Source organism: Eretmochelys imbricata, chromosome 13 (assembly GCF_965152235.1).
Source record: "Eretmochelys imbricata isolate rEreImb1 chromosome 13, rEreImb1.hap1, whole genome shotgun sequence".
NCBI classification, from domain to species: domain Eukaryota; kingdom Metazoa; phylum Chordata; order Testudines; family Cheloniidae; genus Eretmochelys; species Eretmochelys imbricata.
Genome location: NC_135584.1, coordinates 34,995,139 through 35,065,974, shown reverse-complemented (window position 1 = coordinate 35,065,974; position 70,836 = coordinate 34,995,139). Strand labels below are relative to the sequence as shown.

Here is a 70,836-nt window from a genome sequence, read left to right as displayed (position 1 = left end):
GAAAACCTCCTAAGCTGGTAAAAGTAAGCTTAGGAGGTTTTCATGCAGGTCCCCACATTTGTACCCTAGAGTTCAAAGTGGAACCTTGACATGGTGGCAGAATGGTGGGATTAACCTGAAATCATTTTGAGATCAATTTGAGATTTTTTGAACCAGAAGCACAGATTTTTAAAAGGGAATTTTTTTTTCCTTTTGGGCTGCTGGAAAGCAGGTCCAACTGAAAGCAGCTAGTTTTTTCTTTGCTTTGGGGCCAGAGCAGAGACAAAAGGGAATTATCTTTTGTGAATTGCAGGTTTTCTTTGACTGGAGACAGAGTAGTTAACCTCCTGCAGGGAAATTCACCAGTCCTCACAGACCTGAAAGTTTTGTTTTGTTTTGTTTTTTTAACCTAAGAGTAACTTGAGGGGATTTCTGCCAATTTGCCTGGAGACAAAAGGTGTTAGGTTTTGTGGTTTTTTTGGATTTTTCTGTAGGCTGACAATCACTATCGGAGAATATAGGTATCCTATTCAGCACAGCAAAATTTTACAAGCCAAGTCTTTTTTGTTTTGGTGTTTGGTTTTCTGTCTAACTCTCAGGTGTAAAGTTAGTTAAAAACAGAGAGGTTAGGATGACCAGGTTCTGAGAAGGCCTCAGCACAATGGGGCTGGGAGAATGGCAGGGGCTCTGGGCAGAGTGGGGCCGGCAGGGATATCAGGGGTGGTGGGATTGAGCCCAGGAGGTGCCATGGAGGAGGCAGATCCCCACTCTCCACTGTCTCCATCCATTCCCCGCTCTCCCCACTGCAGGTTGATCTAGTGACAGACACGGCCATGGCCCGAAGTGGACCCTGCCCGGCGCTCTTGCTGCCCCTCGTCCAGCTGACAGTCTGCCTGGCTTTGGCCAGTGGGCAGTCATGTTACGATAGGAACTACATATTCAGGAGACACCATGTGGACTTTCGACGGCTCTCATACAACAGACACAATAGCTACTGCAACATGAGGATGAAGAAAATGACTATATAAGGGAAACCCGTCAACACCTTCGTCCATGCACCCTCTGAACATCTCAACCACATCTGCATGGGGAACGGGATACCTGTCCCTCCTAACTTATTGAGGAGCACCCTTTTCTACTTAGCCACCACCTGCAAATAACAAGTCTCTCTCATACACTGGAAGATTATTTCATGAGCAAATTATCGTTGGCTGCTGCTTGCAAGGGACACTGCTTCTTCCTCTAACCCCCGCTCTTTCCCTCCCACACCAGCCACGGCACCTGGTGCCTCAGCCACCTCCAGAAACTGGTCACATGGTTTAGGTGTTTCCACCCTTTACCCTAGTCTGTGTTAGGGGGCTTATTCCTTCACCCACTTACTTCCCTGGTCCTTCTCGCATGAACAGAGAGCAACAATACCCGAAGTCCAAAGGTGCAAACAATTCAATGTTTATTGGGGTGAACTTCCAGCAAGCATGATTCCAGTTTCCTTCCTTAGTATCCTCCTTCCCAGCTCTGACACCACAGAGCCTTACACCTGTGTCCCTGTTCCCATTTCCCCCTTTAGCAAAACATGATTCCAATTTTCTTACCCCCATTCCCTGTTCCCATCTCACACACCCCCATGCCCATGCTCACGCCCACCCCCACCCACTCACTTCCTCATTGACTACAGATTATATAGTAAAACTTGAGTTCTGCTTAGCTATACCTTAACCAATCATTTTCCTGAAATTTAACTAACCAATCCTAACATATTGTAACATGATTATGTAACCAATTATATCCCACCACCTTAATTAGTTTACACCCAGCAAAATTAATTATACAGCAGACAGGAACAATCACAGAACCAGACAGAGATTATACAGACAAACAATAGCAAAGTGGGAACTATAATGACAAGACAATACAGAAGTGAGGATTTCACATCCCAGCTATTGATAAGTGAGTTCTTGCCAGACAGGATGCTGTCAAACTAAGTTTCCTTGTACATTTTCTAGGCACTTCCCTTTCTCTGGAGGTGATAGGAATACAATTGTGTCCTGATAGTGCCTAACAGACCAATAGCACCTTATTTCAATGTGACTAGATTGGAATGTGAGGATGTGACTGTTCGCTTCCAAGCTTATGGCTGCCTCTGCTGCTTAGCCAAAGACCTTAGCCTAAGAACAGGGCCTCAGACTGTCACAGTAAGAGAAGGCCCTTACACCAGCAGACAGTGATTTTGATTCTTTCTTTTATACCTCTATAATTAGCCAAGTGATAAGAATACACCTAAATTCTTAGAGTATAGGCCTTTACAGACAGACCTGAATATCTATATCCTAACAGCCTGTACAGTATAACCACCCATTACCCACCCTCACCCTCTACTGTCCCTAGTGCCCATCCTCTACTGCCCTGTGTCCATCCCCCACCCTCTTCTGCCCCTAGTGCCCATTATACAATATTACTGCTACATACTTATCTTGTACTCCCTGCTGCAATATAGTGGCCATCTAAAAAAAAAACAGTCGTATAATTAAGAAATATCCATCAATTTCACTCTTCTGGTATTGTGCATTCAATCTAATAATGAGGAATCCTGATATTCATCATGGTCAAGTGTTACTGGATGTTGTTCTCTTCATTTTTCAATATTTTGCCCCATCTGCAATTCCCTGTGCTCCCTAAACTCCATGAAGCCTGATACCTGCAAAGCGATCACTGCCTGGTTGTGTTACATTGGGGAGAGCAAGAACAGAAGCCACAGAACAGTTAAGGAGTGTGCTGGAATTTTTTTCTGGTGTTCAGAGACTCCTGGAACTGGATGGGCACAAATATAAGTAGACAGAGAGAGATGGATGTGGGCTGATAGATGGATGGAGAGAGAGAGAAATGAGTGTATATGAGGATGGATGGAGAGAGAGAGAGAGAGCAGTTTTTATACCAATTTCCAGTGCAATCCCTAGTCTGGATTCAGCTGTACCAGTAGAACCACAATTCACACCAGTGTGGGTTAATCCTCACTATTGTTGGCAACTAGCCCTAGTCGTATCAACACCTTTTCCATGGTGGTCATTGCCAAAAATGGAAAAATACAAACTCTTGTTTTTGTCGGTCGCATCCGTACCAACCTCATGTTTGGTTTCTGTGTGGGTCTGGGTTGTGGGTGTTTGAATCCCTTGCTTAAGTCAATCTTGTGTGTATCATATTATGTTTCTTGTGTATATGTTTCTGTTTTGTGCATGTGAGCCTCTTGCATGTCTCCTAGGACCTAGGGGTGACAGTGGACGAGAAGCTGGATATGAGTCAGCAGTGTGCCCTTGTTGCCAAGAAGGCCAATGGCATTTTGGGATGTATAAGTAGGGGCATTGCCAGCAGATCAAGGGACGTGATCGTTCCCCTCTATTCGACATTGGTGAGGCCTCATCTGGGGTACTGTGTCCAGTTTTGGGCCCCACACTACAAGAAGGATGTGGATAAATTGGAGAGAGTCCAGCGAAGGGCAACAAAAATGATTAGGGGTCTGGAACACATGACTTATGAGGAGAGGCTGAGGGAACTGGGATTGTTTAGTCTGCAGAAGAGAAGAATGAGTGGGGATTTGATAGCTGCTTTCAACTACCTGAGAGGTGGTTCCAAAGAGGATGGTTCTAGACTATTCTCAGTGGTAGAAGAGGACAGGACAAGGAGTAATGGTCTCAAGTTGCAGTGGGGGAGGTTTAGGTTGGATATTAGGAAAAACTTTTTCAGGAGGAGGGTGGTGAAACACTGGAATGTGTTACCTAGGGAGGTGGTCGAATCTCCTTCCTTAGAAGTTTTTAAGGTCAGATTTGACAAGGCCCTGGCTGGGATGATTTAGTTGGGGATTGGTCCTGCTTTGAGCAGGGGGTTGGACTAGATGACCTCCTGAGGTCCCTTCCAACCCTGATATTCTATGATTCTATGATTCCTTTTCCTCCTCATGGGTGTTTGTATCATTTGTTGAGAAAATTTGTCTTTTGTGTGGTTGTGCCTTTTGCTTTCATCAGTCAGAGCCTTGTCTTTCTCCAGGGTTGTTTCTTGTGTGTGTTTGTGTCCTGTGAATACCTTGGTACATTCCTCTGACTGTCTCTTTCCACATACTGCCTTCCTTCCCTTGCCTAGAGCCAATGGGAGAGGAAGCCAAATTGCAACCCACTGCAATCTGTTCCCTCCAAAACTCCAGGCCCTTATTAGGTGCTAAGAGAAAAGAAAATAATGTACATCACTCATTTATCAATCTCTTTCTCCCTGTTTGTCCTTCCCCATCTCTCTTTCCTTCTTTCATTGCTGAAATTCCAAGAACACATTTCTTCTCCTCAGAGATATGGCAGTGTCATAAGCATACAGCTAAGTGTAGCATAAAATCCCTCCTTTACCTGTAAGGGGTTAAGAAGCTCAAATAACCTGGTTGGTATCTGCATAAAAGACTAATAAGGAAAGAAGATACTTTCAGATCTGGGGTGGGGTTGTTTGGGCTCTCTTTGTTTGTTCCCTCTGGATAGAGAGAGACCAAGCAGGTAACCCAGTTCCTACTGAAATGATACATTTCAGATTACAGAAATTGTATTCAAATGTATTAGAATTAGAAGGAAATGTATTAGATTATCTTTTGTTTTAGCCTGTGAATTTTCTCTGTGCTAAGAGGGAGGTTTATTCCTGTTTTTGTAACTTTGAAGTTGAGTCTAGAAGGGAATCCTCTGTGTTTTAAATCTTTTTATTACCCTGTAAAATTACCTTCCATCCTGATTTTTAGAGAGGTGCTTCTTTTACTTTTTTATATTAAAGTTCTTCTTTTAAGAACCTGATTGATTTTACTGTCCTAAACATAAAGGGTCTGGTCTGTACTTTTATTAAAGGCAATTGGTTGGTATATTATTCTCAAGCCTCCCCAGGAAAGGGGGTGAAGGGGTTTGGGGGAATATTTTGGGGAAATAGGGACTCCAAGTAGTCTTTCCTGAATCTTTGTCTAAATGACTTGGTGGTGGCAGCAATACCGTCCAAGGATAAGGAAAGGATTTGTGCCTTGGAGAAGTTTTTAACCTAAGCTGGTAGAAATAAGCCTAGGGGGTCTTTCATGCAGGTCCCCACATCTGTACCCCATCGTTCACAGTGGGGAGGGAACCCTGACAGGTAGACACCCAACGGCATCCAGTGGGAGGTCGTCTTCCTTCAGAGAATCACTCTTATCCTGCCGGGAAAGAGTAATGTAGCAGCTAGTTGCCACAATGTGCAATGTTATCACACATCACCCCTTGTCCTGCTGTTCCGCTGACCACTGCAGTTCTGCTGCTCGGGGATCAGAGCACTAATTGCCACAATCTGGAGTGGTGAGTGAAAGTCAGGTTGCGGCCATTTTAAATTTGTCCTCGGAGTGTTTGATCTACCTCAAGCTGGCTACTATTCTCTCTTCCTGTACTGACGGCACTGCAGCCCAACAGGTGCATGTGCTCGGACTGCCACTTTCAAATCACCCAAGCCATTAGGACGCCCAGGTCCTCAGTAATTTTCATGACCTTCAGATGCCTTACATTTGGCTGCAGGTTGACGGGGCACTGGCAGAGCTGTGGGATGTGGGGGAGCTGTTGTAATAACTGGGCCTACAAGTTTACCTGAATTTTAAGATCAACTGGAAAGTATAAAAGTTGATGAAATCTCCAGTCACACATAGCAATAAATGTTGATAAGGAAAGATACAAAAGTGAGACAGAGACTGAATTACTCCAAACAGTCAGACCCCCTGATTGTACTTAAAACCTGTGTAAAAATCTTCCCTGGTAAACAAGAGAAGCATGGAACCAGAAATCAATTTATCAAAAATCATGTGTGGGAAATTAGGCCTAACTGGTGACTTCTATAATGAAGGGAGGGGTATTCCAGCCATCACTTCCTTTGGGGGTCTCAAAAAAGGACGGGGAGCATGGGAGAAAAATTTATAGAGGAAAGGAAGCAAACACAAAATTTTCTGACTAAACTCAGGGGAAGGAGCGATCATTATCATCATGGCTACACCCTGGGAACACAGTATACAGCATGCCACCCCTAGGCCTCCTTCATCCTAATCCCAAGAGACAGGGCGACCCAAATGACATGGCCACTTCCACCAGCTATGGCTAAATTGCAGCTACCCCCAGGGATGGGAGAGTTTGTCTCCCCACCCCATCATGTGCCTTTTTCCTTCCCAACTTATTTTTTGCCTTTCCTGTCCTTCTCCTTTTTCCTTCTGTCTAACAAAAGTCTGTTCTAACCAGCTAAAACTGGATATTTCACAACACGGCTGTGGCCCTATGATCAAAGAGGCAGCTAAAAGCAATGCCCTGAACACCCCCAGGCTAGTACAAGTTGCTGAGTCTCAGAACAGCTAGTAATATTGTGTTCCGTGTCTGTGTTTCTCCAGCTGTGAGAATGCAAGGGAGAGTCACACCAGAGACAGAAGCTGCGTTTTCTCTCTTTGTCATTCTTCTCTTTCCCCTCTCGTGTGTGTGTCTGTTGTGTTTTGTCTTCTAGGAGACAGGATGGAACTGTAACAATGACAGCTCCAGCCCATCACAACTAACTTCTTCCCTTTTTCTCCAAAGGACAGTTATTACCATCTTTAATACCATTTATGAGACTGTCACACAGGGAGGGCGTCCTTCTAAAAACTCTCTCAACTAACCAGAAAGAAAACAAGGGATGCCATTAAAATAAAAGCCTTTATACTTTACATTTCCAATGTTTGAGGTGTTTTTCCTTCTTTTCTGTCTTTAATAAGAGGTGGAAAATATTGTTAACGGTGTGTTTGCCATGGGACTGAGCAGACCGAGGGCTCTGGATACCAAACCCTGAACCTTGTTTAACACGGTTGAATCTTGGACAGTGACAGGGCCAGGTTAACACCATTGATTCTTTGACTCTATATATTCCACCTAATGTACTGCAACACAGCCCAGGGCTGGGATAGCAGGGGCTGTGGGTCAGGACCAGCAGAGCTGTGAGTTTCTAGGCTAGTACTGGATTGGGAAGGTGTCAGGGGGTCAGGACTCAGAGTGTGTCTACACAGCAAACGAAGGTGGGATTGCAGCATGGGTGCGCGATCCTGTGGTAGTGTTAATCTAGCTAGCATGTGAAACAACAGCAGTGAGGACATGCTGGCCTGGACTTCAGCACAGGCTGGCAAGAAGAATAGGTACCCAGGGTCCCTGGTGGGCTGGCACAGGGGCAGCTTCGCTGGGGTGAAGTCTATGTTACCTGGTATTATTGCCCCTACTAGCTAGGTTAAATCACCCCGGCTACATCTACCAACACTACAATCACACTCTAGATGTTTCTGTGGAGCTCAGGTCTCTGCCAGGACATCTGCTGCTTGTTCACCACCAACGCCCTGCCTGCTGGGCCACTGCTTTTAAATGCCAGATACAGGGAAATCGTGCTTACACGATGGCTTCCTGGATTTCCCTTCCCAATCCTTCACCTCCATACCTGGCTGGGCTTTATATAAACCATGCCAAGAAGGGCAGGAGGATCAGGGTGAGGTTCAGCTCCACAGAGGCCAGGATCTATCGCTGTGACGACAGCGAAAGAACAAGGGCTTGCGTAATTTGCGGGAGATTCCACCAGCTGGGAGAGAGGAGAGAACAGTGTCACATGGGGCTGCAACTGCAGGCTCAATTGCAACTGAGGCAGCGTGCGCTAGTGGCCAATGGGCAGCCATGTGCCATGCAGAACAGAATATTCAATAAGAGCCAGGTGGACTATCCACGGACCGCAGCCCAAAACCCCAGAACCTATGGCAACACAATGATGAAGAAACAAGGAATTTATGGGAAGATTCTCACCCCCTTCATCCACGCGCCCATCCCAATTGTCAACAACGTCTGCTTTGGTGGAGGGATACCCAACACGGGTGGGTTGCACAGGAGCAAAGCTGTCTTCCCCACCACCCAATGCCGATACAACCCACCGATCCATGCTTACACAGGGACACCGATGTCCCAGAAAATTGTCATTCGCTGCTGTAAAGGGCTCCCTGTGCTCCTTGTGGGATAGATGTAGGGCCCAGCTTGGACAGGCAGGGGACCCTGATGCTTCCTCTAACCATGCTCTGTCCCTCCCACACGAGCAATGGCATCCGACTCCTCACCCACCTCTGAACTCTGGTCAGATTGTCTGGGTGCTTGCACCCCCCACCCTCTGCTGCACCCTAGTGCCCATTATACAGTATAGCCTCCCCTTCCCCACCCCAGCCCTCTGCTGCCCCTACTGCCCCTTATACAGTATAGCCGCCCCTTCCCCACCCCCAACCTCTGCTGCCCCTAGTGCCCATGATACAGTATAGCTGCCCCTTCACCACCCCCGCCCTCTGCTGCCCCTACTGCCCCTTATACAGTATAGCCGCCCCTTCCCCGCCCCCACCCTCTGCTGCCCCCTAGTGCCCATTATACAGTACAGCCGCCCCTCCCCACCCCCACCCTCTGCTGCCCCCTAGTGCCCATGATACAGTATAGCCGCCCCTTCCCACCCCCACCCTCTGCTACACCCTAGTGCCCATTATACAGTATAGCCGCCCCTTCACCACCCCCGCCCTCTGCTGCCCCTACTGCCCCTTATACAGTATAGCCACCCCTTCCCTGCCCCCACCCTCTGCTGCCCCCTAGTGCCCATGATACAGGATAGCTGCCCCTTCCCCACCCCCATCCTCTGCTGCCCCTAGTGCCCATTATACAGTATAGCTGCCCCTTTCCCACCCCTCACTTTACTATCTTGTCCTACTTGCTGCCACATAGTTGACATCTAAAACGAATCCTTTTAGAAATATCATTCAGTTTCACAGTTTTGGTATTTTCTTGTTAGTCTCATAATGGAGAATCCTCATATTCATTATTATTAAGTGTTATTGGTCATTATTTTCTTTTAAAATATTTCCCGCTGTCTGCATAGCAATCCCTGGCTTGTTGTGTCACAACTAGGGAGAAGAACATAAGCCTTTGAACACTTAAGGACTGTGCTGGAAATGTGTTGTGTTTTTCAGTGAGGCTGTCTTGTGATTTCAAGGCCACTAACAACCTTTTCCCTAGTTTTGGAAATAGAATCTTGGAGTCCTGACTGCTACTGCTGGCCCTGCTCTAACCACTAAACCCCTTTCCCCTCCAAAAGCAGGAGGAAAAAACCAGGAGACCTGAGTTTTCATCTGCCCTGTTCTAATCCAATGGACCCCACTCCTTTGCCAGGTTAGGGATAGAAACCAAGAGTCCTTATTCCCATCTTCCTTGAGCTAAACCACTAGGCCCCACTCCGTTCCCAAAATTGATACTGACACAACAGTTATAAATCTTCATGCTTCAGGGCCTAAGCCATTCACTAACTGAGGAAGGTCAGGAAAAACTTTCTCTCTGAGCAAGTTTGTTTTTATAATTCTTTTGCAACATTGCTTCCTCTGAAGCAACTGGGACAGGCTAGTGTCAGAAACTGAGCTGGAGGGACCCTGGCCTGTGGCATCCCAAAAATCATTGCTGAAGGCCAGATCAGTCCAGGTGCCACCCCCGATCTCTGCACAAGAGGAACAGAATGAAACGGAGTCATTGTCAAAGTGTGGCTCTTGTGGGCTTTGAACCAATAATTGCATACGTACTAGGTGAGAAACCCATCCTTTGACCAACAAAGAAAGTAGCAGTGCTGGGTGGTGCAATGTCATCACGTGTCACCCCTTTCATGCTGGTCCACTGGCCACTGCAGTTCTGCTGCGGAGGGGTCAGAGCACTAATCTTCACCATCAAGCATTGCGAGTTGAAGTCTGGTTGGGGCCATTAATAATTTTTGCTGGCAGAATTTGATCCAGGTGAAGCTGGCTACTATCCTCTCTTCCTGTCCTGACAGCAATGCAGCCCGAGGGGTTCGTGTGCTCTGACTCCCCCTTTCAAGTCATTCAAGTGATTAGGACACCCAGTTTCTCAATAATTTTCATGGCATCCAGGTCCTAAAGGTACCTTACATTTGGCTGGGGTCTGAGGCTCACCGGCAGAACTGTGGAGGTTTGGGAGCTGTTGTAATAACTAGGCCTACAAATTTACCTGAAATTTAAGGTCAACCGGAAAGAGTAAAATTTGACAAAATCTCCAATTACAAATAGCAAGAAATGTGGATGGGGAAAGGTGCACAAGTGAGAGTGAGACTGAATTAGTCCAAACAGACAGGCCCCATGATATCACTCAAGGCCTGTAGTAAGATCCTGCCTGGTAAACAAAAAAAATGTGGGACCGGAAATCAACAGACCAAAATTGGTGTGTGGGAAATTAGGCCTCACTGGAAATTAGGTCTAACTCCTCCTTTTCTGAGGACTTCCTAAACTTTTGTGCTCTCAAAAAGGGGGGTGAAAAACTGACAGAGGAGCGGAAGTGAACGCAACATGACTGAACGAAGGGGAAAGAGTGAGCATTATCAACATGGCTGCCACCCTGGCCACCTCCTGGGAGCACAGGATCCAGCACGACACCCCTGGGCCACCTTCATCTTAATCCCAAGAGACGTCCTGACCAGAGTGGGCCAGAGAGAGACCCAGGTGACATGGCCCCCTCCACTGGTTCCAGCTAAATTCTGGGGTGGGGAGTTTGCCTCCCCACTGCTCCGTGTGTCCTTTTTCCTTCCCAACATATTTTTACTCTTATCGACCTTTTTCTTTCCATCTAATAAGTATTTGGTTTAGCCTGCCAAGACTGAATATTTCACAGCACAGCTGTAAGGCTGTGATCAAAGAGGCCCTTAAAAGCAGTGCCCTGAACACCTCAGAGCGGTTGGTAAGATCGTAAACCAGGCCTGGATTTTTCCAGCAGAGGCTGCAAGGGAGAGTCACACCGGAGACAGGTACTGCATTTTCTCTCTTTGCCATTCTTCTCTTTCCCTTTTGTGTGTGTGTCTGTCGTGTTTTGTCTTCTGGGAAACAGGACTGCACTGTAAATACAACAGCAACAACAGCTCCAGCCCATCTCAGATAAAAGCTTCTCTTTGTCCGCTGGGACAGTTATTACCATCTTTAATACTATTTATGGGACTGTCACACAGAATGGTTTCCTTCAGAAACCTCTCCCAACCACAGGGAAAGGGAACAAGGGAAGCAGTTAAAATAAAAGCCTTAACACTTGACAGTTCAAATGCTTGATCTGCTTTTCCTGCTTTTCAGTATCTTTAATGAAAAGTGGAAAGGATTGTTAACAGTGTGTTTGCCATGGGACTGAGCAGGCCAAGGGCTCTGGATACCAAACCCCGAACCTTGTTTAACACTGTTTAATCTTGGACAGTGACAGGGTCACAGTCACACCATTAACTCTCTGGGTCTATATATTCCAACTAAATTACTGCCACAGAGCCCACGGCTGAGACAGCAGAGGCTGCAGCTCAGGACTGTGGGACACCGGCAGAGCTAGGAGTTTCCAGGCTAGAACTGGATTAGGAAGGGGTCCGGACTCAAGGTCCATCTGCACAGCAAATGAAGGTGTGATTATAGCACAGGTGGGCGTTCCTACCCTGGCTTTAATCTAGCTAGCCTGGGAAACAACAGCGGAGGGGACATGGTGGCCAGGACAGCAGCACAGGCTGGTGACCAGAATTTGTAACAGAGTCCCTGGAGGGCTGGTACTGGGGCAGCTACCCCACGGAAAAGTCTGTACCACCTGCCACACTCACCCAACCTACAACCGCATCTGTGCTTGCTGGGTAGACACACCCTTAGATGTCTTTGTGGAGTCCAGGTCTCTAGCAGGACATGTACTGTTTGTTCCTCACCCACGCCCTACCTGCTGGGCCACTGATTTTAATGGACAGATATCAGAAAATTGTCCTTACCCAATAGCTTACTGGATTTGCCCTCCCACTCCTCCTGCTTCATGTCCGGCTGGGCTCTATATTAAGTGCTCCAAGACAGGATGGAGGATATGGGTGAGTTTCAACTCAGCAGAGGCTGGGATCCATCATTCTGACAACAGCAAAGGAACAAGGACTTGGGTAAGTTGCAGGAGATTCCACCAGCTGGGAGAGAGCAGAGAACAGTGTCACATGGGGCTGCAACTGCAGGGTTTACTTCTGGGAGGCAGCATGAGCTAGTTCAACGATACTCAGACTGCAGGTCGCGAGCCACAAGTGGCTCTTTAATGTGTCTCCTGCAGCTCTTTGTAGCACATGATATTAAAACACAGTGTGATTTAACTGACATCTGGTGGTGAGGTGTGGCAAGTTGTGGAAAAGAACTTCAGGGGCCTGTCTCATTTGCATAGGCACACCCACCCTGCCTAGAATGAGAGCATAGCTGCCCAAATGGTCACTTTGGCTGCTGTGGGATCCCCAGTGTCTCTGTTATTGGGGCAGGAAGAATAAATTGTTATTACCCTGACTATGGGAATCAAGGACAGTGGAACTGTACTTGGCCTTTTGTTATGATGGAAGTCATGGGGCAGCTGGCAGAGCGGAGTTGCATGGAGAGGTGAGGCCATCAGCTTTGGACCACATAAGGTGCCCCTTAACCCCCTCCCCCCAATCTCCACCCAGGTTGGGAGGTAAAACTCTGCAGATGAACTTTCGAACTCTGGGGCTGCCCTGACCAGGGACAGAGACTTTTGGGGATCCCACAGCAGTCAAAGTGACCATTTGGGCAGCTATGCCCTCATTCTAGGCGGGGTGGGTGTGCCTATACAAATGAGATCGGCCCCTGAAGTTCTTTTCCACAACTTGCCACACCTCACCACCAGATGTCAGGGTGGAGCTTGTCCTGACTCTGCTTACATAATTATTAACCCGTCTCAGTTAATAACCAGTCAGGAGGCTTTTACTGTGTTATTAACCAATTAAATTATCAACTTGCACTAAGTTATTATTATTAACTTATTTGCTGTGAGAATTTTATATATATAAGTATATATATATATAAATATATATATAAAAATATATATATATTTTATATATATAAGTATATATATATAACAGTATAACAGGCAGTATTTAATCTATCTATCTCTCTATCTAAACTAAATATTTGCCTGTCACTTTGTTTAAATATGACTAGTACTATAGTAAATGAAACAATGAATTCACACTGTGTCTCATTTGGGTAATGTTGATCACTAATCTGGCTCCTCAGCTACTGAGGTCTGAGTATCACTGTTCTAGTGGTTACAGCAGGGGAGCTGGGAGTCGGACTCTTGGGTTCACTCTCCACCTCTGGGTGGAGAACAGAGGGTTAGAGGAGGCGGGAGATGATTTCAGTTGGAATCTTTGCAGCACCTGGCACAAGGGGCGGGGGGCGGGGGTCCCCCCGGTCACAGTCTGAGACACCAAACACCTGGGTTCTATCCCTGGCTCTGGGAGGGGAATGGGGAACAGTGGGTTAGAGGAGCAGGCCCCGATCTCGGTGGAGGTCAGGGCAGCACCTGGCACAATGGAGCCCCCGATGAGCCAGGTTCTGAGAAGGCCTCAGCACAATGGGGCTGGGAGAATGGGAGGGGCTCTGAGCAGAGTGGGATTGGTAGGGATATCAGGAGGGGTGGGGTGGGGCGAGGTTGAGCCCAGGAGATGCTATGGAGGAGGCAGATCCCCACTCCACACTGTCTCCATCCATCCCTCCTCTCCCTACTGCAGGTTGATCTAGTGACAGACACAGCCCTGGTTCTGAGGGGACCCCGCCCCATGCTCCTGCTGCCCCTTGTCTTGCTGGTGGCCTGCCTGGCTCTGGCTGGTGAGCAGCCATGTGTCACGCAGAACAGACTGTTCATTAGGCACCATGTGAACAATCCACGGACCCCAGCCCCCAATCCCAGAGCCTACTGCAGCATGATGATGAGGAGACGGAGAATCTATGGGAAGCTGATCAACACCTTCATCCACGCGCCCATCCGGCCCATCAACAATGTCTGCTTTGGGGGTGGGACACCCTTCCCAAGTGGCCTGTTCTGGAGCAAAGTTTCCTTCACCATCACTGTCTGCATATACAACTTGTCGACCTGCTCCTATACTGGGACATACCTTTCCTCGAGAATTCTCATCAGTTGCTGCCAGGGGCACCCTGTGTACTATGAGGAGCGGATGTTGCTTCCACTCAGGGTATAGAGGGCAGCCACAGGACCCTGCTGTTTCCCCTAAGCCCACTCTGTCACTAACACACCAGTCATGGCACCCGGCTCCTCACCAGCCTCTGAACACTGGTTAGATTGTTTAGGTGTTTCCATCCCTACGCCTAGTCTATACAATATAACCTCACCATCGATCCTCTACTGCTCCTAGTGCCCATCCCCTCTCTCTGCTTCCCCTAGTGCCCATTAAACAGTGTAGCCACCTCTTCCCCCCCCCCCGCTGCCCCCTAGGGCCCATTATACAGTATAGGTGCCCCTTCCCCGGCCCCATCCTCTGCCGCCCCTAGTCCCCATTACACAATATCACCACCCCTTACTTATTTTGTACTTCCTGCTGCCACATAGTGGCCATCTAAAAAACAGTTGTTTAAATAAGAAATATCCATCAATTTCACACTTCTGGTGTTGTGCATTGAGTCTAACAATGAGGAATCCTCATACTCATCATGGTTAAGTGTTACTGGACACTGCAATATTTTGCTCCTTTCTGGAGTTCCCTGTGCTCCTTAAAATCCATAAAGCCTGATACCTGCAAAGTGATCACTATCTGGTTGTGTTACATTGGTGACAGCACAAACATACGCCTCTGAACACTTAAGGAGTGTGCTGGAAATGGCTTGTCATATTCAAAGATTCCTGGAACAGGATGGGCACAAATATAAGTAGACAGAGAGAGATGGGTGTGTGGGGATAGATGGATGGAGAGAGAGAAATGAATGTGTCTGAGGATGGATGGAGAGAGAGAAAGCAGTTTTTGTGCTGATTGCCAGTGCAAGCCCTAGCCTGGATTCAGCTGTACCAGTAGAACCACAGTTCACACCAGTGTGTTTTAATCCTCACTATTGACAACTACTAGCCATTGTAGTATTAGCACCTTTCAAGTGGTATTCATTGCCAAAAACGGGAAAAGCCAAATTCTTGCTTTTGTGAATCACATCTTTCCTTACCTCATGTTTGGATTTCTGCAAGGCTATGGGTTGTGGGTGTTTGAATCCCTTGGTTTAATGAATCTTGTGTGTATGTCTCTGTTTTGTGGGTGTGAGACTCTTGCATGTATCCTCTTCCTCCTCATGTGTTTGTATCTTTTGTTGGGAGCATTTGTCGTTTGTGTGGTTGCGCTGTTAGCTTTTGTCAGTCAGAGCCTTGTCTGTCTCCGGGGTTGTTCTTGTGTGCGTTTGTGTGTCCTGTGAATACATCGGTACACTGCTCCAAGTGTCTCTTTCCACATACCGCCTTCCTTCCCTTGCCTAGAGCCAATGGGGGAGGAAGCCAAATCTCCAACCCAAGGCAACCTGTTCCCTCCAAAACTCCAGATCCATCTTTGGTCCCAAGAGAAAATAATTCTCTCTCTCTCTCTCCCTCTCTCTCTCAATTTGTCCTTCCCCATCTCCCTCCCCTTCTTTCATTATTAAAATTCCAAAAGCACATTTCTGCCCCTCAGAAATAGAGCAGACACCCAATGGAATCCATGGGAGTTTTTCTTCCTTCAGAGAATTGCTCTGAGCCTGCAAGGAAAAAATAACATACTGCTTAGATGTTACAATGTGCAATGTCACCCCTTGTTCCACTGACAACTGCAGTTCTGTTGCTTTGTTGTCTGAGCACTAATTGTCACACTCTGGTGCTGTGAGTGAAAGTCAGGTTGGGGCCATTTTTAATTTGTCCTGAGAGAGTTTGATCTACCAGAACCTGCCAAATCTCCTCTCTTCCTGTACTGACAGCACTGCAGCCCAAGGGGTTTGTGTGCGCAGACTGCCAACTTCAAATCACCCAACAGATTAGGATGCCCAGTTCCTCACTCATTTTCATGAGGTCCAGGTCCTTCAGGTAATTCACTGGGGACTGCAGGGCTGAGGGGCACCAGCAGAGTTATAGGGTGTGGGGGAGCTGTTTCAATAATTGGATCTACAAGTTTACCTGAATGTTAAGGTCAGCTGGAAAGAGTAAAAGTTGATGACATCTCTAGTCACATATAAATATAAATGTTGATTGGGAATGATGCAAAAGAGAGAAAGAGACCGAGATTGAATTTGTCCAAACAAACAGGCCTCCAGATATCACTCAAGCTCTGTATTAAGATCATGCCTGGTAAACAATAGATATGTGGGACCAGAAACCAGTGGATCAAAAGTACACTGGATACCAAACCCCAAAATCTTCTTTAACACTGTTGAACCTTGGACTGTGACAGGGTCACATTAATACTATTAGATGCATAAAAGTGGAAAATGCAGTGAGGATGTTTTTATACACACAGACCATGAAAAAATGGGTGTTTATCACTTCAAAAGGTTTTCTTCGCCCACCCCACTCTCCTCCTGGTAATAGCTTATCTAAAGTGATCACTCTCCTTACAATGCGTATGATAATCAAGGTGGACCATTTCCAGCACAAGTCCAGGGTTTAACAAGAACGTCTGAGGAATGGGGGGGAGGGGGGTTGGGGGGCGAAGGGGGTAGGAAAAAACAAGGGGAAATAGGTTACCTTGCATAATGACTCCCAGTCTCTATTCAAGCCTAAGTTAATTGTATCCAATTTGCAAATGAATTCCAATTCAGCAGTCTCTCGCTGGACTCTGACTGCTGAATTGGAATTCATTTGCAAATAAGGATTCTTTAAAATACAGCCAGCTCTCCTGGACTCCTTTCCCCCCTCATATTATTCTCCCAGGGGATCCTGGGCATCAGTTCCCTCAGGGAGTCAAAGTCTGCTTTTCTGAAGTCCAGGGTCCATATTCTGCTGCTCTCCTTTCTTCCCTGTGTCAGGATCCTGAACTTGACCATCTCATGGTCACTGCCTCCCAGGTTCCCATCCACTTTTGCTTCCCCTACTAATTCTTCCCGGTTTGTGAGCAGCAGGTCAAGAAGAGCTCCCCCCTAGTTGGTTCCTCCAGCACTTGCACCAGGAAATTGTCCCCTACCCTTTCCAAAAACTTCCTGGATTGTCTGTGCACCACTGTATTGCTCTCCCAGCAGATATCAGGGTGATTGAAGTCTCCCATGAGAACCAGGGCCTGAGATCTTGTAACTTCTGTTAGTTACCAGAAGAAAGCCTCGTCCACCTCATCCCCCTGGTCTGGTGGTCTATAGCAGACTCACACCACGACATCACCCTTGTTGCTCACACTTCTAAACTTAATCCAGAGACACTCAGGTTTTTCTGCAGTTTCATACTTGAGCTCTGAGCCATCATACTGCTCCCTTACATACAGTGCAACTCCCCCACCTTTTCTGCTCTGCCTGTCCTTCCTGAACAGTTTATATCCATCCATGACGGTACTCCAGTCATGAGAGTTATCCCACCAAGTCTCTGTTATTCCAATCACATCATAATTCCTTGACTGTGCCAGGACTTCCAGTTCTCCCTGCTTGTTTCCCAGGCTTCTTGCATTTGTGTACAGAAACTTGAGATAACTTGCTGTTTGTCCTGCTTTCTTAGTATGAGGCAGGAGCCCTCCCCTTTCGCGTTCTCCTGCTCGTGCTTCCTCCCGGTATCCCACGTCCCCACTTACCTCAGGGCTTTGGTCTCCTTCCCCCAGTAAACCTAGTTTAAAGCCCTCCTCACTAGGTTAGCGAGCCTGCTTGCGAAGATGCTCTTCCCTCTCTTTGTTAGGTGGAGCCCGTCTCTGCCTAGCACTCCTCCTTGGAACACCATCCCATGGTCAAAGAATCCAAAGCCTTCTCTCCGACACCACCTGCGTAGCCATTCGTTGACTTCCACGATTCGACAGTCTCTACCCAGGCCTTTTACTTCCATGGGCAGGATGGACGAGAAGACCACTTGCGCCTCAAACTCCTTTATCCTTCTTCCCTGGTCCGCAGTGATCCGCTCAAGGTCATTCTTGGCAGTATCATTGGTGCCCACGTGCAGATGCAGGAAGGGGTAGCGATCCGAGGGCTTGATGGGTCTCGGCAGTCTCTCCGTCACATCGTGAATCCTAGCTCCTGGCAAGCAGCAGACTTCTCGGTTTTCCCAGTCGGGCTGGCCGATAGATGAATCAGTCCCCCTGAGGAGAGAGTCCCCGACCATCACCACCCGCCTCCTTCTCTTGGGAGCCGTGGTCGTGGAACCCCTAACCCTAGGACAGTGCATCTCATGCCTTCCAATCGGCGGAGTCTCCTTCTGTTCCCTTCCCTCAGATGTATCATCTAATCTACTCTCCGCATTAGTACCTGTGGAGAGAACATGAAAACGGTTGCTTACCTGTATCTGCGTTACTGGTACATGGACGCTCCCCTTTCTTCTTCTGGAGGTCACATGCTGCCAAATTTCTTCACCATTATCCTCTCCCCACTGCGCAGCCTGCTCTGAATCTTCAGAACATTGTGCCCGTAGAAGCATATCCTGACAGAACCAAGTATTAGATAGGAGTAAGACAAGCTGAAATGGAAGACCTGTAGCCTGAAGCCTGCAAGACTCTAGCTTAGCTCTTTTAGGCCTTGGAGACAAGAAATGATGGCGCAAGACAATGACTGAGAAATAACCCAAGATGATGGGAAAGAGGCACTAATCGGTAAGGTTGCGAAAGAACAGCTGGAAAGATTAAAATTAAATCAGAAAATGCTGTAACAACAAATATGGTCTCTAACACCTGCCCTAACCGCAGACAAAGGTGGTCCATCAGTGTTGACAGGAACCTACCCAGCCTATAGAATTTGGCGTCCCTTGTGTTTCCAGGGGACACAAACCAATAAGAAAGAGAAGGTCTTTCATGTACATGCGCAGAGTGTAGGTATAGACAGGCTCACAGTATAAAAAGGGGTGCCCAGAGCAGGGAAACTGGGCTTCCTATGGGACACTCCAGCAGGAACCACTCTCGTATTGATGGTCAATCCATGAGAGGGCCAACAGACTCTAACACCATCTGGGAGGATGTGAGTACGCCTGTAGGTATAACTAGTTCATGATACGTATCTGTAGGAATTGTATATGCTGTGACATTTATAGCTTTGTTGGTAACTTTAATAAAATTACTGAAAGACCGATGCTCTTGTATTTGTCTGTGTTGTTTGCCTATGGTTTCATGTGTTCCTGTGAACTCTAAATCTAGAACAAACAGAAGTGACTCTGTTGAACTTGACTGTAGCTGCCAGAGCCGAACTCACTGAGATATGATTAACATTAAATAGAATAAAAGACTACAGAGCTGCTTTGAAAGGGAGGTGCTATACACTCCAAGTCTGAGGGAAAACTGCCCCCCCACCTCTGCCGCGGTAGGACGTCACCAGGAAGCAGCGCCAGAGTGGAGGGACGACATCCTCTTCTGATGGAGGGTCTGTGCAGTTTGACCCAGCGGGAGAGACCCTTTCCCTGCTGGGCATCAGAGGCCCTGACTTCAGAAGAGGATTCTGGGCCATGGGGGGCTGGCCAGTAACGGACCTAGACGTAAGTGAGGTTAATGGACTAAGATGAACTCAGCTCCCTCGCCCTCTGGGTAGAGATGCTGGGGCAAAGGCCTGTTTGTATAACACCTTTGGGTTAAATAAATTAGGTGCTGCTCAAAATACATAACAAAAGCCCACTGGAGTGGGGTTCATTCTGTGGCGTGGGCTCAGGCCGTGTCTCCGCTCTCCACGCTGGGGGTGCGAGTCCCTGCTCGTGTGCACAGACTGGGCGAGTTCTCAGCGTGCCAGAGCCGTGTAAATAGCACTGTAGCTGCAGACGCAGGGGGAGCATCCGCGGAGGCCTGGCTGAGCTGTGGCAAGTAGAAACCTGGCACCGACACAGAGACCGCATGGACCAGAGCATGACAAACCGCTGCTATAGAGAGACGGACGGAGCTAGGATCTGGTTCTCCACGCTCGCCTGGTACTGAGAATCTGCAATAACTTGGCTGCTGGCACGAGGGAGAAGGAGATAAAGCTGCTAATGTTCAGGGCGGTTTTGGAACAGGTCCCCAGCTGGTATGAATTGGCACCGCTCCAAGGCCGGATGCTAGGCCGGGTGGATAAATCACTGGCTGGCCGGTACGTATGGGGTCAGAGGGACACAGATGAATAGACACTGTTTGAATAGTGAGGCCGCCCGGGGCTGGACACGTGGCCCAGTGTGTTCAGCGCTGCAAACACAGAACAAAACGACACCAGCTGGTGTGTGTCTGTCCTCAGAGCTGGGCGCTATTTCCTCATCGGCCACCAGGTTTGAGCTTTTTGCTGTTCTCGTTCACCGAGGGTGGGACAGGAGCATCCTGCTCTGAGCTCCTCTGGGCTAGGAAAGACGAGACTAGCTTAGTTTTCCCGGGGTAGTGTCTTGTGCTGTGAGAGTCCGGACTCCTGGGTTCAATTCCTGACTCTGCACATGGGGCAAGACACTTCCCTTCTCTGTGCCTCAGTTTCACCTTCTGCACAATGGGGTTGCAGGAACATTCCCTTTTCCAGCGCAGGGCCGGAACCGCAGTCAGGGAAAGACTCCAGTTGGTTGCAGTGGGTCTGGGGTAAGGTCCATAATTTGCAAAGCCAGGAATTGTAGGCTAGAGGAGGGGAAATGGAGCTGGGACACAGGACATGTGGGTTCTGTTCCCTGTTGTGTGACCTTGGCCCTGATGCTTTGCTGCCTGTGCCTCAGTTTCCCCTCCCAACCTTTCTCTCTATGTGCACTGGAAGCTCTGCTGGGCAGGGGTTGTTTCTTCCTCTGTGACTGTGCAGTGCCCTGTACAATGGCAGCCCCTAGGGGTTCCCAAAATCCCCCTTAACCAATTCGTAGGAGATTAACAGGGTATGGCAGGTGGCTCCCTGTCCAAGGGGGGAGAGATTTCATTGCCTTGCTGTATCCCAGCGTCCCCCATCATGACTGGGTCCCATGTGCTCGGTGCTGGACAAACCCAGTGCCAGGGACAATCCTGGCAGCAGAGACCCTATAGTATAAAAGCCACCTGCAGAGAAAGGGGTGGGGATGGGGACAGAACACAGCGACCAGAGACCATGGTGATGGGTGTCACAGGTGTGTTAGAGATGGGCATTGTGGCTGCTGGGTTGAATGGGGGGTAGAGGGAGGGTGTGGAGGAATGGGAGGGGGTGTGGTTCAGGACTGAGGGGTGCTGCTAAAGCTGTTTTGGGGGTAGGGCTGGGATAGCAGGGAGCTGTGAGTTGGGATTGAGGGGCATGGGCATATCTTCGACACTTGACAGCAAATATTTACCAACCCGGTGCCTACTTTTATGGCCATTGATTGGGAGTCTCTGCTCCCCAGCTGTGTTTGCTGAGTTGCTCATTGTGTGTCTCCCGCCCTTGGGCTCCATATAAGGGCCCCAGAGTGGGAGGAGGCTCAGACACTTTCCAGATCCAGCTTCCAGACGAGCCCCAGGACAGGGTGAGTTGGCAACCCAGCTGGGGTCAGGTTCTGAGGTGTCTTCCTAGCTCTGGGGGCTCATTGGGGCTGATGGGTCACAGTAGGTGGAGGCCGTGAGCCAGAACTCCTGGGCAGAGCTGGCCAAGAACCTTTCAGCCGATAGTCATTTGTTCTCCAAACAAACGCCCTTTCAGTCGACCCAAAATGAGCTGCAAATTCCTGAGTCGGCTGAACCTGAGTGATCAAAATGTGGCAGAAATGGCCATGCAAGAAGCTCTGAGTCAAGTGGGAATTTTTCATTTTGAGGCTGGGTATTCTGACAAAAGCAGAGGAAGATGAGAGGTACAGGATGGCTGAGGAGAAAATACCGGCCCTTTATCCCCAAGGTTTGGTCACTTATCGGGGATGTGGGAGTCTCTGCCTGATGAACAGAAAGGATTTGAACTTGGATCTCTCTCTGGGTCTCTCCTCTTGCATTTGTTCTACTTGGACTCAGTAATTAGCCATTGGAGCAGGGACTTGACCTTTACTCTGATAAACGGCACAGCGTCGAGTGTAGGGTGCTTGGCGGTGGGTCATCCCCTGGCAGAACTCTGAGCTGAGCAAAACTCAAAGGTCTGGAAAGTGGGAAACGCACAGGTAAGGCTGCCCATGTAACCTTAACTAGGGCCGCTTTCAGTGCTGCCCAGCTATGCCCTGTTAACACGTGTGTGGCTGAACTTGCCTGTTGTAAATTCATTGTGCAGAAGGCCAGGTCTGCCCCAGACCCTGATTCACATAGGGGATAGAGTGGCGCTTGGAGAACCCCAGAAAGACAAGCCCCCTCCAGATTCTGGCTCACATGAAGGGGGCAGAGATGAGGGGTCAGATGCCCATAAATGTGCACTTCCCTCCCCGCCCCCAGATCCTGGGTCACATACAGAGGACAGGGAATGGAGACAGGCCTCAAACACCTCTGGGGGCCAGGGACCACCAGATCCTAGCTCACACAGTGGGGTAGAGAAAAGGCTCAGATGCTCTGAGATAAGCAAGCCCCCCAGAATCTGGTTCACATGAGGGGGCAGGGAAGGGGGAGGTCACACCCCAGTGGGAGGGGCTGGGGGCCCCACTGGTAGTGGCACATATACAGGAGGGTAATGTGTGGCTGACAGGATCTCCTTCTCCAATGCTCCCCCAGTCTCCCTATCACTCCCACGCCAAACGTTCCCCTTTTCTGTGTCCCAACCCTCCTCTTCCCTTAACCCCCATGAGCCCCTATTCAACTCCTCCTCCTCGGCAGGCAGAGGGGGGACTTGAACCCGGGTCCCACATACCCGCTAGCTCCCCAGCCCGCTGGGTGACAGGTTAAAGGGAGGCCTGACTCCAGCCCTTCAGGAAATTTTGTCCTCCTCTACTTTAATCCAAGTGCCGACATGGAAGGCAAACCTGTCCCCTTGGGGTGCAGTGGCAGGTTTGGTTTCCACCTGACATGACTTGTTTTCACCTTGTCAGCTGGTTGAAAGTTTTAACATATTTTGTTCTCCTGCTGCCCCAAACCAAAGACACATATTGAGTTGTGTGTGATGGCCCCAACACCCATTATTCATCAAGTTCTGCCTCTGGGCTCTAGCCCGGCTCTTGGAGGGAAGTGCGGTCTAGTGGTTAGAGAAGTGGGGGACTTTGGGGGTGGGGTGGGTGAGGCAAGGCTCTGGGGGGCGTAAGTTTGGAGGCAGAGTGGAGAGATAAGGAGAGGAGGCAGATTGGGAGGATAATGTGAGGGGCAAAGTTTGGGGGCAGAGTGGGGGGTATAATGGGAGAGGGAAGACTGGGAGGACTATAGGCGGGGGTGGAGCTTTGGGGGCGGAGGGGCATTTGGTGCCAGGATGCTCCACACTAGAAGCAGCTCCCCATGGTGTCTCCGTCCTGCAGGCCCTGTTCTCCCTGCTACAGACAAACCCAGGGCCGGCCCTGCCATGGCCCCAAAGTCACCCCGCCCAGCTCTCCTGCCCCTGCTCTGCCTGGCAGCTGCCTGCCTGGCACTCTCGACAGCTGACGCCCAGTATGATAAATTCCTGAAGAGACATCTCGACTTCCCCAAGTCATGGGCTGAGAACGACCAGCTGTACTGCACCACCATGATGGGGAAGCGTAGCATCCGCTGCCAGGGCAAGAACACCTTCGTCCACGCCAGCGAGGCCCAGCTGAGAGCCGTCTGCAGCTCGGGGTTGAGCCACGGGCAAGATGCCCACGACAGCCTGGGCACCTTCCGGCTGACCTTCTGCACCCGCCTACCCAAGGGTCCGTGCCTCTACCGGGGCAGCTCCACCATAGCCCGTATCCGCCTGGTCTGCCACAACGGGTCACCCGTCCAGTACGTGAGGCATATCTAGTGCCACCCTGCCCAGGCACTGTACTGTTTTAAGTGTGGATTTCCCAAAAATATTATAAAAATAATCCGCACTCCAGTGACTTACTGATTAGAAAACAGGCCATGATAGCCATGATATCAGAAGCTTTGCTCTTAGGTAAACTATTTGCAAACATGCATCTCCAAAGGAGCTAAAGCCGTCTTCAACCATATAAGTAGTAATCAAAGCTTGCACCACTGGGTGGAAACAGGAGTTAGAGAGGTCACCCATATCCTCTTGAAAACATTTTCCTAGCAGTATGTCCTTCTTTAAATTGCAGGGATACAGCCTTATACAATCGACTGAATAAAATTGCCTTTTACAGCCTTATACAATCGACTGTATAAAATCACTTCCTAAAAATCGACTTCTATAAATTCAACCTAATTTTGTAGTGTAGACATACCCTAATTAGAGCAGTTTTACTTTCAGTCAGGAATTGGTAAGGGTTTAAATGGAGGGTTATTGCTAGAAAGAGAGAAGGGAGAAAGTCCCACTTTTACAGTTTCATTTTATGGCTTCTCATTAGGATCCTTTTTGATCCCGAATACAGAGCATTTAGACATTCCTTTCAAGTCAGGACTCTCCTTAAACCGCATCCTCCTTCCTTTGTTCTCCAGATAATCTTATCCCTCTACCAGACTGCTGTCCTGGTCATTGATAAGGTCCAAGTGGTTTGTTGTCTTTTCACCCACGCGGGTTGAACACCTGCCATTCGCAGTGTATTTACAACTTGCCACTATTAATTATTGCACACGACAAACAATGCTTATCGGCCTTCGCAAAACATAGCAGAAAAGAAGAGAGTCTATACAGATAAAGCCAGACAGAAGTTATATAAGTTATGTTTTAGCATCTGTGTAAACACACTTGAGTGTCATAAAGGTGGTTTTCCAGCCAACGAGGTGCTGTCTTCCTCCCAAGTGGCTTACCCTTGGGTGGCTGCGTGGCGTGGAAGAAAGCTATCACTTCAAGTGCAATGAGCCAAACTCCTTGTCAGCACTGAGCTCTAGGGGCCTTTAGGTGCCTAAGCCCCTTTGTGAATCTAGCTCCCGGAGATGGTCCATGGGAGTTGGGCACCTCATTCCCTTAGGTCTCTTGGAATAGCTCAGCCCCTCTGAATAGCAAAAGAAGACGTAGTTATTCCTCTCTCCTGACCAGGGACGTTGCATTGATGGCACAAGTTGGGAGACTCCCCCTTGGTTCTGTCTAAGGCACGTGGCTGACTTGTGCTAAACCCGTTTTGACGAGGAGAGCTCCCCGCACTATGGGCCTGAATGAACAGACAGCAGTAGTGTCTGTTCCAAGGTCTGTTTGTTTCACAATTGACGTTGCCTGTTAGGATATAGATATTCAGGCCTGTCTGTAAAGGCCTATTACTTTAAGAATTTAGGTATATGTTTAACATTTAGCTAGTTATAAAAGTATAAAAAAAGAATGACAATCACTGTCTGCCTGTGTAAGGGCCTTCTCTCACAGTGACAGTCTGAGGCCCTGTTCTTGAGGCCTTTGGCTAAGCAGCAGAGGCAGCCATGAGCTGGGAAGCGACCGGTCACCTTCTCACATTCCAAACTAGTCACAATGAAATCAGGTGCTATTGGGCTGTAAGGAATACAATCCTGTCCTGATAATGCCTATCACCTCCAGAGAAAGATGGTTAAAGAAAACTTAGTTTGACAGCATCCTGTCTGACAAGAAATCACTTCTCAATAGTTGTGGTTGTGAAACCCTCATTTCTGTATGTTTTATCTTTATGGCCCCCACTTTTCTATTGTAAATCTGTCTGGTTCTCTAATTGTTTCTGTCTGCTGTATAATTAATTTTGCTAGGTGTAAGTTAATTTGGGTAGTGGGATATAATTGGTTAGAGAATTATGTTACAATATGTTAGGATTGGTTAGGTACATTTCAGTAAAATGATTGGTTAAGGTATAGCTGAGAATATTACTATATAAATTAGGGGCAAACAGGAAGTAAGTTGAGATTTGAAAATAAGGGAAAAAGAACTTGGATTTAAGCTTGCTGGAAGTTCACCCCAATAAACATTGAATTGTTTGCACCTTCGGACTTCAGGTGTTGTTGCTCTCTGTTCATGCGAGAAGGACCAGGGACGTGAGAGGGTGAAGGACGAAGCCCTCTAACATTACCGGCACTGGTTGCACAGCGCTGCCCGTTCCGCAGTGTTAGCTGAGCCCGGGAGTCCCTCCCACCACCCCGGGCTGTATATAACCGGTAGCTACGGGAGGACGGCGTCAGCGACGCTCTGCAGACAGCTCATCTATTATCCAAGGGGACAGGAGCTGAGGAAGCAGGACTTTGGCCAGGAGGAGACCACACCACAGTTAGTTCCTGAGAGGCTCTGAATCTTCATGCTGGAAAGCCCACAGGTGTAGACATGGCTCAGTTAATTGGCTGCTGGAGGGCAGGACTTCAGGTGGTGAGGGCAGGTGCAATTGGGTGTCAGAGCACTTGGGTCCTATTCCCAGCTGTGGGAGGAGGTGGGGGTCTAGCGGTTGGAATGGGGGGGCTGGAAGTCCAGCTCCCTGGGTTCTATCAGGGATGAGAAGGGAGTCCTGGGAATTAGAGCAGTGGGGCTGGGAATCAGGGTTCCTGGATTCTAACCCCAGCTCTGGGAGGAGAAGACAATAAAGTAATTGGAAAAGCAGGGGTCTGGGAGCAGAGATCATAGAATATAAGGGTTGGAAGGGACCCCAGAAGGTCATCTAGTCCAACCCCCTGCTCGAAGCAGGACCAAATCCCAGTTAAATCATCCCAGCCAGGGCTTTGTCAAGCCTGACCTTAAAAACCTCTAAGGAAGGAGATTCTACCACCTCCCTAGGTAACGCATTCCAGTGTTTCACCACCCTCCTAGTGAAAAAGTTTTTCCTAATATCCAATCTAAACCTCCCCCACTGCAACTTGAGATCATTACTCCTCGTTCTGTCATCTGCTACCATTGAGAACAGTCTAGAGCCATCCTCTTTGGAACCCCCTTTCAGGTAGTTGAAAGCAGCTATCAAATCCCCCCTCATTCTTCTCTTCTGCAGACTAAACAATCCCAGCTCCCTCAGCCTCTCCTCATAACTCATGTGTTCCAGACCCCTAATCATTTTTGTTGCCCTTCGCTGGACTCTCTCCAATTTATCCACATCCTTCTTGTAGTGTGGGGCCCAAAACTGGACACAGTACTCCAGATGAGGCCTCACCAATGTCAAATAGAGGGGAACGATCACGTCCCTCGATCTGCTCGCTATGCCCCTACTTATACATCCCAAAATGCCATTGGCCTTCTTGGCAACAAGGGCACACTGCTGACTCATATCCAGCTTCTCATCCACTGTCACCCCTAGGTCCTTTTCCGCAGAACTGCTGCCTAGCCATTCGGTCCCTAGTCTGTAGCTGTGCATTGGGTTCTTCCGTCCTAAGTGCAGGACCCTGCACTTATCCTTATTGAACCTCATCAGATTTCTTTTGGCCCAATCCTCCAATTTGTCTAGGTCCTTCTGTATCCTATCCCTCCCCTCCAGCGTATCTACCACTCCTCCCAGTTTAGTATCATCCGCAAATTTGCTGAGAGTGCAATCCACACCATCCTCCAGATCATTTATGAAGATATTGAACAAAACCGGCCCCAGGACCGACCCTTGGGGCACTCCACTTGATACCGGCTGCCAACTAGACATGGAACCATTGATAACTACCCGTTGAGCCCGACAATCTAGCCAGCTTTCTACCCACCTTATAGTGCATTCTTCCAGCCCATACTTCCTTAACTTGCTGACAAGAATATTGTGGGAGACCGTGTCAAAAGCTTTGCTGAAGTCAAGAAACAATACATCCACTGCTTTCCCTTCATCCACAGAACCAGTAATCTCATCATAAAAGGCGATTAGATTAGTCAGGCATGACCTTCCCTTGGTGAATCCATGCTGGCTGTTCCTGATCACTTTCCTCTCATGCAAGTGCTTCAGGATTGATTCTTTGAGGACCTGCTCCATGATTTTTCCAGGGACTGAGGTGAGGCTGACTGGCCTGTAGTTCCCAGGATCCTCCTTCTTCCCTTTTTTAAAGATTGGCACTACATTAGCCTTTTTCCAGTCATCCGGGACTTCCCCCGTTTGCCACGAGTTTTCAAAGATAATGGCCAATGGCTCTGCAATCACAGCCGCCAATTCCTTCAGCACTCTCGGATGCAACTCGTCCGGCCCCATGGACTTGTGCACGTCCAGCTTTTCTAAATAGTCCCTAACCACCTCTATCTCCACAGAGGGCTGGCCATCTCTTCCCCATTTTGCGATGCCCAGTGCAGCAGTCTGGGAGCTGACCTTGTTAGTGAAAACAGAGGCAAAAAAAGCATTGAGTACATTAGCTTTTTCCACATCCTCTGTCACTAGGTTGCCTCCCTCATTCAGTAAGGGGCCCACGCTTTCCTTGGCTTTCTTCTTGTTGCCAACATACCTGAAGAAACCCTTCTTGTTACTCTTGACATCTCTGGCTAGCTGCAGCTCCAGGTGCGATTTGGCCCTCCTGATATCATTCCTACATGCCCGAGCAATATTTTTATACTCTTCCCTGGTCATATGTCCAATCTTCCACTTCTTGTAAGCCTCTTTTTTATGTTTAAGATCCGCTAGGATTTCACCATTAAGCCAAGCTGGTCACCTGCCATATTTACTATTCTTTCGACTCATCGGGATGGTTTGTCCCTGTAACCTCAACAGGGATTCCTTGAAATACAGCCAGCTCTCCTGGACTCCTTTCCCCTTCAAGTTAGTCCCCCAGGGGATCCTGGCCATCCGTTCCCTGAGGGAGTCGAAGTCTGCTTTCCTGAAGTCCAGGGTTCGTATCCTGCTGCTTACCTTTCTTCCCTGCGTCAGGATCCTGAACTCAACCAACTCATGGTCACTGCCTCCCAGATTCCCATCCACTTTTGCTTCCCCCACTAATTCTACCCGGTTTGTGAGCAGCAGGTCAAGAAAAGCGCCCCCCCTAGTTGGCTCCTCTAGCACTTGCGCCAGGAAATTGTCCCCTACGCTTTCCAAAAACTTCCTGGATTGTCTATGCACCGCTGTATTGCTCTCCCAGCTTCTTGGGTTCTATCCCTAGGTCTAGAATAGGAGTGGGGTCCAGTAGGTTAGAGCAGCCCCTCCAAGGGGATTCTCTCTGGGGATTAGTTTTGGAGTGGAATCCATTTTAGTCAGGACTCCTGGGTCTTCTCCCCAGCTCTGGTTGAGGGGGTGAGGAATGGAGTCTAGTGGTTTGTGTGGGGCTAGGGCGCTGAGATCCAGGACACCTGGGTTCTATCTCCAACTCTAAGTGGGGAATGGGGTCTAGTGGGTTAGAGAGGTGGGGTGGGGAGGTTTTGGGACTCCTGCGTGTAGGAAAGAACTTGTCACTCAGAGATTCGAGCAGAGGGCTTGGCAGACCCCACCACGGCTCCTCTGAGAATTGGAGCAGGAGTTTCCACCAGTTTAGATCTTACCTCTGAGCTGCAGAATTTCAGAAGGCAAAGCAGGTGAGAGTGGCAGGGTCAGTTCATGTGGAGAGGGAAGCTCAGAGCTCAGGCTAGCAGCTCGTTTCTTTAAAGGAGGATAAAATAAAGAGGCCGGGTTGGGAGGATCCGATTGCCACGGGGCGACATTCAGCCTCCCATGCTGTGTAAAGCTGGGCTGACCGTCCGACCAGCGCTAGCTGGGTCCCTGTGGGACACGTAGGCTGTGTCTACATGACAGACCTTACCGTGGCACCGCTGGACAGCTGCAGCTGCTCCACGGTAAGGTCTGTTTTGTAGCCGCTCTGTGCCCGTTGGAGAGAGCATCTCTCACCAACATAGCCATGTCCACACCGGCGCTTTTCTTGGTGAAACTTCTGTCAGCCGGGGGGGGGGCGTTTTTTCACACTGTTAACCAACAAAGTTTTGCCAACAGAAGTGCTAGTGTAACAAAGCCTAAGAATCTTACTGCTGGAGGACTGTGGCTGGGGTCTGCAAAGGGGCCTAAGGGAGTTAGGGGATCTCTTGTGGGATTAGGGCACCTAGCTCTGGAAGGCTCCATTCAAAATCCCAGCTCAGGTCCCCCGTCTGACAGACTCATAAACCTCTGGGGATCAGCTATGAGAGAGATGGGAGGACATGCTGGGAGGGGGTTACAAAGAGGTTCTGAGTAGGGGGATCTCTCTGGGGATTAGTTTTGGGGTGGGATCCATTGTCTACCCCAGGGGGAAATTTTGGACCTTGCCTTGATGCATCCCTTCCATGCCCATTTTCACAAGAAGCCCTGTAGAGCTGGGGAGTTCACACCCTGAACCAGCCTTCATGAATTCACACCAGAACAATTTAAACATTTTAAAGCCAGGCCAGAGAATTTCACCCAGTTACCCCAGCACTGAGCCCAATCACTTGTGTCTGGCTAAAGCACCTTCCACCAAGTTGCTTAGTCTGGACTGGAAGCCACCCAGAGATGGAGAAGGTGGCGTTTGCTCCCTTTGATCGTTTGTTGCCACGATTCCTCATCCTCACAATTAAAAACTGGGGCCTTATTTCTAAGTTCAATTTGTCTGGCTTCAACTTCCAGCCCTTCGTTCTTTTTCTGCCGTTCTCTGCTACATTAAACAGACATACAGTGCCTGGTGTTTCCTCCCCGTGAAGGTCCTTGTATACTCTCATCAACCACAATCTTAAAGTATTTAGACTGCAGGTGTGTAACATTAGGAGATTGCAAAGTGCCCTGATACCATGGGGATGGACGAGACATTAGACGGCTAACCTGATGCTGGAACGAAGAGAGATCACAAGAGTCTTGGATGTCGTATGATTTCAGACATTTAGGCAGCTTTCTCATCAGACAGCAAAAGCGCAGAATGAGACCCAGTGACTGGCAGTTGAACCTGGACTGATTCAGACTAGAAATAAAGTGGAAATTATTGAGTGAGGGAAATTAACTGTGGGGATCACTGAGCTCGGGACTGGGTGCCCTCCCCATCACTGGCATCTCCAAAGGGACATAGCTGTCTTTCTAAAAGATGTGCTCCAGTTCAAACAGAGCTAGGAACTAGATGCAGAAAATGCTGGATCAGTTTGTCTGGCCTGCGATATGCAGGAGTTCCCACAAGACGATCATCAGGGTCCTGTCCAGCTTAAAATCAACAAAAAGTCATCTAACATAAAATGCTTCACCATAAAACAGACATCAATCAGTTGGAGTCACTCATACGCCTCACCCTCTGCTGCCCCAGCACCCATGTATATAGAGCCCGACCAAACTCACAGCCGTGAAAAGCGCATTGCAGACCCAGCGGCGTATTAAGGCCGACAAATTTGCAGAGGCGGCAAATTTGTAAGAGCAGCCAGAGGCACCAACTTCCCCCGGCACTGCTGGGTGGTCGCGCCCCCCGGTCCCACCCCAACTTCACCCCTTCCCTGCCTCCATTCCCCGCCCCCATTCCAACCCCTTCCCCAAAGTCCCCACCCCAACTGCACCCCCCTATTGGTCCCCTTCCCCAAATCCCCGCCCCGGCCCCACCTCCTCCCCTGAGCAGGCCGCGTTCCCCGCTCTTCCCCGTCCCTCCCGGCTGTGCGAAGCTGTTTGGGGCACAAGTGCTGGCAGGGAGCGGGGAGAAGCAGGACCCAGAGGCGCACTCAGGGGAGGAGGCGGAGGCGGAGCGGAGGTGAGCTGGGTTGGGCAGCTGCTGGGGTGGGGTGGCAATTGTTTCAGGGCCTAGGGGTGGCAAAATCATTAACCTGCCACTGCGCAGACCATGAAAACTGGTTATTGTCGTTCACAGAACTGCCACCCTCACTTCTGCCCTGCTGCTGGCCGTGGCGCTGCCTTCAGACACAGGCAGCTGGAGAGTGGGAGCTGCTGCCCGGCAGCCTAGCTCTAAAGGCAGCGCCCTCGCCAGCAGCACCGCAGGCGTCAGTGTGACGATATTCCAAAATGCCGAAAACAGCCTTGCAAGCGCCCCACAACTCCCCTGTGGGCTGGCACCCCCACGGTTACGACACTGCGAAACCTCACATTTAAATTTCTGAGACCGTGGAATTTACCATTTTAAAAATCCTATGACCGTGAAATTAACCAAAATGGACCATGAATTTTGTACGGTCCTAATTATTCAGTAAAGCCGACCCCTCCGCACCGATCAGCCTCTGCTGCCCCTAGTGCCCATTATACAGTATAGCCGCCCCTTCCCCACCCCCACCCTCTGCTGCCCCCTAGTGCCCATGATACAGTATAGCCACCCCTTCCCCACCCCCACCCTCTGCTGCCCCCTAGTGCCCATTATACAGTATAGCCGCCCCTTCCCCACCCCCACCCTCTGCTGCCCCCTAGTGCCCATTATACAGTATAGCCGCCCCTTCCCCACCCCCACCCTCTGCTGTCCCTCGTGCCCATTATACAGTATAGCCGCCCCTTCCCACCCCCACCCTCTGCTGCCCCTAGTGCCCATTATACAGTATAGAGTATAAAATATCCAAGGGACATGGAAACTGAGTCTTAATATCTTTTTTCCTGTTTCCCCTCTGTAACAGGAGGATAAGGACCCTTTCCCTATTTGCTTTGCCTACTGAGACTGTAAGTGTTTCTCTCTGGTCTGTGCAGCACCCGACACAATTGGGGGCCTGATCTCAGTTGGGGTCTGGGCAGCGCCTGGCACAACGGGGGCCCTGATCTCAGTCGGGGTGTGTGCAGTCCTGATCACACTGTGGGTAATTAGGGTTTAGATGTTGAATGGGCTCGCAGGGGGCGGGGTTCAGGCTCAGGAGGTTCCATGGAGGAGGCAGATCCCCACCCCGCGCTCTCCCCATCCATCTCCCCCGCACTCCGCACTGCAGGTCAATCCAGTGACAGACACGGCATGGCTCTGAGGGGCCCCGCCCCGTACTCCTGCTACTCCTTGTCCTGCTGGCCACCAGATGGGCCCAGCTCAGTGAAGGGACCAGCTACTTTGATTTTGTGGACTGGCACCAGGACAACCCCAAGATCTTTGCCTTCGACAATCGGCACTACTGCGACATAACGATGAAGCGACGAGGCTTGACCTGCCGTTCCTGCGACCCCACCAACACCTTTATCCACGCCCCTCCCAGCCAGCTCCAGGACATCTGCAGCCAATGGGGACCCACGTCTCCGCAAACCTGTACGACAGCAAGGCGTCCTTCAACATCACCACATGTCGGGTACTGTACGGCTCTGTACTGGAGGACTGTAAATACAGGGCTGCAATTGGCAACACCAAGATCCACGTGGCCTGCCTCTGGTGGCTGCCCGTACACTTAGAGCTGACGTACCTGTCGTGAGCAGGGAGCAGAGGATCCCCCTTCTGCCCCCCACCCCCTTTCACTCCTGGGCAGCTCTCTGCCACTGGGGGCTCCCTGTCCCCGCACCTGCTCCTCCTGGGCAGCGCCCACCATGAGTCTCCACAGGGACATTCAGTGCCTCCCCTCATCCCACAGGCCGGCAGCTTGAGGCCTGCGGGGGAATTTCCCACACTAGGTGCCCAGTTCCCATCCACATGAGTGAAAATCCGGGCACCCAGCCCCCCGCCCCCCCCCCCACCCAATCTGGCACTGAGACCCTCAGGGTGAGCCCAGTGCCCATCTCGCTGGATGCCCATTATACAGTACAGCTGACCCTCCCACCCTGCATCCATGGGGTATTGGGGGCAGGGTATGGGGAGGAGATTGTCCCAGGTGGGGCCCTAGAAGCGCTCACTGAGTTTTGTTTCCTTGCTGTTTCGTGCAATAAAAAACTTTCCTGTCAATGCAGAACGAGCCGGTGTGTTTGGGGGGCTGGGGGCAGAGTCACTGTGCATCTGGAGATCTCAAACCCTTGGGCTATTTGGGGAACGTGGCTAAGTTTTTAAAGGGATCAGGAAGGGGCTTAGAGAAATGTCCCATTGCTATGCCGTGACCATGATCAAACCTCAGGTCAAGGGGCCTGGCTTCCCCAGGGGATTGGGGATTGCAGTCTGAGACCTTGCCTTTTTATGGGATGCCAGCTCCAGTCCAGATACAGGTGGGGCAATTCACTGGCTGAACAGGGTGGGGAATGCAGTACAGGGCCGTTCCCCAGAAGGAAGCAGCAGGTCCCATGGGCTGCAGGCCCCAGCGTGGCCCCAGGTAGGGCTGGTAGTGGCCGCTGGGGAATGGCGCACAGGAAACGTTTATTTCCAGAGCACTAGAGGCAAAGCTGGCCCAGCTTGGCAGGGTCTGGCTGGGTCTGGGTGTGTGTCAGGGAGCAAAGAGTTTTCATCTGTGGTTTGCCAGTGAATAGCTCATTTGCTTGCAGCCACAGTTTCCGTGGAGCTGGAAGGGCCCCCATGCCTCATGGCCACCTATGAGGCTCTGTCCCAGAGGGGTTTGCAGCATGGAAACAGAGCTGGCCTCTCCTACCAGTGGCCCCTTCACCCACTGCTCTGCAGCTCCCACAAACAGCAGAGCACATACAGCCACCATCAGCACCGCAGTGCCCCTTTGTAGCACTCGGCCTCCATCCCAGGCCCCTCTAAGCCCTTTACACAGACCAAGCCAGGATCTTCACCCCGATTCCACAGGTGTGGGAAACTGAGGCAGAGGTGGGGCTGTGGCTCAGTCAGGGCCAGGCAGCGTACAGTCAGTGGCACTGCCCAGTGTGCTCCCTGCAGCCCACCGGAGGTGAAAATATTCTCAGGGGTGACCTTTGTCCCCTTGTGGATCCATTGCACAGAGCCCTGCTGTTGTAAGCCAGGAGCTGTGAATTCAATTTTCACTGGGCTCTAGATGAGTGTTTTCAAGAATATTTTCCCCCAGGTTCATTTCCTCAGCAGTATGTGGGTGGCTCAGGCCTTAAGAGATGCTGTTGTCACCAAATGGCATTTTTCACAAGACTGGAAAGAGAAAAACGTCCCCTGCAAAGCCATATGTTTAATTCTAGCCAGGCCAGTGCTGAAGGCTCATTTATCGGGCACTAGCTAAGGAATTACGACTTCTTGGTTCCATTCTTGGTTCTCCTGTGGGACGTCGGGTCTGTCGCGTCTCTGTTCTGTGCCGCATTTTCAGTGCTGGTCCCTGTGACATACCCAGCGTACAGTCCAGACCGATGAGTAGCTGGATCATTTCTGCCTTCTGGCCCTTTACACTGCTTTGCTGCTGTAGCCTCCAGCCTGGACTGCTCACAAACAGCCTCCAGCATGCAAGTCACTCCCAGCTGTGTCTGTGTGCATGCTGCAGCCAGACAGCCACGCCTTGGCTCCTACCAGCCTCGGTTGTGCTGCAGGGTGACCCCAGAACACCCCCAGTCCCAGACCTACCCCCAGCCCTCTCCTGCACTATACAAGTTTATGTAAAGTCTGTTATTGCTTTCATAGAAACAATAGGCACGTAACCTGCCACTCCAAATTGGAGTTTCCCAGACACTTTGATGTAAACACTCTGGAGCAGATCAAACGATGAAACAAGTTTATTAAGTCAAAGAGAGATTTGAAGTCAGTCCAAGCAATGAGGCATACAAGACAGAAATGTTTTCAGGAAAATAAAAAGTTAAAACACACCTGGAGCCTAACTTAACAAACTAGATCCAGTTTAAGCAAAGTTTCTCACCATGTGCTTCCACCTGTTTTAGTGACCAAACGACTCAGGGAATGGCCCCTTCTCCAGCTGAACGAATGCTTCCATTGTCTTTTCTGATGCCGTGAATGCGATGGTCAGGGAGACAGGAATGGGGCCCATTAGGATGTTTGTCCCTCCTTTTTATAGTGCACATTTGAAGTCTATCTAAATAATGGAGGACATCTTAGAATAGTTTACCATGTAACAGAAAGGAGTTTTTAAATATAATTATAGCTCCAGTAACATCCAGCCCATTTTCGAATCTATCCCGTTCGCTTCATCGGGACTTGACAGAAACTTAAAATGTGCCTCAAATAGGTCCAAACGTTCCACATCACAGTTCTTTAAAAACATTATTCATTCTTAAAGACAGCTGTGACATTGGAATAGCCGTTACTGTCACTTCTCCATCACGGTCTTTGGAGCGGAGGCTCTCATCTTTCCCAGGGCTTGAATGTGCCACTGCATTGTTTTAAGGGTAGATTCCCCAAGGACGATAAATAGCCCACACTCCAGTGACTTATTGATTAGAAAACAGGCCAGTAAGGTCATTGGACTCCATGGCACATAGAGCATCCCACCATTGCCATAGCCAGGATATCAGAAGCTTTGCACTTAGGTAAAGTATTTGCAAACACGCATCTCCAAAGAAGCTAGAGCCGTCTTCAGGCATATAAGGAGCAACCAAAGCTTGCACCATTGAACAGAAACAAGTTAGACAGAAACAACGAGGAGTCCAGTGGCACCTTAAAGACTAACAGATTTATTTGGGCATAAGTCAGACAGAAATCACACATACCCTCTGCAAAACATTTTCCAAGCATCAGTGTCTTTCTTCAAATTGCAGGGATACAGCCTTTGAGAGTGCTTATTTAAGTAGGTTTTACTTTCAATAAGACATTGGTAGGGGTTTAAATGGAGGTTTATTGCTATAAAGAGAGAAGGGAGAAATTCCCGCTATTATGGCTTTTGATAAGGATCTTCAGTGTCAGCCTCCTAGAATAGAAGTTGTCATAAAATATCAGGGTTGGAAGGGACCTCAGGAAGTCATCTAGTCCAACCCCCTGCTCAAAGCAGGGCCAATCCCCAATTTTTGCCCCAGATCCCGAAATGGCCCCCTCAAGGGTTGTACTCACAACCTTGGGTATAGCAGGCCAATACTCAAACCACTGAGCTATCCCTACCCCCACCTCTTTGGTCCTGAATACAGAGTACTTAGACATTCCTTTCAATCAGGACTCTTTAAACCACAAACATCCTCCTTCCTTTGTTCTTGAGATAATCTCATCCCTCTACCAGACTGCTGTCCTGGCCTTTGATAAGATCCAATTGGTTTGTTTGCCTTTTGACCCAAGTGGCTTTAACACCTGCCATTCCCAGTCTCTTTACAACTTGCAACTAAAGACTTCAATTAATTATTGCTCACAACAAACAATGCTAATCTACCTTTTCAAAACATAGCACAAAAGAAGAGAGTCTAGAGAGAGAAAGGTTTCAGAGTAACAGCCGTGTTAGTCTGTATTCGCAAAAAGAAAAGGAGGACTTGTGGCACCTTAGAGACTAACCAATTTATTTGAGCATGAGCTTTCGTGAGCTACAGCTCACTTCATCGGATGCATACTGTGGAAACTGCAGAAGACATTATATACACAGAGACCATGAAACAATACCTCCTCCCACCCCACTCTTCTGCTGGTAATAGCTTATCTAAAGTGATCATCAAGTTGGGCCATTTCCAGCACAAATCCAGGTTTTCTCACCCTCCGCCCCCCCCCCCCCCACAAACTCACTCTCCTGCTGGTAATAGCCCATCCAAAGTGACCACTCTTTTTAAAATGTGTATGATAATCAAGGTGGGCCATTTCCAGCACAAATCCAGGTTTTCTCACCCCCCCGCACCCCCCTCCAAAAGCCATACACACAAACTCACTCTCCTGCTGGTAATAGCTTATCCAAAGCGACCACTCTCCCTACAATGTGCATGATAATCAAGGTGGGCCATTTCCAGCACAAATCCAGGTTTTCTCACCCCCACCCCCCCAAGACACACACAAACTCACTCTCCTGCTGGCAATAGCTCATCCAAACTGACCACTCTCCTTACAATGTGCATGATAATCAAGGTGGGCCATTTCCAGCATAAATCCAAGTTTAACCAGAACGTCGGGGGGGGGGGTGGGTAGAAAAAAACAAGGGGAAATAGGCTACCTTGCATAATGACTTAGCCACTCCCAGTCTCTATTTAAGCCTAAATTAATAGTATCCAATTTGCAAATGAATTCCAATTCAGCAGTTTCTCGCTGGAGTCTGGATTTGAAGTTTTTTTGTTGTAAGATAGCGACCTTCATGTCTGTGATTGCGTGACCAGAGAGATTGAAGTGTTCTCCGACTGGTTTATGAATGTTATAATTCTTGACGTCTGATTTGTGTCCATTTAAAAGAATAAATGTGCCGTAATTGCACTGCCAGAACAGTGGCCTTCAAGTTTGTTAAGGAGATCATTCCTCGCTTTGGACTCCCCCTGTGGATGGAATCTGACAACGGGACACATTTCACGTCAAAAATCATTCAAAGCATCTCACATGCTTTACAGATCCCCTGGAAACTCCATACGCCCTGGAGATCGCAAGCCAGTGGTGTAATGGAGCGTACCAATCAGACCCTTAAACGGCATCTCTCAAAAGTGTGCCAAGAAGCCTCACTGTGATGGCCTAATTCTTTGCCCCTCGTCCTACTTCGTATCCGCATTCTCCCTAAGGGTAGATTAGGGCTTAGTCCCTTTAAAATTATGTTTGGAAGGGCATGAATGGCACCCCGGTTCTGTCAGGGGAATGGGAGCTAGGTAATGTTTTTTTGTCACAGTATATGTGTTCCCTGTCTGCTGTTCTCTTGTCTCTTCACAGGTATACCAAGGATTCCCAGCCTCTCCCCTTGGACTCTCCCATCCACTTCTTACAGCCCGGTGACTCTGTGCTTGTTCGTACCTGGAAAGACGAGCCTCTCCAGGAAAAGTGGAAAGGACCCTATACCGTCCTGCTGGTCTTCCATACAGAGGCAAAGATCGAGGGACACAAGAACTGGATCCATCACTCTCGTCTGAAGGCAGTACCCGCCCCCTCGTCAGCAGAACAGTGGATCGTCCAACCTGCTGACTCCTCATCTAGTGACGATCTCAGGCTAAAGCTACTGTTTAAAAGACACAAATAGTGGGCACCTTAACGCTAAAATGGGCCCACCCAGCTACTGGAGACCCTGGGTTGGAAAGACTCTGGTAATAATTAATTGGGTAATATTGTTATTCTCTGTATTGGTAGTTCCAAACTGTGCATATCGGGAGCATAACTCCTTTGTTTCGCTTGCGCACCATGTTGCTACTTTAACAAACCAAACTGATTGCTGGGTATGTGCTCCAACTCCACGGTCCCCCAAAACGGGAATGCCCCTTGACATGCTGCCCTTGACCCCAGCAGAATTAGCCGCCAGCAAAGAGCAGGAAAGAACGGACTCGCCGTTCTGAAATAAGACCTCTTTACAGCAAGCCACCTATCAGGACCAGGAGTATTCAGTTGCAGTACTCACTGAGGGAGTGTTATGTTTTACCCGAAACCAATCTGATTACTATGGGCGTCCTGTGGAAAAAAGCTCCTGTGTTATTACACAGTGGGCTAATGGGTATTAAATAAAGACCAACAGGGGAAGACAGCAGTGTGGGTGTAATTGTTCCTCCCCTTTTAGAAAAACTCTTACAAATAATCTTACCACAAAAAAAAAAAAAAAGGTTTGGAAATATAACTTGCCGTCCAGTTAATATCTCCAGTGTAGCAAGCCAATGGTGGGTTTGTAGTGGTCCCTATGGCAAGTGTAATTTGAACGGCACAATTAGAAACGCCCCCACTTGTACCCAATCAGAAGGATGGGATGCCCCCTTAGGGGCATATGAACTGTTTGGATAAACAGCCAAAGCAGCCTTAAATATCCCAGGAATCCCCTTAAAAAACAGTCCTTACTGGGCCCTACAGGGTCACCATTTTGTGTGTGGCCGAAAGGCTTACAAGGTGCTGCCAGCCAACTGGACAGGTAGCTGTTCTATAGCTCATGGAGTTCCTCATCTGTCAATAACTGCCACACTGCCCAAAAAAAAAATTAGAAATGCCTGAGACACCTCCGTTAAGTCACAAAAAAAGACCCTGCGGCAACTGACTATGGCATTAAAGGGCAATATAAAGAATTCCCTCACAACCGAGAAGCTTGAAGGGTGCTCTGTACTGGAAATAGCGCCACTGTTTTCCGGGCCAGCCATGGCATGCATAAGCCGCTATACTGTAAGGCTGCAAATGGTACTTAAGAAAGTTGACTTTGAGTTAGAGGACTCGGTTAGTAATTTAAAGTCAGCAGTGAAAATATTAAATAAAAAGGTACAGCAGCTCAGGACGTTTTCCCTCCAAAACAGGCTGGCTTTGGACTATCTCTTGGCATCCCAAGGAGGGGTTTGTGCCCTCGTTGGGCCCCAATGTTATATATATATATATATATATATAAATAATAGCAGTTATAAAATCTATAAAAAGGTGGTACAGGCTGAGGCCCATGCCCGAGCACAGGTTGCCTATACTGCCCCAGAGAGCGATTGGTTGCAAACCTTGTTTTCAGGCTGGGGTTTGTCATCTTGGCTTGGTGGTTTATTTAGCCTGTTATTAAAATTTCTCTTTCCTGTATTGCTTGTATTAATGGTATTATGCTGTGCAGTATCATGGGTCAGGGCCCTTTTGCAAAAGTTAATAAGTCATTCTCTTCAGGGCTATCACAAAGTGCTTATGCAAAATCCTATTATAAAAAAATAAGTAGCCCAAGTAAAAAAACTCAGAGCCAAAGCTGTTAAGTGTTCTCAAAGGAGGGAGTTGTTGGGGACACTGGGGCATGGCCACTAGGTAACTCGAGGGGATGGAAGACCACGAGTGTTGATGAAGCCCCCTCGCACTAGGCCCAAGTGTCCTTGCCCCCTCCCCCCCTCCGCCCCCTGCCTGGAGACACTCGCAGCAGTTCTGCGTACTAGGCCCAAATGTCCTTGGCCCCCCAGCCTGGAGGCACTCACAGCAGTTATGCTAAGGATCTGCAACAATATGTTGCAGAGTCAGACTGCCTGAAACTAAACAAGGCCAAACAGGGCAAATATAAAAAAAAAATGCTAAATAAAGCAGCTTTATGTATAGTTTAACAAAGAATACAAAAAACAAAAAAAACTAGCTGGTGACTAAATTGGCTGGCTATATAGATACTTAGGGCAGCCTGCTATTAAATAAATATGCTAAAAATATATATATATAAAAGCCTGTGAAACTTCCTGCTCTGTGTGCAGGATTTGAGATTCTATTCTCCCTGTACCTTTTTAAAGCTTCAAATAAACTTTTCTGCTTCTCCACCCCATTGTAATTATTGGGTAAAGCACACCGGGTAGCGAACCAAACCCTGCTGTTGTTTTGCCTCTCGGCACTGGGTGCCGGCAACAACCCTGTCTCCATCCATCTCCCCCCTCTCCCCACTGCAGGTAGATCCAGTGACAGATATAGCCATGGCTTCGAGGGGACCCCACCCCGCGCTCCTGCTGCCCCTCATCCTCCTGGCCGCCAGCCTGGCCCAGCTTAGAGAAGGCACCAGCTACTCGCAGTTCTTGAACCAATGCATTGAATTCCCCAAGAGCAGTGCCTCCAGTGACCAGATCTCCTGCGAACTCATGATGCAGCGCCAGGGCCTGACCCGCCCTTTCGGTATAACCGGCGACACCTTCATCCAAGCCCCCACCAACCAAGTCCAGGGTGTTTGCAGCAGTGGAGGGAAACGGGTCCGCGACAACGTCTATAACAGTATTGCACGCTTCCACATCTCCACATGCCAGCTAACAGCCGGCTAACATCCATTTCCCCACTAGGGCACTGTATCTCCAAGGCTAGAATCCGGACCCGCAGGATCCATGTGACCTGTGCCCAGGGGCGGCCTGCGCACTTAGACAGAGTCCTATAGACAGAGTCCTTAGACAGAGTCCTGCCCAGGCGCTGGCCACAGGCGGAGCAGGGGGGCCCCTGCTCCCCCACTTTGACTCCTGGGCAGTTCTCTGTCACTCGGGGCTCTCCTGCCTCGTCCCTGCCCATCCTGGGCAATCCCTGCCATGAGTCTCCACAGGGACATTCAGTGTCTTCCCTTATCCCACAGGCCGGCAGCCTGGAGCCTGTGGGGCGGATTTCCCAAGGCAGGTGCCCAGTTCCTATCCACACGAGTGAAAATCTGGGCACCCAGCCTCCCCAGCTGGCACTGAGATCCTCAGCCTGAGCCTAGAGCCCGCCTCGCTGGGTGCCCATTATACAGTACAGCCACCCCCTCCCACCCGGCATGCATTAGGTATCGGGGGCAGGTTGTGGGGAGAAGATTGTCCCAGGCAGGGCCCTGAAAGCTCTCCCTGAGTTTTGTTTCCTTCCTGCTTCTTGCAATAAAACACTTTCCTGCCAATGCAGAACGAGTCGGTGTGTTTGGGGGGCTGGGAGCAGAGTCACTGTGCATCTGCGGATCTCAAACCCTTGGGCTATTTTGGGAATATGACTAAGAGTTTGGCTACACTTACATTTTATAGGGCTCTAACTTGCTGGCTCAGGGGTGTGAAAATTCACCCCCCTGCGTGCAGCAAGTCAGAGCGCTTTAAAGCGCTTGTGAAAACAAGCTCTGAGCGCAGGGAGCAGGGCTCCCAGGTCTAGGAGCTGATCCCCCCATGGAGGTGGATCACCAGGAGCGCTGGGAGAACCCTCTCTCCCAGCGCTCCTTCGTGACCACTCTCACACTTCCAAGCGCTGCCGGAGGAGCGTTCCCGCGACAGCGCTTTGAAGTTTCCAGTGAAGCCGTGCCCTAAGTTGTTCAAAGGGACCAGGGAAGGGATTTGGGGGCGTGCCCCTTTGCTAAGCAGTGACCATGATCAAAACCAGGTCAAGGGGCCCAGCTGGCTCCAGGGATTGGGGAATGCAGTCTGAGGCCTTGCCTTTTTATGGGGCACCCGCTCCAATCCAGATGCAGGTTGGGGCAACTCACTTACTCAGTGGGGCGGGGAATGCAATACAGGGCCGTTACCCAGAAGGGGGCACCAGTCCTCACAGGTTGCGGGCCCCAGCATGGCCCCAGATGGGCTGGTCAGTGACTGCAGGGGAATGGGGCACAGGAAATGTTTATTTCCGGAGTACCAGATACAGTGTGGGCCCAGCTCGGCAGGGTCTTCCTGGCTCCGGGTGAGTGTCAGGGAGGGGGATCCAGGAGCAAAGAGGACTCATCTGAGGTTTGCCAGTGAATGGCTAGTCTGCTTGCAGCCAAAGTCTCCATGGGGCTGGAAGGATCCCCAGGCCCCACGGCCACCTATGGTGCTCCATCCCAGAGGGGTTTGCAGTGCAGAGACAGAGCTGGCCTCTCCTATCCCTTCCTGCTTGATGACTCTGTATACTGCTTAAGTGTAAATTCAGCAAAGCACATGTTCCTTTGTTCGAGACAGGCCTGTTTGCCGACCTCAGTTTGGAACATGTGGTAACAACACCATACAGTGGAATCTTATAACTTCACACACAACGTTGCCCACACACATTTTATCCGGACAACAATGATCAGCAAATTATGAGTTTTCAAATGATCCCTCACCAGGCATCCTATCTACAAAGATTATTACAATAGTGTGTGGGGTATGGACATGGGGTATATTCTGTCATGTCCCCCAAAGGGGGAGGGGATGGCAAACACTAGGGGGATCAAGGATGAATGATTAAGACCATCTGGGGTATGATCAGAGACATGGGTTGATCCCAAAATCTGTTTTAAAAGAATTGGTAGAATCAGTCAACCTTAAGAGAAGCTTTTTTCCCAGGGTTGTATCTCAGGAACCACAGCATCAAGTAACCCCAAATTTGGATTAATAATCCTACCCCACGTCCCCAAGAGCTGAAACACATTTCAAGTCCATCTAAATAATGGAGCACATTTTAGAAAAGTCACCGATGTAACAGAAAAGAGTTCTTAACAGCAGTTATAACAGAACTGGTGCTGCATTAAAATCCAGTTCATTTTTGGAGCTATCCTGTTTGCTTCATCAGGGTTTTACAGATGCTTAAAATCTGCCTCAAACTGGTCCAAACTTGCCACTTCAAATTTCTTTGTAAATGTAAGGGGACTGCTGGCCCTTTACTAAAACTCAGTGGGGGTGTTTTGGCTGGCTAGCTCCCAGTACCAAAAGGAAGGAGAAGGGTCAATGGGAAATTAAGTCCCTGAGACTGGCAATCCCCAGGAACAATGGGAAGAGTTCAATGCTCCAGGTCAGCGCGATTGACAGGGCAGGCCGGCTAATCAGGGAGTCAGGAGGCCAGGGGCTTTCTGTCCTGCAAGTGAGCTGGAATTGCCTGGGTCAGACAGAGTGGGGCCGAGCTGAGGAGAGAGGCAGCCAGAGAGAACCAGAGAAGCAGCCCGGGGGAGCAGGTCCATGCTGGGAGCAGAGTCACAGAAGCAGCCCAGGGGGAGCAGACCTGTTCTGGGAGCAGAGCTGCAGCAAGCAGAGCCAGGGGAGCCAGAGAAGCAGCCCAGGGAGCTGGAGGCAGAGCAGCAGCCGTGCTGAGGCAGAGTGGAGCTGGAGCTCGATAGGGTGTCCGGTCTGGTTGGGGGTGCTGTGGGTCTAAGGCAGGCTAGTCCCTACCCGTCCTGGCACCATGCTGCACCCTGGAAGCGGCCAGCAGCAGGTCCTCGGGGAGGGGGCCACAGGGCTCCGTGCACCGCCCCCACCCTTTCCTGCACCCCAACCCGCTGCCCTAGCCCAGAGCCCCCTCCCACAACCTGAACCTCTTATTTCTGGCCCCAACCCGGAGCCCGCACCCCAAGTTAGAGCCCTCACCCCCCTGCACCCCAACCCCCTGCCCCAGCCCAGTGAAAGTGAGTGAGGGTGGGGCAGATCAAGCCACTGAGGGAGGGGCAATGTAGTGAGCGGGGGGCAGGGGCTCAGGGAAGGGGTGGAGAAGGGGGCAGGGCCTCAGGGAAGGCCTAGGTCTAGGGTGTTCGGTTTTGTGCGATTAGAAAGTTGGCAACCCTAGAGCTGGGGCTGGAGCAGTCTGGAGTGGGGTGCGGTGAGCAGCTGGGGAGAGCGAGGGGGACCCTGGGCAGCAGGCCTAGCGCAGGGAGATGCGCCCAGCCAAGAGAGGCCTTGTAGGCCAGACCTGGAGGGGGATCGTAACCCCAACGGGGGCGGGGGTGAAGGGGGCTGACGCTGGGAAGAAGGGTCCTGCCACCTAGACACTGAGGGCATGTGGCCACCGCCAGAGCAAGTGTCCAACCCGCAGCATCCCTGCAGCGCAGCCAGGGCCTGAGAAAAGGCCTGGGACTTGTGAGGAACAGACTGAACTCCCCTGACATCCCAGAAATGCTGGTTGTGACATCCCCATGCCACAGAGCAGGGTGACGGGTTTTCCTTTCACCTTTCCCATTTTTTCCTTATTTTTTTAATTGGTTCCTGTTTAATAAATTGTATTTGCTTTGAACTGTATTTGATGATCGGGGGTCAGGGAAGCATCCGGTGCAGAGAGAGCACCCCGGAGTGGGGACACCCTAGACCCCGCCCTAAGTGACCACAACAAGGTTGGGGGTCAAGCCCCCCAGGACTCCTGGGCCCAGCCTTGTTGGGGTTACGAAGACTCTGCCACACAGGAGAGTGGAAGGGGAGCCCTGGAGGTCAGGCCGGCCTCTGGCTAAAGGAAGTAGGAGTGAGGACTCAGATCCTTTCGCTAGTCCATTTCACTGGAGTAGTGTATAAGCCTGGAAAGTTCCCCACAATAGCGGGACCATTCCCCCGCTTACATAAACATTATTAATTCTTAAAAGACAACCACGAAATTTGAACAGCCATGACTGTCTCTTCTCCATCATGGTCTTTGGAGAGGAGGCTGTCGTCTTTCCCAGGGCTTGTCTGCACTGGAATCACTGAAGCTGCGCCAGTGCATTGTTTTAAGTGTAGATTCCCCAAGGATGATAAATAGCCCACACTCCAATGGCTTCTTGATTAGACCGCAGGCCAGTAAGGTCATTGGATTCCATGGCACATAAAGCATCCCACCATTGCCATAGCCGTGATATCAGAAGCTTTGCACTTAGGTAAAGTATTTGCAAACACGCATCTCCAAAGAAGCTAGAGCCGTCTTCAGGCATATAAGTAGCAACCAAAGCTTGCACCACTGGGAGGAAACAGGAGTTAGACGGAAATCACCCATACTCTCTGCAAAACATTTTCCAAGCATCAGTGTCTTTCTTCAGATTGCAGGGATACAGCCTTTGAGAGCGCTCACAGAAGGTTTTACTTTCAATCAGAAATAAGTAAGGGTCTAAAACAGGGTTGGGCAAACTGGCCAGTGAGCTCCTGCAGGGAGCAGGGTTTTGGGGCCTGCACCGCTCCAGCTGGGGCGCAGGGGCGGGGGCTGCACCACACGGCTCCCAGAAGCCGCGGCATGGCCCCACTCCAGCTCCTACGGGCTCCAATGGCCCCGCTCCAATGGCCCCCTCCGGCACTCCAATGGGAGCTGTGGGGGCAGCGCCTGCAGACGGGGAAGCGTGCAGAACCGCCTGGCTGCGCCTCCACGCAGGAGCCGGAAAAGGGACGTGCCACTGTTTCCAGGAGCCACTTGAGGTAAGCGCCTCTTGGAGCCTGCACCTCTGAGCCTCTCCCCACATCCCAACCCCCTGCCCCAGCCCTGATCCCCCTCCTGCCCTCCAAACCCCTCGATCCCAGCCCTGCGCACCCTCCTGCACCCCAAATCCCCACCCCAGAGCCCGCACCCCCAGCCAGAGCCTGCACCCCTTCCCGCACCCCAACCACCTTCCCCAGCCCTGATCCCCATCCCACCCTCCAAACCCCCTCAGTCCCAGTCCAGAGCACCCTCCTACACCCCACACTCCTCAGCCTCAGCCCAACCCCAGAGCCCGCATCCCCCAGCTGGAGCCCTCACCACCCCTCACACACCCACCCCACCCCACTCCCCGAGCCCAGCCCAAAGCCCCCTCCTGCACCCGGAACTCCTCATTTCTGGCCCCACCCCGGAGCCCGCACCCCCAACCAGAGTCCTCAGCCCCTCCCGCACCCCAACCCCAATTTTGTTAGCATTCATGGCCCGCCGTACAGTTTCTGTTCCCAGCTGTTTGCCCACCCCTGGTTGAAAAGGAGGGTTATTGCTAGGAAGGGAGAAAGAAAAAAGTCCCACATTTACAGCTTCTTTTTATGGCTTCTGATAAGGATCCTTTCTGATGCTGAATAAAGAGACAGTCCTTTCAAGTCAGAACTCTCTTTAAATCACAAACATCCTCCTGGGTTTGTTCTCGAGATAATCTCCTCCCTCTACCAGACTGCTGTCCTGGTCTTTGACAAGGTCCAAGTGGTTTGTTTGCCTTTTGACCCAAGTGGCTTTAACATCTGCCATTCACAGTGTATTTACAACTTGCCACTAAAGACTTCAAGTAATTATTGCAGACAACAAACAATGCTTATCTACCTTTGCAAAACATAGCAGAAAAGAAGATAGTCTAAACCGCTACAAGAAGATACAAATTATGTCTTAGAGCCTGTGTAAACACACTTGAGTGTCATAAAGATGGTTTTATGACCAGAGACATGCTGTCTTCCTCACGCGTGGCTTATCCCTGGGTGACAGTGTGGTGTGGTAGAGAGCTGTCACTTCAAGTGCAAGGGGTTCCCTGATCCTGCTGACAGGCTAGGGGGCTCTGGAGGAGAGCATTTGATCTGGGTCTTCAGCACCATCAGCCTGCAGAGAGCCTGCCTGGAGTAAGGTGGGGTGAATTGTTCCTTGGGGAGCAGCCTGTTGTTTCTCTGTGTGTGTTTTTGGATTCTTGTGTGTTGCGGTTCTGGATTCTAAGAAATATAGTTGCTACCTTCCAGCAAGAGTATTGTATGATTTTATCTAATTTCTCTGTGTGTGTGTCCTGAATGTAACAGACAGAAAGAAAAATCCTCTATTGAATTTCTTTATTTACCCTGAGCAATTAAAATCTAGGCATGCCAGTTGTTACATTCTCCAAATATCCTGGATAAAAATAATTGTGAGTGTCTCTTTAGTTCAGTGAAGGCACAGGCAAGTTTGTACTGAGGTAACATTCTAAAAAAATAGATAACCCTTTTTATGTCAGTACTGAGGTTTACCCGCCTCCTTCTGCTGGATATTCCCGCCAGGATTTGGTTCAGAGGGAAATCTGCTGCTCTGGCTGCAATAAAATGTTTTTACTGCAGATCAAAGGCAGATCCCAGATATCTGACAGCAAATAGGCAGATCCCAGATATCTGACAGCAAATATTTACCGAAAGTGGTGTCTACTTTTTATGGCCATTGATCAGGGAGGAAGGTGTAATTGTTGCAGAGCAAAGGGCCAGTGTACGTAAATGGCCGACACTCTGTCTCCTGGCAACTGATGGCCTGGGCCCTTCCCCCCTGCAAGGTGATAGCTAAAGGGTTGGAGAACAAAGGAATCAGGTGACCTCCTGACCCGGGAAAGGGCACCCATAAGCAATTACTGGGAGATTAACAGGGTATCGCAGGTGGCTCCTTGTCCGAGGTGGGAGAGATTTCATTGCTGTGCTGTAGTCCCAGCATCGCCCGTCATGACTGGGTCCCATGTGCTCGGTGCTGGACAAACACAGCGCCAGGGACAATCCCGGCAGCAGAGACCCTAGAGTATAAAAGCCACCATTCAAGCAGGAGATTGCAATTTCAGAGTCAGCTGGTATTTACCTGGTTTCAAGTGGTGAGGTCGGGGCAAGAGGATTAGAAGCCAGGAGTCTGGAGTTCTAGCCTTCCTCTGGGGGGTCTAGTGGGCTAGAGCAGGGAGGGATGGGAGCCAGGATTTGTGGGTTCTAGCCCTATCCTGGGGTGGCTAGAAGGTCTACTGGGTTAGACCAGGGAGCCAGGACTCCTGGGTAGAACAGGGCAAAATTTGTATGAATTTATTCACCCCAATTGTCAAGCATGGTGACGCTGAGTAGCCATTGTGCCTGGGACCGCCCTTGAGAATGACTCTGGTTAACGCCTGCACCTCAGATGTGGGTGACCCAGTTTCCAGGCCCTGCTCCAACAGCGATCCAGCCAAAGTGGAGCAGGGCAGCTCCAAGTGGAGCGAGTGAAGAGTCCCCAGCTGAGAGGGGGCAGATCTCTGGTCTAATCCCTTCCCCTTGGCAGGCAGAGGGGGGATTTGAACTGGGTTTTCCCACAGCCCTGGGTGACTGCTCTAACTGCTGGGCTGAAAGTTACAAGGGAACCTGTCCCCACCGGCCATTTTGTGGCTTTAGGCCTCTGCTTTTGTCCAAATGCCCCAAACTGAAAAAAAAAAAAACATTTCCAGTCAGGTCAAACAGAAATTATTTCTGTCCAGGTGATGTGGAATTTTTTGACTTTTTATTTCGCCAAAAATTTGGAATAATATGGGGTTTGGTTCAACCCAAGACAAAACCACAGTAGGGCCTCAGAGTTACAAACCCTTCGGGAATAGGGGTTGTTCATAATTCTGCAACGTTCGTAACTCTGAACAAAGTGTTTGGTGGTTCTTTCAAAAGTTTATAACTGAATATTGACATAATACAGCTTTGAAACTTTACTATGCAGAAGAAAAATGTTGCTTTTAACCCTCTTAATTTAAATGAAACAATTTAAAATTAACTTAATTACTTTTAACCCTCTTAATTTAAAAGAAATAATTTCTTACCCTTGTCAAATACTAATTTTAAAACTTTTCCTTTTTTTAAGTCATTTACATTTAGCACAGCACTGGATTTGTTTTTGTTTTTTGTCTCTGAGGCTGGCTGATTGCATACTTTCTGTTCCAAACGAGGTGTGTGGTTGACCAGTCAGTTTGTAACTCTGGCATTCATAACGCTGAGGTTCTACTATCGTTTTCAATTGCTCGGAACCAAAAAATTCATTACTCACCCAGCTCTACTCCTGGATTCTGTTTCTGATTGCGGGAGATGGAGATGGAGTCAAGACTCCTGGGTTCTAGCCCAGCTCTAGGAGGAGAGTTGCGGGCTGGGAGTCAGGACTCCTGGGTTCTATCTCTGAGTTGAGGAACGGAATGGGCTGTAGTTGATTAAAAGAGGAAGAAAGGGCTGAAGGGCCCCGCAGAAGGATTGATGCTCACCACTCTGAGCATTAGAAACTTTTCCCTAATATCCAACCTACATCTCCCTGGCCACAGATTCAGGCCATTACTTCTTGTCCTGTCCTCAGTGGACACGGAGAATGATGGATCTCTGTCCCCTCCAGAACAGCCCTGCACAGATTTGAAAGTAGTTCTCAGCTCCCCCTCAGTCTTCTTTTCTCAGGACTATACCTGCCCAGTTTTTAACCTTTCCTCACAGGTCAGGTTTTCTAACCCTTTGATCATTTGTGTTGCTCTCCTCTGGACTCTCTCCAGTTTGTCCACATCTTTCCAAAAGTTTGGTGCCCAGAACTGGGCCCAGGACCCCAAGTGGGACCTCACCAATGCCGAGTAGAGCAGGACAATTCCTTCCCGTGTCTTGCCTATGACACTTCTGGTAATCCACCCCAGGAGGACACCAGCCTTTCCCGCCACTGCATCCCATTGTTAACCTGGCATCATTCCCTCCTCTGCCCCGCTCCCAACACCACAACGACACTCCACGTGGGAGCAGAGCTCTGCCGTTAACAGCGGGGAACGAGCAGCCGTTGGCACATCCCACCGGCCTATGGAGTCACCACCCATTAGCCCGTTGCCCCATCCCAGGTTTTGAAACTTCCTCTGTACGTGCACGGTTTTGCCCCACTCCCCGCAGTCCCGGGGAGAGCAGCCTGCCCCAGACCACAGGGAGGGATGCATCAACGGCCAAACCACCAACCGACACCCAGCATGCCAGCGGGTCTGGGCAGTGCAGATTGGGAGGAGGCCGGTCCAGGCTGACAGGGTCGTGGGGAGCCCTGATGGGCCAGATCTGGGCTGGCCCGGGGACTGGGGGGTGTCAAAGCCCCGAGCCCATGAGCACCGTGAGACACTGCAGGGTGAATGGGACAGGATCTGGCACAGAGGGGCCTGGCAGGACCCCCATAGCTTGTGCCAGTGGAGACAGATCCCTCCTGGGCCCAGATCCCCCTGGGCCCAGCCAGCCCAGGCCAGCCCAGCCCAGCCTGCTCCTGGGCCCAGGCAGCGCATGGCAGGGCTGGCTAGCTCAGCCCTCTCTGCACTTGCCGTGTGATCCGTCTGGGGCATGAGCATTAGGTGTGTTCATTGCCTGTCATGAGAGCCAAACTCTCTGTCTCGTACCATTCTCAGTTTTGTCCCCACAAAGAGCTAGTGTGCGGCCTGCTCTTTGGAGGATGGGGGGCCCCAAGACCCTGGTGTGATGGTCATGGTCTGGGTTTGAGCCCCAGCTCTGCACCAAGTTGGGAAATCCAGGCACTTTCAGCCAGACTGTTTTGTTCAGGGATGGGGAACCCCTTCCTCAAATGACCCTAAGTTTGAGTCAGTCACCCCAGCTTCCCCTGCTCCCTAGGGGCCCACACCAAATTTCTTGGTAAACCTGTGTGGATTTTAGAGCACTTAGGAGAGCTGAGGTTTGAACGGGGAGCTGGTCTTAACCTTCGTTGTAGCAGGGCTGGCAGCCGCTGTGCCAGCACAGAGGGCGATGAGCAGGTGACCCAAAAGGGACATTGTCTCATAACCTCCCAAACACAGACAAGACCCCACTGCCCACCCAGAGCTGGGATAGACCCCAGGAGTCCTGGCTCCCAGCCCTCACCAGCAGTGGGCAGGCCCCAGACCCAGGAGAGATGACTCCAAGCCCCAAACCAGGCTGGTGCCGGCAGCCAGTCCCTGCCCCCTACATGTCCCGTCCAGCCCTCACCCTTCCCCCAGGCCCTGGGGCTCAGGTGGCGCTGTGGGGGCCAGGCCCCGGCTCCCACTGGTTCTGCTGGGCACAGGCATTTCCAGTAGCCAGGCCTGTCCCTCCCCTGGCTGGGTCGCTGCCCCTTGCATGGTTCCAGGAAGCGGCTGCCAGGTCCCTGCAGCCCCTAGGTGCAGGGAGGCCCCACCCCAGATAGAGGGACTATCAGCCAGGTGATGGTGAATTGCAGGTGAGGTGGGGGTGGGGCAATGGCGAGTACATGAGTGCAACGGCACCCACTTATACACCTCCAGCATCCCAAAAAATTTGGGAACCCTTGTTCAATGTTGGCTGTGTGACTCTGGTGCCCCAGGGTCAATGTGTTAATAGGAGTTGCTCTGAATCAAGCAGTTAAGTCCCATCTCACTGCCCTGGGCTGAGAGGAGTTGTGGGGGAAGAGTGGGTTGGAGGGGAGGGGTTAGGGCCCAGGAGGTTCCATGGAGGAGGCAGATCCCCACCCCGTGCTGTCTCCATCCATCTCCCCCCTCACCCCACTGCAGGTCGATCCAGTGACAGACACGGCCATGGCTCCGCAGGGACCCTGCCCCTTGCTCTTCCTGATCCTCGTCCTGCTGGCCACCAGCCTGGCCCAGGAAAGGTGAAAGGTGAAAGGAAAGGTGCCAACAACCAGCAACCAGCAGTTCGTGAACCAGCACATTGACTTCCCCAGCTCCAGCGCCCCCAATGGCCAGGGCGACTGCAAGCGCCTGATGCAGCGCCGCGGCCTGACCTGCCCCACCTGCAAAGCCAGCAACATCTTCATCCATGCCCCCTTCAGTCAAGTCCAAAACATCTGCGGCTGCGGAGGGAAACACGTCTACGGAAACATCTATGTCAGTATCGCACACTTCGACATCACCGAGTGCCAGCTGACATCCTCATTCCAAGGGCGCTGTAGATACAGAACCACAGTCCTCAGAAGTGGGATCCGTGTGACCTGTCTCTAGTCACTGCCCTGAACTCCTGTAGAGCCCAGGCGCTGGCCACGGGCCTCCTGCTCCCCCTTTCACTCCAAGGCATCCTTCTGTTGCTGGGGGCTCTCCTGCCCCATCCCTGCCCCTCCTGGGCAACACCCGCCATGAGTCTCCACAGGGACGTTCAGCAGCTCCCCTTATCCCACAGGCTGGCAGCTTGGGGCCGGCAGGGGGATTTCCCACGCTCGGTACCCAGTTCCCATCCACACGAGTGAAAATCCAGGCACCCAGCCCCTGCAGCTGGCACTGAGATCCTCAGCCTCAGCCCAGCGCCCACCTCGCTGGGTCCCCATTATACAGTACAGCCACCCCCCTCCCATCCTACATCTATTAAGTATTGGGGGCAGGTTGTGGGGAGAAGATTGTCCCAGGCGGGGCTCTGGAAGCTGCCCCTGAGTTTTGTTTCCTTGCTGCTTCTTGCAATAAAAGGCTTTCCTGCCAATGCAGAACGAGTCGGTGTGTTTGGGGGGCTGGGGCAGAGTCACTGTGCATCTGGAGATCTCAAACCCTCGGGCTATTTTGGGAACATGGCTAAATTATTTAAAGGGATGAGTGAAGGAGCAGACATAGAATCATAGAATATCAGGGTTGGAAGGGACCTCAGGAGGTCATCTAGTCCAGCCCCCTGCTCAAAGCAGGACCAGTCCCCAACTAAATCATCCCAGCCAGGGCTTTGTCAAGCCTTACCTTAAAAACTTCTAAGGAAGGAGATTCCACCACCTCCCTAGGAAATGCATTCCAGTGTTTCACCACCCTCCTTGTGAAAAAGTTTTTCCTAATATCCAACCTAAACCTCCCCCACTGCAACTTGAGACCATTACTCCTCGTTCTGTCATCTGCTACCACTGAGAACAATCTAGGGGAACCCCCTTTCCGGCAGTTGATAGCAGCTATCAAATCCCCCCTCATTCTTCTCTTCCGCAGACTAAACAATCCCAGTTCCCTCATCTCTAGTCATAAGTCATGTGTTCCAGTCCCCTAATAATTTTTGTTGCCCTCCGCTGGACGTTTTCCAGTTTTTCCACATCCTTCTTGTAGTGTGGGGCCCAAAACTGGACACAGTACTCCAGATGAGGCCTCCCCAATGTTGAATAGAGGGGAATGATCACGTCCCTCGATCTGCTGGCAATGCCCCTACTTATATATCCCTGTCACGAAGTCCCTGGGCGATGCTCTGGAACTGCTCCCCATAAAGCCAGTCAGGACTCTGGGGAAGTCTCCTTTCTGTGAGCAGCCTGTCTGCAGGACACATAGCTCACACAGCTTCCACCTTCCTGGGTCTGACCTCGGAGCATTCAGCATCCTCTGCCCCTCTGTGCACTTCCCCCAGCGAGTCCGCCCAGGCAGGGTCTTGGGGAAGCCAGAGGGTCCTGCACCCCAACTCCGCAGTCAGACGTGACTCTCAGCCAGCCAGTAAAACAGAGGTTTATTAGATGACAGGAACATGGTCTAACACAGAGCTTGTAGGTGCAGAGAACAGGACCCCTCAGCTGGGTCCATTTTGGGGGGCAGTGAGCCAGACAATCATGTCTGCACTTCACTCCTCGTCCCCAGCCAACCCCAAACTGAAACTCCCTCCAGCCCCCGCCCTCCTCTGGGCTTTGTCCCTTTCCCGCGCCAGAAGGTCACCTGAGTCCTTTGTTCTCGAACCCTTTAGCTCTTACATTGCAGGGGGGGAAGGGCCCAGGCCATCAGTTGCCAGGAAACAGGGTGTTGGCCATTCTCCTTGTCCAGACCCCTGCACACACCTGCCCTCTAGGGCTCTGCAATGATCATACACCCTTATCCCACCACCTAGATACTTAAGAACTGTCTAGGGAAAATCAAGGCAACCACACAATATTCAGAGGAAACATTAAGAACAGTCCCGCTTCGTCACAATCCCAAAATGCCATTTGCCTTCTTGGCAACAATGGCACACTGTTGACTCATATCCAGCTTCTCGTCCACTGTAACCCCTAGGTCCTTTTCTGCAGAACTGCTGCCTAGCCATTTGGTCCCTAGTCTGTAGCTGTGCATGGGATTCTTCCATCATAAGTACAGGACTCTGCACTTGTCCTTGTTGAACCTCATCAGATTTCTTTTGGCCCAATCCTCTAATTTGTCTAGGGCCGTCTGTATCCTATCCCTGTCCTCCAGCGTATCTACCTCTCCTCCCAGTTTAGTGTCATCTGCAAACTTGCGGAGGATGCAATCCATGCCATCCTCCAGATGATTAATGAAGATATTGAACAAAACCTGCCTGAGGACCGACCCTTGGGGTACTCCACTTAATTCCGGCTGCCAACTAGACATGGAGCCATTGATCACTACCCGTTGAGCCCGACAATCTAGCCAGCTTTCTATCCACCTTATAGTCCATTCATCCAGCCCATAATTCTTTAACTTACTGGCAAGAACACTGTGGGAGACCGTGTGTCAAAAGCTTTGCTAAAGTCAAGGAACAACACGTCCACTGCTTTCCCCTCATCCACAGAGCCAGTTATCTCGTCATAGAAGGTAATTAGATTAGTCAGGCAAGACTTGCCCTTGGTGAATCCATGCTGACTGTTCCTGATCACTTTCCTCTCCTCTAAGTGCTTCAGAATTGATTCCTTGAGGACCTGCTCCATAATTTTTCAGGGGCCGAGGTGAGGCTGACTGGCCTGTAGTTCCCAGGATCCTCCTTCTTCCCTTTTTTAAAGATGGGCGCTACATTTAACTTTTTTCTAGTTGTCTGGGACTTCCCCCGATCACCATTAGTTTTCAAAGATAATGGCCAATGGCTCTGCAATCATATCTGCCAACTCCTTTAGCACTCTCGGATGCAGCGCATCCAGCCCCATGGACTTGTGCTCGTCCAGCTTTTCTAAATAGTCCCGAACCACTTCTTTCTTCACAGAGGGCTGGTCACCTCCTCCCCATGCTGTGCTGCCCAGTGCAGTAGTCTGGGAGCTGACCTTGTTAGTGAAGACAGAGGCAAAAAAAGCATTGAGTACATTAGCTTTTTCCACATCCTCTGTCACTAGGTTGCCTCCCTCATTCAGGAAGGAGCTCACACTTTCCTTGACTTTCTTCTTGTTGCTAACAAACCTGAAGAAACCCTTCTTGTTACTCTTAACATCTCTTGCTAGCTGCACCTCCAGGTGTGATTTGGCCTTCCTAATTTCACTCCTTTAAAATACAGCCAGCTCTTCTGGACTCCTTTCCCCCTCATGTTATTCTCCCAGGGGATCCTGCCCTTCAGTTCCCTGAGGTTGTCAAAGTCTGCTTTTCTGAAGTCCAGGGTCCATATTCTGCTGCTCTCCTTTCTTCCCTATGTCAGGATCCTGAAGTCGACTATCTCATGGTCACTGCCTCCCAGGTTCCCATCCACTTTTGCTTCCCCTACTAATTCTTCCCGGTTTGTGAGCAGCAGGTCAAGAAGAGCTCTGCCCCCAGTTGGTTCCTCCAGCACTTGCACCAGGAAATTGTCCCCTACACTTTCCAGAAACTTCCTGGATTGTCTGGGCGCCGCTGTATTGCTCTCCCAGCAGATGTCAGGGTGATTGAAGTCTCTCATGAGAACCAGCGCTTGCGATCTAGTAACTTCTGTTAGTTGCCGGAAAAAAGCCTCGTCCACCTCATCCCCCTGGTCCGGTGGTCTATAGCAGACTCCCACCACGACTTCACCCTTGTTGCTCATGCTTCTAAACTTAATCCAGAGACACTCAGGTTTTTCTGCAGTTTCATACTTGAGCTCTGAGCCATCATACTGCTCTCTTACATACAAAGCAACTCCCCCACCTTTTCTCTGCCTCTCCTTCCTGAACAGTTTATATCCATCCATGACAGTACTCCAGTCATGAGAGTTATCCCACCAAGTCTCTGTTATTCCAATCACATCATAATTCCTTGACTGTGCCAGGACTTCCAGTTTCCCTGCTTGTTTCCCAGGTTTCTTGCATTTGTGTACAGAAACTTGAGATAACTTGCTGTTTGTCCTGCTTTCTTAGTATGAGGCAGGAGCCCTCCCCTTTCACTTTCTCCTGCTCGTGCTTCCTCCCGGTATCCCACTTCCCCACTTACCTCAGGGCTTTGGTCTCCTTCCCCCGGTGAACCTAGTTTAAAGCCCTCCTCACTAGGTTAGCGAGCCTGCTTGCGAAGATGCTCTTCCCTCTCTTTGTTAGGTGGAGCCTGTCTCTGCCTAGCACTCCTCCTTCTTGGAACACCATCTCATGGTCATCTTAGAACTTAGTAAGTAATCTAGCTAGATATGCGTTAGATTCTGTTTGTTTAAATGGCTGAGAAAATAAGCTGTGCTGGAGGGAATGGATATTCCTGTTTTTGTGTCTTTTTGTAACTTAAGGTTTTGCCCAGAGGGATTCTCTATGTTTTGAATCTGATTAGCCTGTAAGGTATTTACCATCCTGATTTTACAGAGGTGTTTCTTTTACTTTTTCTTCAATTAAAATTCTTCTTTTAAGAACCTGATTTTTTTTAATTGTTCTTAAGATCCAAGGGTTTGGGTCTGTGTTCACCTATGTAAATTGGTGAGGATTTTTATCAAGCCTTCCCCATGATGACTCAGTCCCCCCGAGGAGAGAGTCCCCGACCACCACCACCTGCCTCCTCCTCTTCAGAGCGGTGGTCATGGAACCCCCATCCCTAGGACAGTGCATCTCATGCCTTCCAATCGGCAGAGTCTCCTTCTGCTCCCTTCCCTCAGACGTATCATCTAGTCCACTCTCCGCATTAGTACCTGCGGAGAGAACATGGAAACGGTTGCTTACCTGTATCTGCGCTGCTGGTACATGGTCACTCCCCTTTCTTCTTCTGGAGCTCACATGCTGCTAAATTTCTTCACCAACATCCTGTCCCCGCAGCGCAGCCTGCTCTGAATCTTCAGAACATTGTGCCCGTAGAAGCATATCCTGACGTCTGTCCAGGAAATCTTCAGTTTCTCTTATGCAACGCAGGGTTGATACTTGTTTCTCCAGACCTTGAAGCTTCTCTTCCAATATGGAGACCAGCCTGCACTTTGTACAGACAAAGTCGCTTCTGTCCTGTGGAAGAAAGACAAACATGGCACATCCAGTGCAGGTCACAACAGCTGAACCGTCCCCATCCATATTACCTTCCTTCCACGAGCTTCCTCAGGAGTTGTAGTAACTACTCAGAGAAGCCTGCAAGATGTAAACCTCAGCGGGCTCTCCCCAGGCGAACTCCCATGCAAACTCCCTCTGTTAGCCTCTCTGCTGTTCACCGCTTATATGCACCATTGCTGTGCAGTGACCATGATCAAATCCCAGATCAGGGGTCCTGGCTCACTCAGGAGTTTGGGGACTGGATTCCGGGGCCTCTCCTCTTTAGGGGGATCTGGCTCCAGTCCAGATGCAGGTGGGGAAATGGGACGGGGAATGCAGTACAGGGCCATTCCCCACAAGGGGGCACCAATCCCCATGGGTTACGGGCTCCAGCGTGGCCCCAGATTGGGCTGCTCAGTGGCCGCTGGGGAATGGGGCACGGGGCACAGGAAATGTTTATTTCTGGAGCACCAGGTACAGTCTGGGCCCAGCTCTGCAGGGTCTGGCTAGGTGTGGGTGTGTGTCAGGGAGGAGGATCCGAGAGCAAAGAGCTTTCATCTGAGGTTTTCCAGTGAATGGCTCATCTGGTTGCAGCAAAGTCTGTATGGGGCTTGAAGTTTCCTTGGGACTCATGACCATCTACAAGGCTCTGCCCCCAAGGGGTTTGCAGCATGGAGGCAGAGCTGGCATCTCCTACCCCTGCCCCCTTCACCCACTGCCCTGCAGCTCCCCCGAATAGCAGGGCATGCAGAGCAGCCATAGAAGCACAGAAATGTGGGGCTGGAAGTGACCTTGAGAGATCTTCAAGCCCAGACCCCTGTGCAGAGATAGGACCAAGTAACCCTAGACCAGCCCTGACAGTGGGTATTCCAATGATGCAACCCCCCTTGGGATCCTGGTCCAGAGCTTCACCACTCTGAGCATTAGAAACTTTTCCCTAATATCCAACCTACTTCTCCCTGGCTCCAGACTCAGGCCATTACTTCTTGTCCCGTCCTCAGCGGACACGGAGAATGATGGTTCTCTGTCCTCTCCAGAATAGCCCTGCACAGATTTAAAAGCTGTTCTCAACTCCCCCGCAGTCTTCTTTCCTCAGGACTAAACCTGCCCAGTTTTTAACCTTTCCTCACAGGTCAGGTTTTCTAACCCTTTGATCATTTGTGTTGCTCTCCTCTGGACTCTCTCCAGTTTGTCCACATCTTTCCTAAAGTTTGGTGCCCAGAACTGGGCCCAGGACCCCAAGTGGGACCTCACCAATGCTGAATAGAGCAGGACAATTCCTTCCTGTGTCTTGCCTATGACACTTCTGGTAATCCACCCCAGGAGGACACCAGCCTTTCCTGCCACTGCATCCCATTGTTAACCTGGCATCATTCCCTCCTCTGCCCCGCTCCCGGCACCACAACGGCACTCCACGTGGGAGCAGGGCTCTGCCGTTAACAGCGGGGAACGAGCAGCCGTTGGCACATCCCACCGGCCTATGGAGTCACCACCCGTTAGCCCGTTACCCCATCCCCGGTTTTGAAACTTCCTCTGTACGTGCACGGTTTTGCCCCCCTTCCCCGAGTCCCAGGGAGAGCAGCCTGTCCCAGACCACAAGGAGGGAACCAGCAACGGCCAAACCACCAACCGACACCCAGCATGCCAGCGGGGCTGGGCAATGCAGATTGGGTGGCGGCCAGTCCAGGCTGACAGGGTCGTGGGCAGCCCTGTTGGGCCAGATCTGGGCTGGCCCGGAGACTGGGGGGTGTCAAAGCCCCGAGTCCATGAGCACCATGAGACACTGCAGGGTGAATGGGACAGGATCTGGCACAGAGGGGCCTGGCAGGACCCCCATAGCTTGTGCCAGTGGAGACAGATCCCTCCTGGGCACAGATCCCCCTAGGCCCAGCCAGCCCAGCCCAGCCTGCTACGGATCCCCTTGGGCCCCGCCAGCACATGGCAGGGCTGGTTAGCTCAGCCCTCTCTGCACATTCTGTGTGATCCGTCTGGGCCATGAGTGTTAGGTGTGTTCATTGCCTGTCATGAGAGCCAAACTCTCTGTTTTGTACCATTCTCAGTTTTGTCCCCACAAAGGGCTAGTGCGCGGCCTGCCCTGTCGGGGGTGGGGGGCCCCAAGACCCTGGGGTGATGGTCATGGTCTGGGTTTGAGCCCCAGCTCTGCACCAAGTTGGGAAATCCAGGCACTTTCAGCCAGGCTGTTTTGTTCAGGGATGGGGAACCCCTTCCACAAAAGACCCTAAGTTTGAGTCAGTCACCCCAGCTTCCTGCCCTCCCCAGGGGCCCACACCAAATTTCTTGGCAAGCCAAGTACCTGTGTGGATTTTAGAGCACTTAGGAGAGCTGAGGTTTGAACGGGGAGCTGGCCTTAACCTTCGCTGTAGCAGGGCTGGCAGCTGCTGTGACAGCACAGAGGGCGATGAGCAGGTGACCCCAAAGGGACATTGTCTCATAACCTCCCAAACACACACGAAACCCCACTGCCCACCCAGTGCTGGGTTAGACCCCAGGAGTCCTGGCTTCTAGCCCTCACCAGCAGTGGGCAGGCCCCAGACTCAGGAGAGACGACTCCAAGCCCCAAGGCCAGGCTGGTGCTGGCAGCCAGTCCTTGCCCCCTACATGTCCCATCCAGCCCTTACCCTTCCCCCAGGCCCTGGGGCTCAGGTGGCGCAGGGAGGCTCCACGCGCTGCTCCGACCCCGAGTGCCGGCTCTGCAGCTCCCATTGGCCAGGAACTGTGACCAGTGGGAGCTGTGAGGTCAGTACCTGCAGGTGCAATGGTAGCACGTGGACAGAGCCTCCCTGTGCCTAGGGGTCACAGAGACCTGGTGGCTGCTTCCTGGGAGCTGTGGTAAGTGCCGCCGGGACCCCATACCTCATTCCCCTCCCCGGAGCCCCCACCTATACTCAAACTCCCTCCCAGAGCCTGCATCCTGGACCCTCCTCTCCCCAACCCCGGCTCCACCCCAGAGCCCTCACCCCGAGCTGGAGCCCTCACCCCCCCTGCATGCCAACCCCCTGCCCCAGCCTGGAGTCCCGTCCTGCATCCCAAGCCCCTCATCTCCAGTCCCTCCCCAGAGCCAGCACCCCCAGCCAGAGCCATCACCCCTCCATCCCTGCCCCATCCCGGAGCCCTCTCCCAAACCCTTAACCCTTCATTTCTGGCCCCACCCATAGCCTACACCCACAGCCAGAGCTCTCATGCTCCCCCTGCACCCCAACCCCCTGCCCCAGCCTGTGAAAGTGAGTGAGGATGGGGGAGAGTCAGCAATGGAGGGAGGGGGGAAAGGTATGAGTCGGGGGTGGGACCTTGTAGAAGGGGGTCAGGGCCTCAGGGAAGGGCTGGGGCAGGGGGCAAGGGGTGGGGAAGGGTGTTCGGTTTTGTGCAATTACAAAGTTGGCAACCCTACCCAGGGACCTGGGCAGGGAATGCACAGAGGGACTTGCCAGGGCTGGGGGGTTTGGTTATGGGGTATCAAGAACAGCCAATAAGGGGCAAAACCTGTAACAGGGCACCAGGATTGTGTGGTTAGAGAGGCTGGGAGCCAGGAATCCTGGGTTCTAACTTGGCTCGGGGAGGGGAGTGGCGGCTAGTGGGTTAGAACGGAGGGGTGGGAGTCAGGACTCCTGGATTCTCTCCGCAGCTTGGGATAGAGTTGGGCTGAGGATAACAGGGGGAGATGCACTAGGCACTGGGGCTGTGGGGTTCACAGTGTCTCAGGACCCTGCCTTGTGCACGCTTCTCCCCTAACTCCCTGCCCCACCCAGAATCTCTGAGGCCCTGGGAGGGAGGAGCTGCCCCATCCCACCCACAGCTGCCTGGCCGTGCTCTATATAATGACACCCGAAGGGGAAGGAGACTCAGAGACTCTCAGCTCTGCTGGCAGCTGGATCCATCTCTGACAGGAGCCCCAGGAGTTGGGTGAGCTGAGAACAGACACAGCCAGGGGGAAAATGCAGAGAGAGGGTCACTGCAGATTGACCCCAGAGGGGCTGGGCGCAGAATCTGGCCCTGACCCCACTGCACTCAGGAGTGACTCTGGATTGACCCCCAGGCAGCTGAGATCACAATCTTGGCAAGAGGGTAAAAGAAGGAGGAGGTGAGATCTAGAGTCAGCACTCCTGGGATCTCTCCTGGGGCAGTGGGGTCTAGTGGTTAGAAGCGGGAGGCTGGGAGCCAAGACTCCTGGGTTTTCTACTGGCTCTGCAGGGGCAGTGGGGTCTAGTGGGTTGGAGCAAGGGGGGCTGGGAGCCAGGACTTCTGGGTTCTCTCCCCCACTCTGGGAGAGGAGCAGGATCTAGGGTCACAGAAGGGGGAGAGCTGGGAGTGCGGACGAAGGACGCACTGTGGACAAACAGGTAAAGCAGAGAGTTAGTGGCAGGCTGGGGTTGTGGCCAAGGCTTCCCACTGGGGTTTAGGGAACCTGGGTTTCATTCTCTTTGTCTTAGGATGGGATTTTTCAAACCCCCTAAAGGGGTCCTCATGTACCCCCGTGGGACCCAAGTCACCAAATGGGAGCTGAAAAGCTGAGCCTTAACCACTCTTTGCCTCGGTTTCCCCATATGTAACAAGGGAAGAACAACCCTTTCTCAGTGTGCTTTGCCCATTTAGACTGTAAGAGTTTCTCACTGGCCACTAGCCAACCAGAATCCACGTGACAAAAAGAGAGAGCTGGCTTAATCCATGGAGAAGGGCAATATCACACACTTGGGCTGCTGGGAAGGGTGTCTTCAGCTCGGCAGAAAGAAAGAAAGAAAGAAAGAAAGAAAGAAAGAAAGAAAGAAAGAAAGAAAGAAAGAAAGAAAGAAAGAAAAGCCCTCAAATCTCTGGAACCTAGTAAATGCAGCCCAGCCCTGTACCCTTAACTCTGCCCTCTTTGAGTGATGGTTGTGGGGCGGACCTGGTGTGCTCCATTTAATTCTTTAATTAGTGGTTTCAGGAGCATTTGACGTTCTGGCAGAGGCTGAGGCAATTCTGGGTAACTTTAATGCTCTGCAAATAAGGTTCTGGAGTTTGGCACGAAGCGACTGCCTGCCTGGCAGCCTTAGCCTGCAATCTGCAAGGAGCTCCCGGCAGTGCGGGGGGCCTGGAGGGGATGAGTGGGTGCAGGTCCCATGGTGCAAACAGGTCCCCTCCCCTTTGTCCATTCCCCCATTTCCTCCCCACTGCAGGGCGAGCCAGCAGCAGAGGTATCATGGCCCAGAGGGGACCCCACCCAACATTGCTGCTGGTCTTGCTGGCCACGTGCCTGGCTCTGGCCAGGGGGGAGACGCGCTACGAGAAGTTCTTGAGGGAGCACGTCGATTACCCAAAGACTGCCGCCCCGGACACCAGGACCTACTGCAACCAGATGATGCAGCGCAGGGGCATGACCTGCAAGTTCACCAACACCTTCATCCATGACAGCGCTGCCAGCATCACCACCATCTGCGGCTCTGGGGGGACCCCGGCAGGTGGGAACCTGCGAGTCAGCAAAGCCTCCTTCGCCCTCACCACCTGCCGGCTGCAGGGGGGATCACAGAGACCGCCCTGCAACTACAACGGGGGTACCAGCACCCAACGCATCCGCATCGCCTGTGATGGGGGGCGCCCTGTGCACTACGACGGAGAGATATAGCTCGGGCCCATTGCACAGCACTGTCAGTCCCCCCAGACCCTGTTCCGCTGCTGCCCCAGTGCCCATGATACAGCATAGCCGCCCCTTCCCACCCCCACCCTCTGCTGCCCCCTAGAGCCCATGATACAGCATAGCCGCCCCTTCCCGCCCCCACCCTCTGCTGCCCCCTAGTGCCCATGATACAGTATAGCCGCCCCTTCCCACCCCCACCCTCTGCTGCCCCCTAGTGCCCATGATACAGTACAGCCGCCCCTTCCCACCCCCGCCCTCTGCTGCCCCCTAGTGCCCATGATACAGTATAGCCGCCCCTTCCCCATCCCCACCCTCTGCTGCCCCTAGTGCCCATGATATAGTATAGCCCCCCCTTCCCCATCCCCACCCTCTGCTGCCCCTATTGCCCATTATACAGTATAGCCACCCCTCACCCATCCCACATCTACTAAGTATTGGGGGCAGGTTGTGAGGAGAAGATTGTCCCAGGCGGGGCTCTGGAAGCTGCCCCTGAGTTTTGTTTCCTTGCTGCTTCTTGCAATAAAACACTTTCCTGCCAATGCAGAACGAGTCGGTGTGTTTGGGGGGCTGGGGCAGAGTCACTGCATCTGGAGATCTCAAACCCTCGGGCTATTTTGGGAACTTGGCTAAGTTATTTAAAGGGATGAGTGAAGGAGCAGATATGCCCCATTGCTGTGCAGTGACCATGATCAAATCCCAGATCAGGGGTCCTGGCTCACTCAGGGGGTTGGGGACTGGATTCCGGGGCCTCTTCTCTTTTGGGGAATCTGGCTCCAGTCCACATGCAGGTGGGGGAATGGGACGGGGAATGCAGTACAGGGCCATTCCCCACAAGGGGGCACCAGTCCCCATGGGTTACGGGCTCCAGCGTGGCCCCAGATTGGGCTGCTCAGTGGCAGCTGGGGAATGGGGCACAGGAAATGTTTATTTCTGGAGCACCAGGTACAGTTTGGGCCCAGCTCTGCAGGGTCTGGCTAGGTATGGGTGTGTGTCAGGGAGGGGGATCCGGGAGCAAAGAGCTTTCATCTGAGGTTTTCCCGTGAATGGCTCATCTGGTTGCAGCAAAGTCTGTATGGGGCTCGAAGTTTCCTTGGGACTCATGACCATCTACAAGGCTCTGCCCCCAAGGGGTTTGCAGCATGGAGGCACAGCTGGCATCTCCTACCCCTGCCCCCTTCACCCACTGCCCTGCAGCTCCCCCGAATAGCAGGGCATGCAGAGCAGCCATAGAAGCACAGAAATGTGGGGCTGGAAGTGACCTTGAGAGACCATCAAGCCCAGACCCCTGTGCAGAGATAGGACCAAGTAACCCTAGACCAGCCCTGACAGGGGGTTATCCAATGATGCCAACCCCCCGCCCCCCTTGGGATCCTGGTCCAGAGCTTCACCACTCTGAGCATTAGAAACTTTTCCCTAATATCCAACCTACATCTCCCTGGCTGCAGACTCAGGCCATTACTTCTTGTCCCGTCTGTCACGGAGTCCCCGGATGATGCTCTGGAACTGCTCCCTACGAAGCCAGGCAGGACTCTGGGGAAGTCTCCTGTCTGTGAGCAGACTGTCTTCAGGACACACAGCTTCCACCTTTCTGGGTCTGACCTCGGAGCATTCACATCCTCTGCCCCTCTGTGCGCTTCCCACAGCGAGTCCGCCCAGGCGGGCTCCTGGGGAAGCCAGAGGGTCCTGCACCCCAACTTCGCAGTCAGACGTGACTCTCAGCCAGCCAGTAAAACAGAAGGCTTATTAGACGACAGGAACATGGTCTAACACAGAGCTTGTAGGTGCAGAGAACAGGACCCCTCAGCTGTGTCCATTTTGGGGGGCAGTGAGCCAGACAACCGCATCTGTACTTCACTCCATGTCCCCAGCCAGCCTCAAACTGAAACTCTCTCCAGCCCCTCCTCCTCTGGGCTTTGTCCCTTTCCTGGGCCAGGAGGTCACTTGATTCCTTTGTTCTCCAACCCTTTAGCTCTCACCTTGCAGTGGGGAAGGGCCCGGGCCATCAGTTGCCAGGAGACAGTGTGTCGGCCATTCTCTGTGTCCAGACCCCTGCACATACGTGCCCTCTAGGGCTCTGCAATGATCATACACCCTTATCCCACCACCTAGATACTTAAGAACTGCATAGGGGAAACTGAGGCACTCCACACTATTCAGAAGAAACATTAAGAACAGTCCCACTTCGTCACACCGTCCTCAGCGGACACAGAGAATGATGGATCTCTGTCCTCTCCAGAACAGCCCTGCACAGATTTGGAAGCTGTTCTCAGCTCCCCCGCAGTCTTCTTTCCTCAGGACTAAACCTGCCCAGTTTGTTTGCCTTTCCTCACAGGCAGGTTTTCTAACCCTTTGATCATTTGTGTTGCTCTCCTCTGGACTCTCTCCAGTTTGTCCACACCTTTCCTAAAGTTTGGTGCCCAGAACTGGGCCCAGGACCGCAAGTGGGACCTCACCAATGCCGAATAGAGCAGGACAATTCCTTCCCGTGTCTTGCATATGACACTTCTGGTAATCCACCCCAGGAGGACACCAGCCTTTCCTGCCACTGCATCCCATTGTTAACCTGGCATCATTCCCTCCTCTGCCCCGCTCCTGGCACCACAACGACACTCCACGTGGGAGCAGGGCTCTGCCGTTAACAGCGGGGAATGAGCAGCCGTTGGCACATGCCACCGGCCTATGGGGTCACCACCCGTTAGCCCGTTGCCCCATCCCCGGTTTTGAAACTTCCTCTGTGCGTGCAGGGTTTTGCCCCTCTCCCCGCAGTCCCGGGGAGAGCAGCCTGCCCCAGACCACAGGGAGGGAACCAGCAACGGCCAAACCACCAACCGACACCCAGCATGCCAGCGGGGCTGGGCAGTGCAGTTTGGGTGGGGGCCAGTCCAGGCTGACACAGTCGGGGGCAGCCCTGTTTGGCTAGATCTGGGCTGGCCCGGAGACTGGGGGGGTGTCAAAGCCCCGAGCTCATGAGCACCGTGAGACACTGCAGGGTGAATGGGAACAGAGTTGGCACAGAGGGGCCTGGCAGGACCCCCAAAGCTTGTGCCAGTGGAGACAGATCCCTCCTGGGCCCAGATCCCCCTGGCACAGCCAGCCCAGCCCAGCCTGCTCCTGGGCCCAGCCAGTGCAATTTCTTGGCAAGCCAAGTACCTGTGTGGATCTTACAGCACTTCGGAGAGTGGAGGTTTGAACGGGGAGCTGGCCTTTACCTTCGCTGTAGCAGGGCGATGAGCAGGTGACCCCAAAGGGATTGTCTCATAACCTCCCAAACACACATGAGATCCTACTGCCCACCCAGAGCTGGGATAGACCCCAGGAGTCCTGGCTTCCAGCCCTCACAAGCAGTGGGCAGGACCCAGACCCAGGAGAGACGACTCCAATCCCCAAGGCCAGACTGGTGCCGGCTGCCAGGCCCTGCCCCCTACATGTCCTGTCCAGCTCTCACCATTCCCCCCTGGGGGGGGCCAGGCCACGGCTCCCACTGGCTCTGCTGGGCACGGGCATTTCCAGCAGCCAGGCCTGTCCCTCCCCTGGCTGGGTCGCTGCCCCTTGCGATGCCCAGGGCTAGGATTGCCAGTCGTCCTGTTTTCGACTGGAACACCCGGTCGAAAAGGGACCCTGGCGGACTGGGCCGTTAAAAGTGCGGTCAGTGGCACAGCAGGGGCCTGGACCTAAGGCGGGTGCCAGGCTCCCTGCATGCCCTGGCTCCTCATGGTTCCAGGAAGCAGCCGCCAGGTCCCTGCAGCCCCTAGGTGCAGGGAGGCTCCGCGCGCTGCCCCCACCCCGAGTGCCGGCTCTGCAGCTCCCATTGGCCAGGAACTGTGACCAGTGGGAGCTGCGGGGGCAGCGCCTGCAGGTGCGAGGGCAGCTCCTGGATGGAGCCTCCCTGTGCCTAGGGGCCACAGAGACCTGGTGGGTGCTTCCTGGGAGCTGTGATAAGTGCCGCCGGGACCCCGTACCCCATCCCCCTGCCCGGAGTCCCCACCTGTACTCAAACTCCCTCCCAGAGCCTGCACCCCGGACCCTCCACTCCCCAACCCCGGCTCCACCCCAGAACCCTCACCCCCAGCCCAGAGCCCCTCATCTCCAGCCCCACCCTGGAGCCAGCACCCCCAGCCAGAGCCACCCCCCCCCACATCCCAACCCCCTGCCCCAGCCCAGAGCCCTCTCCCGCACCCTGAACCCTTTATTTATGGCCCCACCCAGAGCCCGCACCCACAACTGGAGCCCTCATGCTCCCCCTGCACCCTAACCCCCTGCCCCAGCCTGGTGAAAGTGTTGAGGGTGGGGGAGAGTCAGTGATGGAGGGAGGGGGGAAAGGTCTGATTGGGGGGTGGGGCCATGTAGAAGGGGGGCAAGGCCTCAGGGAAGGGCTGGGGCAGGGGGCGTGGGCTTGGCTGGATATTAGAGGCGATTTGTACCACAATACAGCCAAATCGCTGCCCCGCTGACAGACCTCACCAAAAAGAAACAGCCAATGCAGTTCAGTGCACTGAAGAGTATCAGAAAGCCTTTAACCAGCTTAAAGCAACACTCATGTCTGACCCGGTGCTAAGGGCCCCAGGCTTTGACAAACCATTCCTAGTAACCACGGATGCGTCTAAGCATGGCGTGGGAGCAATCTTAATGCAGGAAGGACCGAATCAAATATTGCATCCTGCCGTGTTTCACAGAAAAAAACTGTCTGAAAGGGAAAGCCACTGGTCAATCAGTGAAAAGGAATGTTATGCCACTGTCTACGCTTTGGAAATGCTACGCCCATACGTTTGGGGATGGCGTTTCCACCTGCAAACTGACCATGGTGCACTACAGTGGCTTCATACTGCCACGGGAAATAACAAAAAAACTTATTCGGTTTAGTTTAGCTCTCCAAGATTTTGATTTCAACATCCAACACATCTCAGGAGCTTCTAACAAAGTGGCTGATGCACTCTCCCATGAAAGTTTCCCAGAATCAACTGGTTCAAATCATCCTTGAGATGTGGAAAATATTGTTAGTCTGTATACAATTAGTAGTATATATAGAGGTGCACGTGTCTTATTAACTCTGTTTTCTCCTAGAGCTCCAGGAAGAAATCACAGCCAGTGTGGAACCAGCTGTCCAACACTATCTGTGATTTGGGGGGCGTGTCATAAATATAAAGGGAAGGGTAACCACCTTTCTGTATTCAGTGCTATAAAATCCCTCCTGGCCAGAGGCAAAACCCTCTGGGTTTGGGCTGTCTGTGTGATACCCTTTGCTGGGAACCGATCAAGGGTGGAAGTTCTCCAACTCCTGTAAAGTTAGTAAGTTAGTAAGTAGTCTAGCTAGAAAATGTGTTAGGTTTTCTTTTGTTTAATGGCTTGTAAATTCGCTGCACTGGAGGGAATGTGTATTGCTGTTTTTGTAGATTCTGTTTTCTTTAAATGGCTGAGAAAATAAGCTGTGCTGGAGGGAATGGATATTCCTGTTTTTGTGTCTTTTTGTAACTTAAGGTTTTGCCTAGAGAGATTCTCTATGTTTTGAATCTTATTACCCTGTAAAGTATTTACCATCCTGATTTTACAGAGGTGATTCTTTTACCTTTTCTTTAAATAAAATTCTTCTTTTAAGAACCTGATTGATTTTTCATTGTTCTTAAGATCCAAGGGTTTGGGTCTGTGTTCACCTGTACAAATTGGTGAGCATATTATTATCAAGCCTTCCCCAGGAAAGGGGGTGTTTTGGGGGGATACTTGGGGGAAGACGTTTCCAAGTGGTCTCTTTCCCTGTTTTTGTTTAAAACACCTGGTGTTTAAAATACTGTTCAAGGACATGGCAAAGTTTGTACCTTGGGGAAGTTTTTGACCTAAGCTAGTAAGAATAAGCTTGGGGGAGGGGGTCTTTCATGCAGGTCCCCACATCTGTATGCTAGAGTTCAGAGTGGGGAAGGAATCTTGACAAAAATGGTAATAATAACTGTTCTTCTGAGGCAAAAAGAAGCAGTTAGTTGCGATCGGCTGGAGCTGATGGTATCGTTGTTGTTACACTCCAATCCTTTTTCTTCAAATACAAAACATGACAGACACACACACGAAAGGGGAAAGAGAAGAATGGCAAAGAGACAAAATGCAGTTTCTTTCTCTGGTGTAACTCTCCCTTGCAGTCTCACAGAAACCCAGCCCTAGCACACAGTCTTACCAGACCCTCTGAGACTTGGCAACTTGTACTAGCCTGTGGTGTTCAGCACATTGCTTTTAATTGCCTCTTTGGTCACAGAGTTACAGCAATGTTACAGGTTTTAGAGTAACAGCCGTGTTAGTCTGTCTTTGCAAAAAGAAAAGGAGTACTTGTGGCACCTTAGAGACTAACCAATTTATTTGAGCATGAGCTTTTATGCATCCGATGAAGTGAGCTGTAGCTCACGAAAGCTCATGCTCAAATAAATTGGTTAGTCTCTAAGGTGCCACAAGTACTCCTTTTCTTTTAGCAATGTTACAACATATACAGTTTTGACCAGCTATGAAGGAGAGAGATGTGGAAGGACAAAATGAGAGAGAGAGAGAGAGAGAGAGAGAGATATTCTCAGATGAGGGATGTAAATTATTTCCTCTTGGGACTGAAGCCAGGTCTGGAGTCTTCAAGGGTTGGGTTGGGTTGGAGATTTTGCTCGCTCCTCCAATGGCTGTAGGCAAGGGAAGGAAAGCGATATGTTGGGAAAAACACTTGGAGAAATATATCCAGGTAAACACACAAGACACAAACTCACACTCAAAAGGGAGCTAGATAGATTCATCGAAGATGGGTCAATCAATGGCTATTAGCCAGGATGGGCAGGAATGGTGTCCTTAGCCTCTGTTTGCCAGAAGCTGGGATTGAGTGACAGGGCATGGACCACTTGATGATAACCTGTCTGTTCATTCCCTTTGGGGCACTGTCAGAGGACAGGATACTGGGCTTGATGGATCTTTGGTCTGACCCAGTATGGCTGTTCTTATGTTCACATGGGAAACAACACAGGAGACAGATAAGGCTCTGACTGACAGAAGCAAAAGCCAGAACCATAGAAAACACAAACACACCCATCAAAAGATAGAAACACCCATGAGGAGGAAGAGGAGGTATGCCAGAGGCATTCAAAGAAGAGGCATATCATATACCCACACAACACAAACATACACACAAGAACCATATCATGAGACATGAAGACTCACATAAGTAAGGGATTCAAACACACACAACACAGACCCACACACAAATCCAAACCTGAGGTAAGGAAAAATGTGACTCTCAAAAGCAAGAGTTTGGGGTTTTTCATTTTTGGCAATGAACACCAATTAAAAGGTTCATTATACTGCTGTGATTTGTTGCCATCAATAGTGAGGATTAACCTGCAATGGTGTGAACAATGGTTCTAGTAGTACATCTGAATCTACAGGAGGCGTTGTACTGGAAATTGGTACCCAAACTGCTCTCTCTCTTTCTTTGTCTCTGTCCATCTATCTATCCCAGACACACCCATATTTATCTACTTATATTTGTGACCTTCCCATTGTGGGAGTCTCTGAAGGCTGGCAGCTGCTACAGCAACATGGGACGTTGTTATTGTCATGAGCATTCTCGACAGGTATGATGGATGGAGCCTCTGAGCTGGGATGAGGCCACAAGATGTAATTACCATGCAAATTCAGACTGTCAAAGCTTCTGAACTAGATAATGTCCTAGTTTCGCCTAGCAGGTCACATCGATCCCTATTACTATCCATCACTTTAATCAATTTTAAAGTTGTCAATTCCTCAGCTTCTCGCTTCTGATGGGGATCTGGAGTCAGGACACCTGGGTTCTAATGCTGGCTCTGGAAGGAGAGTGAGGTCTAGTGAGCTGGGGCTGGGAAAGAGGATTCCTGGGTTCTATCTCCAGTGTTATGGCTGTCTGTGGAATG

At 51.1% G+C, this 70,836-nt stretch overlaps 2 protein-coding genes and 2 pseudogenes across 2 annotated transcripts; all 4 read left to right on the top strand.

Annotated features, from left to right (window-relative positions):
* Positions 1–23,317: 23,317 nt before the first annotated feature.
* LOC144273417 (ribonuclease pseudogene) lies at positions 23,318–23,734 on the top strand (annotated as a pseudogene).
* A 17,173-nt stretch (positions 23,735–40,907) lies between these two features.
* Positions 40,908–41,246, top strand: LOC144273179 (ribonuclease-like). The gene has a single exon (XM_077831718.1). It carries the CDS (start codon positions 40,908–40,910, stop codon positions 41,244–41,246), a length of 339 nt encoding a protein of 112 aa, XP_077687844.1.
* A 10,478-nt stretch (positions 41,247–51,724) lies between these two features.
* On the top strand, positions 51,725–52,234 carry LOC144273178 (ribonuclease-like). Its single transcript, XM_077831716.1, has 2 exons — positions 51,725–51,885; positions 51,958–52,234. The coding sequence occupies exons 1-2, from the start codon at positions 51,725–51,727 to the stop codon at positions 52,232–52,234; spliced, it is 438 nt and encodes a 145-aa protein (XP_077687842.1).
* Positions 52,235–61,191: 8,957 nt separating this feature from the next.
* LOC144273796 (ribonuclease pseudogene) lies at positions 61,192–62,923 on the top strand (annotated as a pseudogene).
* Positions 62,924–70,836: the final 7,913 nt, after the last annotated feature.

What these genes read in the sequence shown, in the direction of transcription:
- LOC144273179 (XM_077831718.1), top strand. Translation starts at nt 40,908, where the DNA reads ATGGCTTCGAGGGGACCCCACCCCGCGCTCCTGCTGCCCCTCATCCTC.
- LOC144273178 (XM_077831716.1), top strand. Translation starts at nt 51,725, where the DNA reads ATGGAGGAGGCAGATCCCCACCCCGTGCTGTCTCCATCCATCTCCCCC. An exon ending in ACCAGCCTGGCCCAGGAAAG is followed by an intron (nt 51,886 to 51,957) that starts GTGAAAGGTGAA and finishes TGACTTCCCCAG; the next exon opens with CTCCAGCGCCCCCAATGGCC.